This window comes from Humulus lupulus, chromosome 5, assembly GCF_963169125.1.
Source record: "Humulus lupulus chromosome 5, drHumLupu1.1, whole genome shotgun sequence".
NCBI classification, from domain to species: Eukaryota; Viridiplantae; Streptophyta; class Magnoliopsida; order Rosales; family Cannabaceae; genus Humulus; species Humulus lupulus.
Window position 1 is genome coordinate 197470891 of NC_084797.1, and position 72089 is coordinate 197542979.

At 37.8% G+C, this 72089-nt stretch overlaps 2 protein-coding genes, 1 non-coding gene and 1 pseudogene across 3 annotated transcripts; 3 read left to right on the forward strand and 1 right to left on the reverse strand.

Moving 5' to 3' along the window:
• The first annotated feature begins 22346 nt into the window (after positions 1-22346).
• Positions 22347-33488, forward strand: LOC133778014 (cation/H(+) antiporter 2-like). The gene is made up of 4 exons (XM_062217815.1): positions 22347-22499; positions 22635-23627; positions 24104-25026; positions 33017-33488. Exons 1-4 carry the CDS (start codon positions 22347-22349, stop codon positions 33294-33296), a joined length of 2349 nt encoding a protein of 782 aa, XP_062073799.1. The 3' UTR covers positions 33297-33488.
• A 5152-nt stretch (positions 33489-38640) lies between these two features.
• Positions 38641-38712, forward strand: LOC133780807 (small nucleolar RNA Z247; annotated as a pseudogene).
• A 6645-nt stretch (positions 38713-45357) lies between these two features.
• Positions 45358-45464, reverse strand: LOC133780846 (small nucleolar RNA R71). The gene has a single exon (XR_009869656.1). It is a non-coding gene; the product is annotated as a small nucleolar RNA R71 (small nucleolar RNA).
• A 1095-nt stretch (positions 45465-46559) lies between these two features.
• Positions 46560-47378, forward strand: LOC133779833 (uncharacterized). The gene has a single exon (XM_062219736.1). The coding sequence runs from the start codon at positions 46560-46562 to the stop codon at positions 47376-47378; it is 819 nt and encodes a 272-aa protein (XP_062075720.1).
• The last annotated feature ends 24711 nt before the right edge of the window (positions 47379-72089 follow it).

Consider the following 72089-nt stretch of genomic DNA (forward strand, 5'->3'; position numbering starts at 1 on the left):
TTCAAACCGAAGGGCATTACTTTGTAACAGTAAAGCCTTGTATCGATCCAAAAGCTAGTGTGATCCTCATCAGGTGAATGCATATTGATCTGATTGTACCCAGAGTATGCATCCATGGATGACAGGATCTCGTGTCCTGCAGTGGCATCGTCCAGTTGATCGATTCTAGGGAGTGGGAAACAATCTTTAGGGCAAGCTTTATTTAGGTCTGTGAAATCGACACATGTTCTCAATTTGCCATTCGGCTTGGGTACTAGTACGGGATTAGAGACCCACGATGGATAAAACGCTACCCTGATGAATCCATTCTCCTTTAGCTTCTCAACTTCTTCCTTTAAATCTTTTGATCTGTCTTTGTCGAGCAGCCTTCTTTTTTGTTGTACTGGTGGAAAACTTTTGTCTATGTTCAGGCCATGGCTGGTAACTACCGGCTCTATCCCAACTGTACGCCCTAATTTTCCCACGGGCTGATTAGCGAGCTGAGCTGCGGCCTAATCATGATTACCTCGTGGATATCCCCAAAACCGGAGCTGCCGTCATAAGATCATACCTCCTTAGCTCGAGGTAACCCAAGGGTTCGCCAAGATTGCCTAAGAACTGAGTCCGGACTCTGAAGGCCGAAGGTCGAGTTAGGTATCCAGCTCGTTGTACGAGCTAGATTTGGAGGCTATGACTCTTTGTAAAGTCAACACACGCAAGGTAAACGCGCATATATCAGACATTACGTGTCTGATATGCCCCTGACTTCTCGGACACGCAGCAGGAACGTGCGTATTCAGACACCCACGACTGGGTTGGGCCGTGCGGCCCATTATCTCCTTACCTATTGATTTGACCACAATTATGTGTCAGGTTTAGGAATTAATCATGAATGTCGCAGAGTTGATACGATAGGTAAGAAGGTCACGGGATGACCTTCTTACCAACTCCCAGGTGCCTTCTCCTATAAATATGGAGACCCTAGGAGTTAATAAGGGTTGGATTCTCTCTTGTAAGAAATACCCTGTAATCAAATATCCAGTATATAGCAATAATACTGACTAGTGGAGTAGAATGATTTTAACCTTTGAACCACTTAAAAAACGTGTCTTGAGTTGCCTTTTCATTTCTAAGATCATATATCTGTTTCGGTTCAACATTAGCACTAATCCCTTTCTCTTCTTTTCTTAATCATCTGTTGCCGAATAACCGCGTCAACAATTTGGTGCTTTCATTGAGAGCAAGTTCGATTAGTGCTATCGCAAACACCTAACTATGGTGACTACTTGATCCAGGCACGGTGACGAGACAGAACAGCATGATGGGCAGGAGGCTCATCATACTGCCACCCCTGGTGAATAAGTTCCTGAAGTCCAGCAGCGGCCAGGAAAGCAGCCGGGGGGCCAAGATGACACTGGAAGTTCGGCGCCCCGGCCACCTAATCTGAACCTATGTTATTACACGGCGGTGGAGATGGAGAACGCTAAGCTGAGGAGCCAGCTAGCAATAGCTAACCAGCAGATCAAGGATGTGCTGGCCCGACTACCCCCTCTCACAACCGACGCTAACGTCGGAGAGAGGCAAGGCGAGGCTCCTAAGTCTCGCCGGGGTAACCGGTCCAGGCATAGCCGCTCGAATAGACTTCCGACAACCAACTCCACTCCTTCATCACACCATCGAGAGGCAAACTTCGAAGAAGTGCCTGGAGCCGGGCAACAGCAATACAGCCGTTCGGTCAGAACGTCAACTCCTAGCTCCCAACCATCCTCGAGAGCGCATAGGGGAGCTCGAGGAAGTTCCCGAAGGAGATCCGGGGAAGGCTCGCAGCATCAGCCCGTCCACAACAACCGTCCTGCGCCTCGTCCAGATCGCCAGGTGCAGGACCAGCAGGTTGGCAGGGCTGAAAGGCCCCCACCAAACTTGATCCATCTTGACGGAACTAGGATCGCCTCTCCAGTCAGGCATCCTCCTTCTCCAATTAGATATCCATCTCCTCCTCGGCCCGCCTGAGATATCCCAGCCTATGGGAGTAGTAAGAGAAACCCGCCATCAGCTGGACCTTCCCAGCGTAGCAGGGCGCCAAGGGAAAGCCCAGATCCTCACCACCAAACGCGGACTCCAAGCCTATCTAGCAGGAGCCACTGGACCAGCAGTCACCGGAGTGATCTCTCTGGGGGAGACCTGCGTCAGCATTTGAGTTCGGCACAAAGTCATCAAACCACCCAGGGAGGCGACCTGCGAGATTGCCTTAATTCTCATAGAGGGGAGCCAGCAGGAGGAGATGGCCACGCTCGCTCAGGGGGGGCCTTGTCCGAAGTACGTAACGGAGGGAATGCCCCAAATAACCTATCTCAAGATAGGAGGGGCAATAACCCACCAAATATGTACAATGGATCTGGAGTTGTTGAACAGCCCCGGAATAACCAAGGACATCAAGACCAAACCCTCGAGCGCCTGGCTCAGATGGAGGAGCTGATGAGGAAGCTCCTATCAGAAAATGAAAAAGATGAATATGACTCAGGGGACGAGATGGAGCTCTTCGCCCCCAGCATAGCAGCAACAACGTACCCATCTGGTTTCCGTATGCCGCACTTGTCAAAGTTCAATGGGGACGGAGACCCATCGGACCATCTAGGGATGTTCAACACCCTAATGATGGCCCACAACATTGGCCCCGAGCTGAGATGTTTAATCTTCCCTTCCACACTGACTGGACCTGCCAGGCAGTGGTTCAAGCAAGGTAAAAGACAGTGAATCAGCTCCTGGAAGACTTTCTCGGTAGATTTCAAAAGGGCATTCTGAGCCTCCCAAGCCGCCCGTGTTCAGGCCGACTCCCTGGCTAACGTGAGGCAGCAGCCCGGTGAGACTCTGAAGGCCTACCTGAGCAGATTTGCAAACGTCGCTGCTCGAGCCAGAGACGCGGATGATAGCTCCAAGCTCATGGCCATGAGAACTAGAATCCTCGTTGGAGGAGATCTCTGGAAGGATATACAAAGAAAGGGAGTCAGCTCGGTTAACGAATTCCTTAACAGGGCCCAAGAATGGATAAACTTAGAGGAAGCCGAAGCCTCAGCTGCGGGAACCAGCCAGGTCCTTGAACAGCCCGCTGGAGTGGGGACGGAGGTTGTGGCAGCGACCCAAAACGTCACACAGAACAACCAGCCCGGTGGAGGCAAAAGAAAGGGAAATGGCGAAAACAGTCAGCACCGTCAAAAGAAGAATAAGTCTGTAGACAAATTCAAGCCTGTCTTCGCGACTTATACAGAGCTCACCCAGTCTAGGGAGAATATCTTCTTAGCCAACTCTACTCGAGTCCCTTGGAAGAGGCCGGAGCCATTAAAGCACCACAAGGGGAAGAGAGACACCTCCAAGTTTTGCCGTTTTCATAACGATGTTGGCCACAATACCGACGATTGTAGGCATCTAAAAGATGAGATTGAGACTCTCATCCGAGCCGGTCCCTTGGCTCAATACGCGCGGAACAGGGTTCCAGCAAGTCGACCTACTCTAGAAATCCCGGCCAGTCAGTCTGGGCCACGGGTAGATCAGGACGTCCCTCCTCCCGTGGTTAGAGGAGAGATATCTACCATCTCGGGAGGTCCGCACATGGCCGGCACGAACAGGGGTGCCTAGAAGAGATACGTGAATGAAATAAAGGCTCATAACGGAGTAGTGTTCATCCCGGAGCAGCGCCAGTCAAAACAGCAACGGTTGGAGAGACAACCGATCATTTTTACGGAGGAAGATGCGGGCCACGTCCAGTTCCCTCACAATGACCCTTTGGTCATGGCAGTTCAGCTCGCCAATCGGAGGGTGAGGAGGGTGCTGATCAACAACGGGAGCTCGGTCAACCTCCTGTTCCGATCCACGTTAGAAAAGATGGGTTTGACCGTCGCCGAGCTGAAGGCGACCTCCATGATGTTGTATGGTTTTTCAGGAGAAGGATCAGCAGCAATAGGGACGATCGAGCTGGTGATCACCCTAGGAGAAGGATCTCGGACAGTCTCTAAGCTCCTCGAGTTCGTGGTCATCGACTGCTCCGCTGCATACAACGCGATCTTGGGACGACCTACGCTCATGGTGTTTGAGGTCGTCACTTCCATTCGCCACCTCGCGATGAAATTCCCTACTTCCACGGGAATATGCACTGTTCGTGGCGATCAGCTCGATGCCAGGGAATGCTACAACATTTCTATGAAGGGAAAATCTAAACCCGGGTAGCTGGCAATGGCCATTCAAGATGGTGAAGAGGAATCTCAGGAACCCTTAGCTAATCCTGAGATTGAAAAACCTCAAAGTGCCAAAGGGGAAAATGTCGTCTTAAGTGAGGATATTGACCCCCGAATAGGCGAGGACAGATCCGAGCTCCAGGCGATTGAGGAGCTCGAGGAAGTGAACATTGATCCACAGAATCCATCACGGATTGTCAAGCTCGGGAAAAACCTCTGTAGCAAGAGGAAGGCGGAGCTAACTAAGTTTCTGCGGGGAAACCTGGACGTGTTTGCGTGGTCCCATGAGGACATGGTGGGAATCACCCCGAGTGTCATCATGCATACACTTCATCTGGATAAAATCATTCCCGCTAAGTCCTAGAAGCAAAGACGCCTAGGAACAGCTCGGGCTGAAGCCTTGGAGGAAGAGGTGGCCCGGCTCAAGAAATGCGGCTTTATCCGTGAAGCCAAGTTTCCAATATGGGTCGCCAACCCCGTGCTGGTCCCAAAGCCCAACGGAAAATGGTGGACCTGCATAGACTTCTCCGACCTGAATAAATCCTGCCCCAAGGATTGTTTTCCACTGCCAAGGATTGACCAGCTGGTAGATGCCACGGCGGGGCACGAGCTCATGTCCTTTATGGACGCGTACTTAGGATGCAATAAGATCGCCATGAATCCGGCGGACCAGGAACACACCAGCTTCATGACCCCGACTAACGTTTATTGTTACAAGGTCATGTCGTTCGGGCTGAAGAACGCCGGAGCTACCTACCAAAGGTTAGTAAACAGAATGTTCACAAGCCAGATCGGGAAAAACATGGAAGTGTACGTTGATGACATGCTAGTCAAGTCAAAGACCGTCGATAACCATGTTTCAGACCTGGAAGAATATTTTAAGATACTACGGGAGTATGGCATGAGGCTTAATCCACAGAAGTGCACTTTTGGAGTCACGTTCGGGAAGTTCCTGGGCTTCATAGTCAATACCCGAGGAATCGAGGCAAACCCCGACAAGATCAGATCACTGCTCGAGCTTCCCTCGCCCAGGTCACAAAAGGATGTCCAAGGCCTGACAGGAAGAGTGGCAGCCCTCAATCGGTTTATTTCCAAGTCCACCGATAAGTGTTTGCCATTCTACAACCTGCTCCGAGGAAACAAGAAGTTCGAATGGACAGAAGAGTGCGAAAGCACATTCCTAGACCTGAAGGCACATCTGGCCGAGCCGCCCATACTATCCAAACCCAAAGCAGGAGAGCCTCTTTTTCTCTATCTGGTTGTCACTGAGGATGCAGCTAGTGCCGTGTTGGTACGAGAAGAAGACCGAGTTCAGAGACCAGTCTACTACATCAGCAAGAGACTTCTCGGGGCTGAATCCCAATACCCGTTGATGGAGAAATTGTCATTCTGCCTTATCACGGCCTCGCGAAAGCTCAGGCCGTACTTCCAGTCCCACTCGATACACATCATGACCGATCAACCTTTAAGGCAGGTTTTGCAAAAACCTGAAGCATCGGGACGTTTGTTAAAATGGGCAATCGAACTCAGTCAGTTCGAGATTTTGTACACTCCGCGAAATGCTATAAAAAGTCAGGCCCTGGCCGATTTTATGGCAGAGTGCACGGGATTCCAGGAGGATCCAGCAGAAGACTCACCCCAAGTCAGCTCGCCCCGGGCGTCGTGGAGGATCTTTGTGGATGGTTCATCCAACGAGAACGGCTCCGGAGCTGGAATCATTTTGATATCCCCCGAGGGACATAGATTCCACTCGGCACTAAGATTCAGGTTCAAGGCCTCCAACAACGAGGCCGAATACGAAGTTTGCTGGCCGGGCTGAGGATAGCCCAGGAGTTGAAGGCGAGCTACGTCCAGTGCTTCAGCGACTCCCAGCTCATGGTAAACCAGGTTCTGGGCGAATATCAAGCGTGGGGACCCAAGATGGCCTCCTATCTGGCAAAGGTAAAAGTTTAGCTGTCCGCGTTTGAGGGAGGCTCGATCGAGCAGATACCTCGGGAGCAGAACGCTAACGCAGATGCTCTTGCCAAGCTCGCCACCTCTGGGGAAACGGAGACCTTGGGGTTAGTACCAATAGAATTCTTGGAGAAACCAAGCATAGAAGATGTCAGGACAGAGATCGAGATGATCGATGCCAGGCCGACCTGGATGACCCCCATCCTTGAGTATCTCGTCGAGGGAAAGCTGCCTGAAGGGCGTAATGATGCATGGAGAGTACTCTATCAAGCTCCCAGGTATACGATAGTAGATGGGGTGTTATACCGGCGTGGGCACTCCCTGCCTGTCCTACGATGTGTTCTTCCAGATGAAGCAAAGGCCATCCTGCAGGAGGTGCACGAGGGTTTTTGCGGAGACCACACTGGGGGGCAGAGCTTGGCCTTAAAGGTCCTGAGGCAAGGGTATTACTGGCCAACTCTGTCCAAAGACTCGATTTCATACGTGAAGAAGTGCGACAAGTGCCAGCGATTCGCAGTAGTTGCCCGAGCTCCTCCAGTCGATCTAAAGATGATCTCGTCCCCATGGCCATTTTCCGTTTGGGGGATAGACTTGGTTGGCGCCCTCCCTACTGGAAAGGGCGGGGTCCGGTACGCCGTGGTAGCCATCGACTACTTTACGAAGTGGGCTAAGGCAGAACCTTTGGCAACGATAACGTCCAAAAAAGTGCTTGACTTCGTGGTTAAAAGCATTATCTGTTGATTCAGCCTGCCCAAGAAGATCGTTTCCGATAACGACACTCAGTTCGACAGTGACCTGTTCACCGAGTTTTGTGAAAGGCACGGTATTGTGAAAAGTTTCTCCTCTGTGGCCTATCCTCGGGCGAATGGCCAGGTCGAAGCTGTCAACAGGACTCTAAAGGCGAGCCTCAAGAAGAGATTAGATGAAGCGAAGGGGGTCTGGCCAGAACAGCTCCCCCAGGTCCTATGGGCATACCGGACCTCGCATCGGACTCCTACGGGTCATACTCCTTTTTCCCTAACCTTTGGGAGTGAGGCAGTCCTCCCCGTCGAGGTTAAGGTGCTTTCGCATAGGGTCCAATCTTACGACCAGGGCCACAACCACGAGCTATTGTGCAATTCCCTTGACCTAGTTGATGAAAGGCAAGAAGATTCGCAACTCCAGCTCGCCCATTATCAGCAGAAAATCACTCGCTATTTTAACTCCAAAGTCAAAAAGTGCACCTTTAGCGTTGGTGACCTGGTCCTAAGGAGAGTTTTCTTAGCCAGTAAGGATCCCAAAGATGGAGTCTTAGGACCGAACTGGGAGGGACCGTATCAGGTCATCGAAATCATTAAGGAGGGAACTTATAAGTTAGCTCGGCTTGATGGAGGGGCAGTCCCGCGGACTTGGAACGCCATCCATTTAAAGAAATATTATCAATGATTCACTTGTAAGGCCTGGAAGGCCATTTTTTATGTATTAAGCAATGAGAATCAGTTTTTTGTTTATGTTTGTACATGTTTTCAAGTGTAATCTAAAGTAACCACAAAAGACCCTTTCCCAGTTACTTGGGGGGGCATATGGTACCTGGATATAACCAGGTCTCCTTAATGACTTAGAAGTTGATTCATATCGATCGACCGTTGTTTTTCTTAAAAAACACGAGATATTGAGAAGGATTAACGCTAACTAAGTCCTATCCTGGATATAACCTGGTCATAAAACTTAGAAGTTGATTTAAATCTATTGATCGTTGTTCTTCCTAAAGAGCTCGAGATATGGATAAAAGATTAACGTGAACTAAGTTTTCGAATTAAGTTCCTGGTCATAACCGGGTCATAAAACTTAGAAGTTGATTTAAATCTATTTATCGTTGTTCTTCCTAAAGAGCTCGAGATATGGATAAAAGATTAACGCGAACTAAGTTTTCGAATTAAGTTCCTGGTCATAACCGGGTCATAAAACTTAGAAGTTGATTTAAATCTATTGATCGTTGTTCTTCCTAAGGAGCTCGAGATATGGATAAAAGATTAATGCGAACTAAGTTTTCAAATTAAGTTCCTGGTCATAACCGGGTCATAAAACTTAGAAGTTGATTTAAATCTATTGATCGTTGTTCTTCCTAAAGAGCTCGAGATATGGACAAAAGATTAACGTGAACTAAGTTTTCAAATTAAGTTCCTGGTAATAACCGGGTCATAAAACTTAGAAGTTGATTTAAATCTATTGGTCGTTGTTCTTTCTAGAGAGCTCAAGATATGGATAAAAGATTAACGCGAACTAAGTTTTTCAAAAAATTGTAACCAAAATGCGTAAGGGCAAGAAAGAGGAATAATTAAAAACATTGAATCAAATTGTCTCGAGGTGGAAGCACCTCATGCAAAGGTTACACAAAAAAATATTAAAAAATAGTGAAGGGCACAAGAGAAGAAAGCCCTAAGCTCCGCCAGGTGGCCCCTTGGAGGTCACCGTCTCGCCTTGCTCAGCTGCGTCGGAGCCTTCCCCGGCCTCGGAGGGCGCTTCTTTATCAAGGCGAGCTTGGAACTTCACGAGCAAGCGCTCCCAGAGGCTCGCTGACGGGAAGGAGAAGTCAGCGTCTAGATTGTAGGCCCAACAATGGTAGAACAGGTCTTCCAGGGCCTTTTCCGAAGTTGTCTACTCGGCCTCTAGGGCGGCTTGGGCGGCCTGGGCCTCAGCCTTCGCAGCATCTAGGTCTATCTGCGAGGTGGCGAGGGAGGTCTCGAGCTCTTGGACCTACGAGCGGGTTTTTTCCAACTCGACCTGCGAGGCCGCCAAGGCATCCTTAGCTGCCTGCAGAGTAGTCTGGTGCTCGCTCCTCGTGTCCTCGAGCTGAGTTTTGGTCCTGGCGATGCTCTGGTGAAGGGCAACGGTGCTCTGCGAAGGTGAAGAGACAATTGCCTTAGAAAAAAGAGAGAAAAAACAGGGCAAAGTGTAATAATAAAAACCACAAAAAGGTTAGTTAGCTTACCGTCATGGCCATGCCCAGTGAAGACTCCAGCATGCCCATCGGGCTCATTGTCTCGATGGCCCGGAGCTCCTTCTCGGTGAACTTGTATATATGGCTGACGGCGTAGTTTATCGACATGTACACCGTTCCCTGGAAGGCCTCGGGGATCTTCCCCAGGTCCTGGGGATTGACTGGGATGCGTACCTCGGAGGGTACAATCGCCGAAGCCTCGAGCTCCGTTCCTGTGTCTCGGGCGGCGGCCGGAGCTCACGGAGGGGGTGGAGGCATGTTTCTTCCCTCTGCAGCAGGAGGAACCGCTCCCACGCTCTGGGCAGCTGGGGCTTGCTCCTTCTCCTTTGCAGGAGACTTGGTGGGGGTCCCGGCGGCGTGCTTGGACATCCAGAGCCTCTTCATTCTTGGCCCAGCGGCCCCAGCTGGGGGGTTCCCCCCAAAGAACGCACCTCGTAGGCTCTCCTCGGGCTGAGACATCTCTTCTGTCAAAACAAAAACATGGTTAGTACGAGAGTTAGCAATCATGCAGAAACAAAAACAAAGGGGTAAAGAGAGAAATTCGAGTATATGTATATTAAAGGAATCCTACCCCCCGAGCTAGAAGAAGAATCTAAGTCGATTACTTCCCGAGCTGGCGTAAGTTCTGGGTCCGAGGCTGACTCAGTGCTAGATTCCTCTACATATTGCCTAAGCCCTGGAGCTACGGCACCCCTCCGGAGTGATGGCCCTGTGGAAGGTTGGTCCCATACTCCTCGAATAGGATCGACCTAAAGGCTTTGGTGTTATCTACTACTATGGTACCCCTAGGCCGGCTATCTTGGTAGTCCAGCACAAGCCGGTCGACACAATGGAGCAGGGTTGTGTTCAGGTCCGGATCACTTCGGTGACGATGGACGAGCTGCCTAGGATTGAACCTAGCTATCCGGGGGTCTGCTGTGGCCCTATCTAGAATCCTAAACATGTAAGGGTTACCTTGGCCAGAAGGACCCGCGGCTGCTCCGGACTGGATCCTCTCCTCGCCCGTCCTCTGGGGGACCTCCAAAGCCCGCTTCTTGTTCCTCACGAGGGGAACTTCGTCATCCTCATCCTCCTTATCTTCATCTCCCGCAACCTCCTCCACGATGATGGGTCTAGTGTCGCGAACTGGGGGAAGCCCCCGGGGCCTCCTTAGGTTCAAAGTCTGATTTGGGAAAATCAGCTTGCAGGCTACCATCGTCTCATCTGTTACGAGCACGCGGTAATCTTTCTCACTGGGGGGCAAGCCCGCCAGTGTCTCGTATTGGGCCCCGAGGGTCACAGATTTCTCTGTCCTCGCGAAGATGGCTGCAGGATTAGTCTAAGTCAGAAAGGGATACGGGAGGAGCTAAAACGACACTTAACTTACGAGCTAAGGATAAAAAACACTTACGAGGACGATTGAAATAGTGGAGCTCGCAGTTTCTGAACCCCGTCGACATGAAGAATTGATCCTTGAAGTCGTTGGGGTGGCTGGGCAGCTCGATGACCGCATCCGTATTGGGAAATCGGGTTAAGTAGTAAAACCCGTTGCCTCGCCCCCGCTGATCCGGGCTGGCCTTGAGGCAGAAGAAGTACAAAATGTCCGCTGGAGTGGGGACCTCCCACTTGTGCTTCAAAAATAAATATCTCAACCCTGCCAACAACCGATAAGAGTTGGGGGGGAGCTAGAATGGGGCCAACTTCACATAATTCAGGAAGTCAGCAAAATACTGGTCCAGCGGGAGGAATGCCCCCGCCTTGAAATGCTCGCCGCTCCAGGCCGCGAATTCCTCGTGGAGCGGCGCGCAGCTCCGCTCGCCTTCCGCGGGAGGTCGGGCAATCACTGACGCTCTCCCCAGCTGATGTTGTGGGAGATGAATAACTTATTGATCTTCATCTGGTTGGTAATCTTTGGGACGATCCTCTCCGCCTCGAAGAATGCGTCAGGAGCCACCTCGAGCTCCTACTCCACTGCCCGCCCAAAGTTGGGGATTGGGGAGTCCGGCATCACCGCCTTTCCTTTGTCTTGCTGGGAGGCTGAGCTGCCGACGGTCTTCTTCGGAGCGTTCCTCTTCGGTGCCATCTGGTCGCCTAGCGAACAAAAGAAAATATTTCAGAAAAGGTGACCCAAGCATGGGGAAAAATCAAATGTTATTTGCACGAGCTGAGGTAAGCCCAGCTCGTGGAGAGTGGGACCACGTGGTTCAATGAACACGCGCCTGTGCTCCCAACAGATCCCCGATTACTCGGAATTCGTGTGTCAGGAGGGTCAGGATAGAATTTACCTTGCAGGGAAAGTTTCAGTAGGCAAAGATGGCAAAACCGCATGTGAAGCGTGTCCCCTAAGCTACCCGGTTTTGCACCCAAAATTCCAAAACTCCTACCCAGAAATTTTCCCCAGAAAATGCATCCTGTAAACCGTACTCCTAAACGATTTCCTACAGAAAAAATACCCTAACCTAAAAGGATTTCACCCTTCATACCCACAAAAACCAGTAAACCCTTGCATGTGGCTACAGTAAATATTTACCTAAGCTACAGTGAAAAATATTTTCAAAACACGCGTGGTGAGGAGACTTACAAAGTGTTTGGTTGGGAGGTGAATGAAGGTATCGCCTAGGTTGGAGCTTCGTAGGAGTTGCTGTCTCCAAAGGTTCGAAGGAATCCTCACGCCTGAGCTTCTTGAATACTGAGAATGGCGGTCGCAAAGAAGAGGGCTTCTTTTTCTTCTAAGATGAAGAGAGAAGAAGGAAAGAAGTTCTGAGAAATTTCAAATGAAAGGGTGGCCCATCCGTAGGGTGGCCCATCCGTAGGGTGGCCACCCCTTTTATATACGTGAAGGATCACGTATAGAGGGCCGTTGGATGGCCCTGATGTGGAATCCAAGGCCCTCCACTCGAAATACGAAACGACGGCTGGGCATAGGCTAGGCCATTAAATGCGGTTCTCAGAAGACGTACCGTCACCAACCACAATGTTCCACGTATTAGGCGCCTGCGTCAAATGTGGAATGCACAAGGTTCATGGGGAAGCTTAAAAGCCCCTACTGTGGCCTTATGCGACGTCGTTTGCCACGAGCAAGGGCTTGGGGGGCAGATGTACGCCCTGATTTTCCCACGGGCTAATTAGCGAGCTGAGCTGCGGCCTAATCATGATTACCTCGTGGATATCTCCAAAACCGGAGCTGCCGTCATAAGATCATACCTCCTTAGCTCGAGGTAACCCAAGGGTTCGCCAAGATTGCCTAAGAACTGAGTCCGGACTCTGAAGGCCGAAGGTCGAGTTAGGTATCCAGCTCGTGGTACGAGCTAGATTTGGAGGCTATGACTCTTTGTAAAGTCAACACACGCAAGGTAAACGTGCATATATCAGACATCACGTGTCTGTTATGCCCCTGACTTCTCGGACACGCAGCAGGAACGTGCGTATTCAGACACCCACGACTGGGTTGGGCCGTGCGGCCCATTATCTCCTTACCTATTGATTTGACCACACTTATGTGTCAGGTTTAGGAATTAATCATGAATGTCGCAGAGTTGATACGATAGGTAAGAAGGTCATGGGATGACCTTCTTACCAACTCCCAGGTGCCTTCTCCTATAAATATGGAGACCCTGGGAGTTAGTAAGGGTTGGATTCTCTCTTGTAAGAAATACCCTGTAATCAAATATCCAGTATATAGCAATAATACTGACTAGTGGAGTAGAATGATTTTAACCTTTGAACCACTTAAAAAACGTGTCTTGAGTTGCCTTTTCATTTCTAAGATCATATATCTGTTTCGGTTCAACATTAGTACTAATCCCTTTCTCTTCTTTTCTTAATTACCTGTTGCCGAAGAACTGCGTCAACACCAACCATGTCTTTATGTGACCAGGCAAAGACTTCCTGGTTCTTCTTTAAAAATTCCACCAATTTTTGTTTTGTTGTTGTCTCTAAGTTTTTACCGACTTTCACAACCCTGGTTGGATCTGCTTCATCGAGTTGGACCTCTTCGAGGTCCTCGATGGGTCCTACTTCTTCATCAAAATCCCCAAAGCGAGGATCCAAATCTTTATCCTCACTTTAAACAACGCTCTATTTGGTGACGCAATCACCTGATTGGGCTTGCACTTCATTGGTCGTTTGCAACTCTTTTCCGGCAGTTTCCCTCGATCCACCTTTCTTTGCCTTAGATATTGAGGCGTTGTAGCACTCCCTCGCTTCTTGTTGGTTTCCCAATACACATCCTACCCCTGCGTCAGTTGGGAATTTCATGGCAAGGTGCCAAACCGAGGTAACAGCTAGCAAGTCGACCAGAATAGGCCTCCCAATTATAGCATTGTATGCCGAAGGACAATCAACTACTATGAAAGTAGTGAGTAATGTGTTGTTCGCATGCGCAGCTCCTGCTGTAACTAGGAGCCTAATCGACCCTGTTGGCGCGAGCCCTTCGCCAGAAAAACCATATATGGTTTGGTTGCATGGCTCCAGGTCCTTGACAGACAACTTCATTCTCTCTTGTGAAGACTTATACAAGATGTTGACTGAGCTCCCTGTGTCAACCAACACCCTCTTAACCATCATGTTGGCGATCTGGACAGAAGGTTATCAAATCCTCCCCTGGTCGAGCTTTTTTAGGTGCTCGATCCTCCACTCTTATCATCTCGATGTCCTGGTCGTGGCGTAAGGTCCGAGCATACCGCTCCCTTGCCTTCCCACTATCGCCTGCAAGGTGTGGGCCGCCACAGATGGTGAGTAACGTACCTGCCACAGGAGCTGGATGTAAAGGTGGCAAGTGTTGGCATGCAGGCGTCTTCTCGTTGCCTCCTTGAGCCTCATGCTGAGACCCTACTGCTGCTCGTACGTATCTCCTTAGGTGTCCTTGTTTGATAAGGAACACAATCTCGTCCTTCAACTGGTTACACTTATTGGTGTCATGTCCGTAGTCGTTGTGAAAATGAAATTTTTTTGTTGTATCTCTGTTGGAGATATCCTTCCTTATAGGTGCTGGTTGCTTATAAGGGACATTGGCATTGGTCGCCTGGTGGACCTCTGCTCTACTCTCGGCAAGGGCCGTATAGTTGGTGATTCTCGGCTCGTACCTGTTGCCTTTAGGGCGTTTATTTTTGGACGTTGATGGCTCATTGTTCGCCCTTTTTCCACTATTTTTGCCATTTCCGTTCACGTTGCCTTTGTCATTGCCATTGGGTTTATTCGATCCGTTGGCGGCCTTGGCGGGATCTTCCTTTGGTCCCTTATCTTTCGTAAGCGATTTCCCCTCGTTGGCAATCGCGTCCTCGAGCTTGATGTATCGATCAACTCGATCAAGAAATTCCTGGGTACTTTTTACTCCATTCCAGAGGGGAGAATGGCGCCTAACCCCAGCAGTTAGGGCCATCATCTTTCCCTCATCGCCCACTGTTTTGGCTCCAACTGCTGCTCGCATGAAATGTTGGACGTATTCCTTTAAGGGCTCGCTCTCCTTTTGGCATATCTCGACCAGCTAGTTGGCCTTAGTGGGGTGGACGCGACCCGTGTAGAATTGTCTGTAAAATTCCTTTACGAACATTTCCCATGATACTATACTAGCATGAGGGAACCTAAAGAACTACTCCTAAGCAGTGTCAGATAGGGTGGCGGGGAATATCCTGCAGCGAGCATCGTCCGACACCTTCTAAATATCCATCTGTATCTCGAATTTATTTACATGAGATACTGGGTCCCCGTACCCATCGAAGTTCGGCAGAACTGACATCTTGAACTTGTTGGGGGTTTCTGCAACATCAATCCCCTATACAAATGGAGTGCCTCTCCTCCGATCATACTCAATGTGAGATGTTCGGCTCCCCACCAGCTGCTGTACCGCCTGATTCAGAGCATCAATTTAAGCCTGAACATCGTCTGGGATCGCTGGGGCTGCAGGTGCCAGTGGAGCATACTCATCGTGCCTCTCACTCTTGTCGTTGAGCACGTCCCTCAGGCCATCATCTCTGCGTCATTGCTTGCTAGCGCCTAGCCGATCAAAGACGTTATGCTGTCTGGGCTGCCCCCCAGCGTTATGGCTCACAGGCCTATTTTCTCTCAGTGGGGGGATTTTGTCTCCACCTCTTTCCTCACACCATCTACCAGCATTCCTCCTGTTGGAATCGGCCTCATTATAGTCATGGCCATCCCTAAACTGCGACTGACTATGGCGCGACCGGCTGGTCACGCTGTTTCCTCCTCTAGCTGGCATCTCCCGAGCGTCAGGGGGAGGCCTGCGTTGGTCGGTGGGTCCCTATGTGGGTAGATTAAGAAAATTTAAATTAATATAATATCCTAATTAATTATATAAACATAATGAAATCCCCGTGGGGTAAAATTATTATATCTATATAATTAATCACAATTTATGTCCATTATGTGATTCTAATCAGCTTAATATATAATTTTATATAATTAAAGATGATGTGGCTACTCTCTAATTATTTAAAATTATATGGTTCACTAGAAATTATGTTTTGAGGCTCTACTTAATTCCTAAGAACAACTATGCAGCAACATAATAGGCAATCACTAAGAGTGCTCCTAGTGTGGTCGTCCTAAGATCATTAAAAATCGTTCTAGATTAAGCACTTTCTCAGTTTCATGCTTTCCTATGTTAACCACAAAACTGTTAATGTATTATTCATAACTTGATTATTCTATCTAAGTAATCATTATAATTAATTAGAGAATATTTTATGAATCTTAAAGTGCTAATTTTTAATTAAGCCATACGTAAAAACTTTCATGAGTCTAATTTATTTAGCACTTATATTATAATTAATGTTGTTGACGCGGTTTTTCACCAACAGTAGATTAAGAAATCCAATAAGAAAGATATTAGGGCTCTTTTCTAAACCGAAATGAATTATGTAAACAACTTCTCACACTCGCAATTTTACGTAGTTTAGTGGTTAAAATCCACATAGTCCACGAGACAATATTATTACTCTCTTACAATTTCTGCAAAGTTTCTGTATCAAAAAGCAGTCCCCTTCCCTGTCCATTATCCCTTATATTTATAGTGGAATTTTCTAGACAAGTTTGGGTAACCGTGTGCATAAATATGGTAAGCATTTAATCAAGATAATTCCCATTTACATAGGGATACAATTGCCTATGGAAATTACTCTCGTTGTCTCGGGCAATAAATGTGCAAACAGCCTGGGCATTAATGAGCGTATAAAGAGCCTCCAAGTCTTTCGGGATCTTTCACTGTGCGTCATGATCAGGTTTCCACAAGATGAACATCTTCATCGAGCTGGTGATCAAAAAGTGTCCGAACATTAGTTTGGATTAAGTTCAGAGCACCCTAAAGGCGATCTGACCATTACAATGCTCAAACTGGATCATCGTCCTACAAGGTGGTCTGAAAATTATATGCATGTCGTACTACCAAGTCCTAACTTGAGCTGCTCATATCATCATTCGCTAGATGTTCTACTCGCCTGCTTTTTCCACGTGCTTATCTGCCAACTGCACCCCTAGCTGAGTGATTGAATCCATGCTAATTTGTAATGTACAACAAATGTTTAAAATATTTATGTGATCCTTATTGCCATTATATATAATTTTATTTAACTAAAGATGATGTCGCTACTCTATAATTAAATAAAACTATATGAATGACACATTTTATTTATGCTAAAAAATTTCTGAAGTTTTATGAGTATATTTTATATAGCAAAAATTAATTATAATTAAATGTATATTATATTGATTTTTTATGCACTTAATTATACTCATAAAATGTAATAAATTACATAACATGAATAACATTATTTCAATAGTATTTAAGCATAAAAGTACAAATATGGAATATATATCATGAATTTAAACCCTAAAATCATACATATAATATCTCAAAATTAATTATACTAATAATAAATATTGCATGAATTAAAACATAAATAAACATAAAAAATTAGTACAATCCACTACATTTATATGTATGATAAAAAATAATTGCAATGATTCCATAAATAATTAAATGGCATAATTAATTTTAAAATAATATTTAATAAGGCAATAAATCAATTTGGTAAATTAATAAATAATTATACTAAATCTTAATTGTAAAATATTAAAAGTAATTACATACCAAAATCAGTACAATTATCATTATTGCATGCTCAATAAATAAAAACAAATCATGCAATAAATATACCAAATCAAAAAATTTGAACATTTTAACTAATTTCCAAATAACATATAAATTGTCAAAATTATATGCATAACTAAAATAAGAAAAATTAAAAATTAAAAAATATTTCCTAAATTAATGTAGAAATCAAGAAAAAAAATATAAATTCCAAAAATATTATAAAAACTTAATTTTTCAGATTTTTCTTAATTTTTTTTAAACTGCCATGGGGAAAATCGTTTTCCCGTTTAGTGTGTCGTATGACCCGTCAAACGACGGGTCGTTTTTCACGCTTTAGAGGAAGAATGACTTGTCCTTTCCCTTGTCATCAAGCTCCAACCAGGTCAAAACGACCTGGTTCTCTATAAATGGGTCGCGTCGACCCGAAATAAAACCTAGATGGTTAAACATGATTCCAACGTCGAAAATAAGAATGTTCAGCCCAGATTGGTCTAAAACACTTATCTTAAGAGATTTCTAGTGTTTGTTTGCTTGAAAAGAAACTATAAATCATACTTTAAATTCAAAAATATATTCGGCCATTAACGGGTTATGAAGTTTCAGTGACTTTCAAGAGTTGGAAAACACGATTCTAACGCACCAAATCATCAGAAAACATAAGTTTATTAAGAGTTTCTAATGTTATTTAGATTGAAAACTATTTGAATCAAAAAACCAAAAAGCTTAGGCCATGAACCTTCGGCCATGAACGTGTGATATCAAAAACTCGTTTTTCTGAGTTTATAACAAGTTTTCCATTCTTAAAATTATTAGAATATCATTAACGTAAAGATTTATAACCTTAGGTTGTTAAAGAAACAACAATAAAACAAATTTTGATTGTCCTTAAGTCTCGACCATGAAAATATAAGCAAAAATAAATAAATTAAAAGCTTTGTTTTCTTAAGTTTCAGACTCATTTTTCTCTCACAAAATCATTAGAAACATGAACTAAAGAATTTCTAATGTTATTCTTAATGAAAAAATAAATTTGAATTAACAACAAAATTTGCACATATATAATAAAGCCTATTATTTAGTTTTATTGCCCAAAACTGTTAGAAATTTAATAAATGAAGCATTCCTTACAACAAAATGCAATAAGAAAAAACACAAATATTTAAATCATATACATGAATGAATATGTGTCTATATGAATGCAAATCACACTACTACAAAAAAAGTTTTTTAGGACTAGCATTGCGAGTCCTAAAAAAGTTTTTAGGACTCGCGCCCCGCGAGTTCTCTATTTAAGAGCCTTAAAAACTAAGGTTTTTTAGGACTTGCATTGCGAGTCCTAAAAGAATGTTTTTAGGACTCGCAATGCGAGTCCTAAAAGAATGTGCGAGTCCTAAAAACATTCTTTTAGGACTCACAATGCAAGTCCTAAAAAATCTGGTTGAGTGCCTTTAAGTAATTTTTTAAGACTCTTATTGCGAGTCCTAAATTAATGTTTTTTAGGACTCGCATTGCTAGTCCTGAAAAATTTTATTTTTAGTTTTTTAAAAATAATTTATTTTTATTTTAAATTAAAAATAACTTTTTAAATTAAACATTTATATACAATTATGAAAACTTATAAATTAAAATAACAAAATTTGTACATTATTTTCAATGAGACACAACAATTAACAGCTATTCTAATTAATTCTAAAAATAAACAAAAATTTTATATAATTAAATCTACATGAGTCCATAAATTTTCTTAGAAAAACCAGCGGCATTTAGAGTACATATAATAGTCAATCTAATTGTAGCGGTCAAAGAAACAACACGTCTGTATGCTCGCTCAAGCTTTTGAAACAACACGTCTACACAGATTTGCCCTTTTTCTTGACCTCCTCACCTCAGTTGTATCTTTCTCCCTCATCTCCTCACTATCTGAATTATGGACCTCTTCCCCTCCATACTGTATCTTCTTCTTCTTCTGATTTATCATTTGATGTTGGTGTAGGTGTAAAGTCCAAAGAAGAAGTTGAATGAAAATGATTATTCTGTATTATTGCGTTACTCTGTTACACTGAAAATGTATTTATACAAGACTGAGACCTTCACATAACTAACTGAACAGCATTACCAACTAATAACAGAACAGTATACTCTAACAATATATATAGATATACTCTAACAATATTCAAATCAATATATATATAATTCAGAAATAACATTTATATATTAAATAAATATTAAATCAATATATATATATATAACATTCAGAAACAACTACCGTGGTGGACGGAGGCGCCGAGAACCACCAGTCGCCGTCAACGTCGAGCCCCAGCCAGAAGCCTTGCACCGATGAGCCCATACGTCGCCCGAAGCCGTCGGCGAGAAGAACCACCTAGACCGAGCATTCGTCGGCCGAAGCTTGAAGTCATCGCCCCTGCGTCGCTCGAAGCCGTAGTCGTTGCCGAGAACCACCCAGCCCGAAAGTTCTCGCCCCTGCGTCGCTTGAATCCGCCGCCATCGCCGAGAACCACCCAGCCCGAAGATTTGCGCCACCGTCGGTCGTCGTCCGCAACTATTGATGATGAGTGGCTAAGGGCTGAGTTCTTTCTGTTGAAGAAGAAGAAGAAGGAAGGAGGCGGCTGAGTTGTTTCTGTTGAAGAAGAAGATGATGAAGGAAGGAGGCGGCTGAGTTCTATTAGGTTATTAGGATTAGGTATTATGTATATGATATAGCATTTAAAATATAAAAATGAAATGTAAAAAAAAATATATATTGTTAAATATTATTTCCCAACACATAATAATTATTTCTTATTAATTATTTCCTAATAAATAATTAATTAAATGAGAACACTTAAAAAAATTAGTGGGAATTCGAAAATTTTCAAAATTCAAAATTTTATAATACACATAAGTTTTTAGGACTCGCGAATAATGTTTTTAGGACTCGGAATGCGAGTCCTAAAAACATTCTTTTAGGACTCACAACGCGAGTCCTAAAAAACTCCAGCTTTTTAAAATTCAAAATTTTATGATACACATAAGTTTTTAGGACTCGCAATGCGAGTCCTAAAAACATTCTTTTAGGACTAAAGTCCAGGAGATGTTTGTTTAAAAAAAAAAAACTCAAACTTTTAGGACACACATAGTTTTTAGGACTCGCTCCACGAGTCCTAAAACAAATTCTATAAGGACTCGCAATGCGAGTCCTAAAAGGTCCAGAAGACTTTTTTAGGACTCGCATTTATGTGAGTGTCCTAAAAAGGTATTTTTGTAGTAGTGTCATATATAAATCATATAAATATACATATATATGCATGCAACAATATCAAGACAGAGGTAAGCATGACTTTTGATTCCAGATGTAAGATAATTTATCTAGATGCGCATAACAATCCTAATATGCGAAATAGATTGAATATGATTGTCACAAAATAAAGACGATCGTTAGAGTATACTTCCAGCCAATGATTTTGTTAATCTCGATCTAACAGCTTTAGATCATCAAAAAAAAAAAAATAGCATTAGTGAGGGTAAAAGACTTCCAAGTTCTCACTAGCTCTTTAGATAGAGTATAAGAATAAGCGTTGAGCACCAAAACCCTATATTTATATAGGTGAGACATTCTATCAAAGTTTCTGTCACATTTGATGTCATAATATATGACAATCAATAACATACGAAATATTAGATAACTCATTATTGAGCAACTACCTTAAATGCTGATCATATTGGGAATATTTGTCAATTAATCTCAATATTGATTTTATTCATAATTAATTAGAATTGTGGTTTTTGGTAAAACTTATTAATTTCATAAAATATTCTAACAGGATATGCTTTAAAATAATTTATGGTTCTTTTAAAAAGGGAAAATAATTGATTATTTTTTAAAATATTTTAAAGTAATATATTTAATTAAAAAGTAGTGTGTATATCATATTATATTTTTGAATTTGAACTAAATATATTAGATGAAAACGTAATTATAACACCACTACAAAATTTGTCAAACTTAGTACTTCAATTTCTATTTTAAAAAATTATAAATAGCTAAAATATTATTTATTATATGACAACTAAATAAAATAGTGTTTATGTTAATTTTGATTTTATTTTTTTAATTTCAATTTTTTTATTTTTATTTAATTTGATTTTAATAATCAATTACTATAATTTAAATAAAAGTAATTTGAAATTTTGATTAAAATCTTTGCACTAAATTTGACAAAAGATCAAAATGATCTAAGTATTGTTTTGGTAAACCAACACAAAGTCCATTCTTGAATTTTTATTAGGACAATTTTGAACATTCAAAGAATTCAATAATATTTTCAAATGACAATTTAACTCATTTCGAGAAACTCGATAATACATTGATAAATCGTCATCAAATCCTTTAATTAAAAAAATCATTAAGATAGAAAAAAAAAAAGATACAATCAGTAGAAAAAATTGCTAAATAAATGTATTTTTAACTATATTTTTAGAGCACAATATATTTGTAATTGTGTTTTCAAATAGGCCATTTTTAAAAAATAAATGTTTACTAATAATGAAAAAAAAAAACATTAATTTTGGATTAAAATTTGATAATGGTAAAATTGAAATTTTTCTATATTTATAGCAGTTCTTATCAATTTTTACAATTGAACGTGGAATTTGGTTGTTTGAGGTTTTATTTTTTCTTTTCGCAGTATATATACACGACATGCATTAATAATACCTATTCTGTCTTAGAGTATCTACATATGGTGATTGAAAAATTAATTTATAACATCTGTTTGTATATATTGGTCCAAAAAAATGAGATAAAGCATGAAAACTGAAGTTGTTAATACACAAAACATATTTCCTAAAAAAACATAAATATGTGTTTTTTTTTTTGGTAATATAATGTACAGAAGAACCATTTGTAAAATGAGAAGTGGAACGAGTCAAACCATTTTGAAGGCTTCATCATATCATATGAGTAAAATAAGGATCTGAATCAAACCAATTAATTAATGAGAGAAAGATTTTGGTATCTTCTCTTCTTCTTCTTTTTCTTCTTCGTCTTCGTCTTCTTCTCCTTTGGTTTGAATTGACAAAAAATACTGTCCTCATATATCATCTGCATGCAGCAGCAATGGACGCTACACAGCGCATGGTGTGTCAAGAAGACTTCTTCAACCCTCTAACCTCCATGGGTCTGCAAATGTCATCCATTCTCGTCATCTCTCACTTCTTTCACCTCCTTCTCAAGCCCCTAGGTCAACCTGGACCCATCGCTCAAATCTTCGTAAGCATAATAATAATAATAATAATAATAATAATAATAATAATAATAATAATAATAATAATAATAGCAAATTATATATATATATATTTTCATTTTGGTATTAATTTCTCTTTTTATTATGTCAATTATTACTAGGCTGGATTGGTTTTGGGGCCATCAGGGCTTTCCAAGGTAGACAAAGTGAGAGATTTCTTCTTTCAAGCTTCGGGGGCCGAGTACTACGAGATATTTGGCTTCTTTTGCCGAATGCTTTTCATGTTCCTGATCGGTTTAGAAACCGATGTGGCTTACATAATTCGAAACATCAAAGTCTCAAGCACCATCTCCTACTGCGGAATCCTAGTAGGAGCTGTGTTTGGTATCTCCGTCTCTTTCTTCCTCCACCAACAGCTCATGTTTGGCAACAAGAAAATGCTGGGCTTCATCCTCATCGTCATCCTCCTCATGACCTACACTGCCTCGCCCGTCGTCATTCGCCTCGCTGGCGATCTGAGATTCGCCACTTCGCCAACCGGACGCCTCGCCATCGCTTGCTCACTCATCAACGAGATCACATGCGTCATCATGTTCAATCTGATCATTGTGGTGCACAAGAAGAGCTTTTTTAGATATGGGATTTTGACCATCTTTGTCACCGGTTCGGTTATCTTGGTCAACAAGTATGTTGCCATTTGGTTTAACAAGCGAAATAGGAACCTAAAGTACCTTACCAATGCTGAGCTACTCTTCATTTTGTCGGTTTTGATTGGGAGTTCTATGATCACACAAATGTTTACGAGTAATAGTGTTATGAGTTGTTTTCTCATTGGGGTGATGTTCCCTAAAGAGGGTAAAACAGCTAGGACTTTGGTTCATAAGCTTACATATTCGGTCCATAACTTTATACTTCCCATTTATTTTGGGTATTTGGGGTTCCAATTTGATTGGAATCGTTTAACGAACTTGAGTAGCATTATTATTGTGTTGATTTTGGTGGTCTTGAGCATTGGTGGGAAGATTAGTGGCACTCTTTTGGCTTGCCAATACTTGAAGATTCCTCTAAATGAAGGCGTTTTTATTGGCTTTTGTCTCAACTTGAAGGGACATGCTGATCTCTTGTTCATAGGCCAAGCCACAAATACACTTATTGTAAGTACCAATATATTTTTTCTTTCTTTCTTTAAATTCCTTTCGGGGTTCTTTAATGTGATCCTTAATTGGGATGTCATGAACTAGATAGCAAGGATGCATTTTAGGATTATATACTAAACTTGGAAAATCATTTTAGGATTCACTAATGTTTTGTTTTAATATGGTACCTGTGTCGTATGTAATGTATTACAATCAATCTTGTTATCTTCAACCTATCCCTTATATTATACTTTTAAGGCTACTTAGCTCGAGTTTGTATTAACTAATTTTGCTTATCTATGCTGATATAGCAAATTTTTTTTTTTGAAAAAAAAAACTACTATATGTATATAGTTGAAAATGGTTTCATACATTACTATCATATGCTGTCTCATGATCAAAATTCATTGATATTACATTAATGATAAGGATTACTATTATAAATTGATATTTTATTTTGGAAATTTTAATACAATAAAATTGCTTTGGGGCAGGGATGGAACCAAGAGGCATACAATTTACTTCTAATGAGTATCGTGCTGAACACAGTGATCTCAGGCCCAATATTGGCCCTCTTAATTAGGAAAGAAGAGAAACTCTTCGCCCAAACCTCACACACAACCCTCCAATTCCAGAACCCCGGAGAAGACATCAGGACCCTCGGATGCGTGTACGGTCCCCGCCACGTGTCAGCCATCCTAGCTCTCACTTCGGCACTGACCGGGTCCCACCGAATCCCGATCACACCTTACCTAATGCAGCTGATCGAGCTCACCCAAAAACGACGCACCAACGTGTCGTTTCACGAGCTCCAAGACAACGAGCTCAGCGACGACGAAGATTACGGCGGGAACGATGTCGTCGAGATCAACGAAGCCGTCGATGCCTTCCACGCCGAGACCAAGATCTTCGTCCACCTCATCAAGGCCGTCTCTTCCTTCGCCACTCTCTACGAAGATGTTTGCAGCACCACCGAGGACCTCCGCGCGTCGATCATACTCGCGCCGTTTCATAAGCACCAGAGGATCGACGGGAAGATGGAGAGCGGGAAGGAGGGCGTGAGGACCACGAACCAGAAGATCCTTCGGCACGCGCCGTGCTCCGTGGGGATTATTGTGGAGAGGGGGCTAGCCGGGGTGCCTGGGTTCGCGCAACTCCTGGACTCGACGGCGGTTCAGCAGGTGGCGACGCTGTTCTTTGGTGGGCCGGATGACCGAGAGGCGATCGCGTGGAGTAAGAGGATCGCGACGCATCAGAAGATTAATCTGACGGTGATCAGGTTCCTGTCGTTTGAGTCGTCTCGGTCGAGAAGTGAGCGCCTGGATGATCGTGATGACGTGGTGGTGTTCATGTCGTTGGCGAGTTTAGAGACTGGGAAGGATATTGATAATGCTTTTCTCAGCGACTTCTACAACGAGTAATTTCTCCTAACCCAGATCTTTTTATTTTTCTATTCCTAAAATTTTATTACTTCGTACATTAACAGAATAAAAAATCTGTAATCTCTTATTTACAAACTAAGGACCCAGGCTTTAAATAGCCAAAATACCAATCCCAGGAAAAGAAACAGAATCCAAAGGGCCTAGTTAGTTAGAATAGAGAAAACTAACTAATATAGTTACATCAAACCTTATAATTTCTAATACTCCTCTCATGATAATTGATATAAAATTTGGACATTCATCTTGGCTAAAAGTTCTCTAAATTGTGTTGGAAAAAGAGGCTTCTAAATTGTGTTGAAAAAAGAGGCTTTGTGAGTAACTCAGCGGTTGAGTTTGGAGGAGACATGAATGAGTTTGATGATTCGAGCTTGAACTTTCTCTCTAACAATGTGACAATTGATGTCCACGTACTTTGTTCTTTCATGAAAAACAGGGTTTTCAGAAATGTGAATTGCAGCATTGTTATCGCAGTATAGGACAGCTGGATTGTGATGGTGGACTCCAAAGTCTTTTAGGAGAGCTAGAAGCCAAGTGATCTCACAAGTGGCATTTTCCATAGCTCTATATTCGGCTTCAGCAGAGGATCTCGATACAGTGGGTTGCTTCTTTGATTTCGAAGAGATTAGAGACTGCCCAAGGAAGACACAGTAGCCTGAAACAGATCTTCTAGTGTCAAGGAAAGTGGCCCAATCAGCATCTGAAAATATCTTTAGTTGTATGCTGTCACAAGGGAAGTTGGACTCGGCATATGCATTTAGCTAAGGTGAAGAGGTGGAGTAGAAGAATAGACCTTGATCGGGGATCCCTTTGAGGTACTGAAGTAAGTGATGAGCAACTTGAAGATGAGGAAGTCTCGGAGAATCCATAAACTGGCTGAGTTTATTGACAGCAAAAGTGATGTCAGGTCTAGTAATGGTTAAGTAAATCAGCTTGCCGATGATGCTTCTATAAGTGGTAGGATCAGAAAGAGGATCCTCATCGTCTTTGCTGAGCTTAGTATTAGGCTCTATTGGTGTTGATGAAGGTTTGGCTCCCAAGAAACTTGTGTCACTTAAGAGTTGTAAAGTGAAGGGTCTTTGAGATACCGATATGCCATTAGTTGATCGACCAACCTCTAATCCAAGAAAAAATCTTAAAGGACCAATGTCCTTTAATTTAAATATGGAGTTGAGGTAGTTGATAAATTGGGCAGCTGTATCATTGTTAGTAGCAATTAAGATATCATCAACATTAACTAAAATGGCAATAAATAGGCCTAAAATATTTCTTATGAATAACGAATAATTAGATTGTGATTGTTTAGAACCAATTTTGAGAAAAGTATTGCTAAGTTTAGTATACCATTGTCGAGATGCTTGCTTTAAGCCATATAGACTCTTATTAAGTTTACAAACAACATTTTTAGGAAGCTCCCCCTTAGGGTGGAAACCTTTTGGTATATTCATGTAGACATTTTCATGCAAGTCTCCATGAAGAAAAGCATTATTAATATCTAATTGGTGCAATGACCATTATTTAATGGCAGAAAGAGCTAAAAGAAGTTTTAATGTATTAAATTTTGCTACGGGTGCGAAAGTATCAAGGTAGTCAATACCTTGTTTTTTAGTATACCCTTTTGCAACTAGTCTTGCTTTATACCGTTCTATTGCACCATTAGATTGATATTTAATTTTGTATATCCACTTACTGCCAATAGTGTGTTGACCAGGAGGTAGAGATACGATTTGACATGTGTTATTTTGTTGAAGAGCTTGTATTTCAGCCTCCATTGATGTTTGCCATTCTTTGATTTTGATAGCCTGTTTGAAACTTGTTGGCTTAGAAAGAGTATTAGCATTAAGTATGGTAGCTTGGAATAGTTTATTAAACCTGTCATAAGAAATAAAATTTTGTAAAGGATGAGCTGTAGAAGTTGTAACAAATGCACTCATCAAAATGTTTTGGTCGGGTGATTGTTCTTCCATATTTGGAAGTGGTGGTTTTATATGAGATCACCGATTCTGAAGTGGGTAGAGCATTGGTAGAGGGTACTGCCAAATGAGATGTATTAGTAGACAAATTAGTGTCATTAGAGGAGACAAACAGAAGGTATGTTAGTCAGTAAAGAAGAAAAAAAATCATGTAAAGAAAGAGAGGAATTATTAGTTTTGAAAGGAAATACAGCTTCATAAAATATGACATCTCTAGAATGAAATATTTGTTGAGATTGAAAATCTAATAAAGTGTATGCTTTCATACCATTGGGGTAATCAATAAAGATACAAGCATTGGATCTAAGTGAAAATTTATGCCTTTGTTTGGCTAAAGTGGAAGCAAAGGCAAGACAACCAAAAGCCCATAAATGTTCATAATTGGGTACTTTGGAATTAAGTAATTCAAAAGGGGTTTTGTGTTTAAGTAAAATAGATGGTGTCCTGTTAATTAGATATACAACAGTGTTGATTAGATAAGACCAATAATTGAGGGAAATATGATACTGAAAAAGTAATGCTATGGCAACATTAAGAATATGTTGGTGTTTTCTTTCTACTATAGCATTTTGTTGAGGTCTATCAACGCATGAGTGATAATGTTGTATGCCTTTTAGTGCATAAAAATTTGACAAGTTCTTTAGCATTTTCTGACCTAATGGCTTTGATGGAAGTGGAATATTGAGTGGAAATGAATGAAAAAAACTTAGGAATAAAATTTTGAACATCAGATTTATTTTTAAGCATGTATACCCAAGTAAAACGAGTATGATCATCGACGATAGTAAGGAAATATCTATAACCTTCAATGCTCATAGTATGAAAAGGACCTCAAATATTTAAGTGAATTAATTTGAAAGGTGAAGAAGTGATGTGATTAAAAGAAGGAAAATGAAGTCTTTTCTGTTTAGCATAATGACATACAGAACAAAATTTGTCATGAGACTTAGTTGTAGAAAAAAGTAAATTTTTATTCAAAGTATTTGTAATCATCATAGAAGGATGTCCAAGGCGAATATGCTAAGGATTATGAGCAGTACAAGTATGAACATTAGCACGAAAAACAGAAGAAGTGTAAGATTGGATTTCTGGCTGTATGAAGTACAAGTTATTAATCTTCTTAGCAATCCTAATCCTTTTGTTCAGAGATTGTACCTAAATAAAACATTCGGTAGAAGTAAAAGATATAGTATGAGATGTATGATTTAGATAAGCATTGACAGAAAAAATATTGATTTTAAATTCGGGTATGTAAAGGACATCTTGTAAGATAATGCTATCACAGAGTTTGACAGAACCAGATTTTGCTATTTTAAGTTGTTGACCATTAGGCAAAGTAACAAGATTAGCAATAAGAGTACTGGAAAAAGTAAGAAAGGAAGAGAGATTATTGTAAACATGATGAGAAGTCTCACTATCAACAATCCATAAATGTGAAGAAAAATGAAGCATGTTACCAGAAAAATTAGAGACAAGTTGCTGAGTCGAATCCATGGAAGAAGGATGGTTCTTCAGTTGTTGACAGAGTAAAGAAATGAGTTCTTGAGTCTGATTGGGATATCAAACTTCAGTGCTGGATGAAGGTGTATAGGCAGAGTTGGTAACTTCAGCATTGGAGCCATTGGAAGTGGAAGCAACATTCTGATTTATGGAAGGTTATTGAGATCCTTCTTGTTTTCTTCTAGTCCCATAGCCAGGAGGAAACCCATGAAAAAAGAAACATTTGTCAACTAAGTGCCCTGGTTTGAGACAGTGGGAACAGGTGGGTCTTGGCTTTTTACTTCGAGGGATGTGGTTCTTTTGAGGGGTAGGGTTTATGACTGCAGGGGAAAAATGGGTCTTGGGTATATTTGTGGTAGTGGTAGCTGCAGCAATGGAGTTAGAGGTATGATAGCCAAGACATCGTTGTCTTTCTTCTTGAGCAATCATGGAAAAAACAGTAGTAAGAGGAGGTAAAGGATCATAAAGAAGAATTTGGGCACGAACCTGAGAGTGGGATTCATTAAGGCCAGTCAGGAATTGTAGTATTTGGTCTCTAGTATAATAGTTGAGAAGGTTTTTCATGGCTCCACAAGTGCATCCACAGGTACAAGGGGTGCAAGGTTGAAATTCCTTGAGTTCATCCCAAAGGGCTCTGAGTGGGGTGAAGTAGGTAGTGACATTATTGTCTCCGTGTTCGATGCTATGAAGAGAGGTTTTGTGTTGAAAGATACGGGTTCCATTTCCCTGATTGAATCTTTCGTGGAGATCATTCCACATATCAACAACTTTATCTTGGAACATTATATTAGCAACAATCTCTTTAGAAACAGATTGGGGAATCCAAGCTATTACCATATTGTTACATGTTAGCCAGGAACTAAAATTGGGATCGTCATCAGGAGGGCAAGGGAGCGTACCGTCAATGAATCGAGTCTTGTTCTTGGCAGCTATGGAAATGGAGGCGCCAAGTTTCCAAGAAAGGAAATTTTCTGGTCCTGTTAATGGTGTGTGGACGATTAGGTATCCAGGATGATCTCCAATATTCAAATGATAAGGACTCTTGGAATCATCAAGAATAGGTCGATCAGTAGGAGCAATAGGAGCAAAACGATTAGAGTGTGATTCATTTCCACCATGAGATCTGTTGTTGAGGGCACCATTATCAGCAATGGGACCATTGAACGGAGGCTACGACGGAGCAGGAGATGATGGAGGTTGGGGGTTCGTAGTATCGTGGTCACCATTGGGGAGGACCGGAGTGGAAGAGGCTCGAGTGCGCACCATGGTTGGAAAAAAAAAAAGAGCTTAATAGAGCATAAGACCTACCAGAAGAAAGAAAATGGAGATTTTATTATTCTGTAATCTCTTATTTACAAACTAAGGACCCGGGGCTTTAAATAGCCAAAATACCAAACTCAAGAAAAGAAACAAAATCTAAAGAAAGAGCCTAGTTAGTTAGAATAGAGAAAATTAACTAATATAGTTACAACAAACAATATAATTATATATTTCTAATATACATAAACTTAAAAATAGCTCTCTAATAATCACCGCTAAGAAAGAAATCAAAAAATAACATGTATCACTACTCTTACGTAAAGTTTGATGAGCAACATTTATGATTGAACTTTCAGAGCCAACTGTTTTATAGTACTGTATAAGGTAAATGTAGTGACTTGACTAGTGATGCTTATTATTATTGAACAATACTAAGAGCACACACTACAAATTTATGTTAAAAGACTTATATTTTACACAAATTTTACATACAACACTATAAATGTGCCAAATTTATTATATATTATTGATTGTTGTAAACATATTTTATTATTTTTTTTCTTTCTCAATCAGTTTTTTTTCTTTTTCTTTTAGGCTTTTTCCTATAATATATATCTCTTTTATTTATATAAAAAGTATGCAAATAATAATTTTTTTTTGTTTTAACGGTTTGTTTTATTAACTTTAACGGAATATTCTAAATATTTAATGGAATATATATTTAAACTATTTAAAAATAGATATTTATTAATTATATTAATATAAATTCAAATATTATAAAATATTATTATTATACTAATATTTAATATAAGACTACATATATAATAATTATATTAATGTAAATTTAAATTCAAATATTATAAAATATCATTATTATAATAATATATAATACCAGACTAAATATTTCATAATTATATTAAAATAAATTTAAATGTTATAAAATATCATTATAATAATAATATATAATCCTGATTTTTTTACTAATTATATTAATATGCATTCAAATATTATAAATTATTAGTATAATAATATTTAATACAAAACTAAATATTCAATACTTATATCAATATAAATTTAAATATTATAAAATATCATTATAATAATAATATATAATAAATAATCTTAATTTTTATTAAAAAAATATCATTTATGTTTAAAACAGTTATCATATTATATATGTTTTAAAAATTATAAACAATGTTTTGGTTTAATATTTCATTTAATATGTTTATGTTATTCTTTTAAAAATAATTAATAAATTCTACAAATAAAACTTCTCAATGTAAATGTTTGTGTGAGTTTTAGTATGTTATTTCATATATATATATATACATATTTATATATAGTTTGTGATTTGTGATATATATATATATAATATAATATTATATATTGATATTATATTATTTTTTCTCATTTATTAATTAGTTGTTTTATTATTTAGGTATTTGTTAAATTTTTCAGTGTATATATTATTTTTTATATTTTGTTTTGTTATTACAATATTTATAATAAATATTTTTAATAATTTTTAATTTATTTTATAAATTTGGGTTAATTTAAAAGGGAAATTTCATGTTATATGCATGAATTTTTTTAATATGACAACATAAGTTACTATCCTAAATATATGACAATTTAAATTTTTTAGACAAAAATACCTCTAACATTCAAACACATCTTTTCTCTCTCAATCTGAACTCTCTATCTCTAACATCTATCATTCTTTCACTCTCTCACTCTCTCTCATTCTAATTTTGTAGATCTTGAAAAAAATACCAAAATTTAAAAAAAAAACATCTGAAACAGACATTTGAGTGAAAAATATGAACCTCTAAAGTTTTCATCAAATTTCAGTGCAGAGCATCGAAATTGCATCGAAAAAATATTGTTTTGGCAAAAAATCAAGTTTTCATGATTGCATCACAACAATATCGAAAGACCATCAATTTTGCATTTAAAAACTATCAATTTTGCATCGAAACACCATTGATTTTGTATAAAAAAAACATCGTTTTGGCAAAAAAAAAACAAGTTTTCATGATTACATCGCAAGAACATCGAAACTTCATCGATTTTGCATCAAAATTACATCTTTTTGGCCAAAAATTAAGTTTTTCATGATTGCATTAAAATACCATCGATTTAGCCAAAAAAACAAGTTTGTATAGTTGCATCGCAAGCGTATCGAAACACCATCGAAAAAGCATCGTTTTGGCTAAAAATCAAGTTTCATGATTGCATTGCAAGAGCATCGAAATTGCATCGAAAATGCATCATTTTGGCCAAAAATCAAGTTTTCATGATTGCATTGCAAGAGCATCGAAACATCATCAATGATGTTTTGACGCTCTTGTGATGCAATCATGAAAACATGGTTTTTTTGGGCCAAAGCGATGCTTTTCGATGCAAAATCGATGGTGTTTCGATACTCTTGCGATGCAATCATGAAACTTGATTTTTTTGCCAAAATGATGTTTTTTCGATGCAAAATCGATGGTGTTTCGATGTTATTGCGATTCAATCATGAAAACTTATTTTTTTTGTTGCCAAAACGATGATTTTTCGATACAAAATCGATGTTGTTGCGATACAATCATGAAAATTTGATTTTTGGCTAAAACGATGCAATTTTGATGCTCTACACTGAAATTTGACAAAAACTTTGGAAGTTTATATTTTTTTACTCAAATATATATTTCAGATGATTTTTTTTTTAATTTTGGTATTTTTTCGAGATTTACAAAATTAGAATGAGAGAGAGAGAGAGTTTGGATTGAGAGGGAAAAAATGTGTTTGAATGTTAGGGCTATTTTTATCTAAAAATTAAGATTGTCATATATTTGAGATAGCAACTTTTGTTGGCATATTAAAATACTTCACTATGTTATCATTCATATAACAAGAAATTTCTCATTTAAAATAAAGTATAATTATTTGAAAATATATAGATAAATATTAAAATATATAAAAATATTATTAAAAGTGAGAAAATATTTAAAATAAATAAAAAATATTAAAGTTGAGTTTTAGTTATGAAAAATAAAAAAAGTTGATATATTTTAGTATGGAGTAAAATAGAAAAAGTACAGTTAGGCTCACGGAAAATAAAGACAAACCTAAGGTGAGTGCTTTAATTGGGTTAAATTGTTTCAAATGTACTTTTCTCCTATGTCATGGTAGTACAAAAGTGTAATATATATTTGTTTATATTGATACTATATATTAAACTAGCTAGGTGTGTGACATCTGGGCAAGTTGGATACGTAGAAAAATACGTGAGCAATGGGGAAGAGACAGTGGCAGCTCTGAAAGACATTGGAGATATGTATTCTTTGTTCATTGTTGGGAAAGGTGGGAGAGGGCACTCCCCATTGACGACTGGCATGAGCGATTGGGAAGAGTGCCCTGAGCTTGGAACTGTGGGAGATCTATTGGCTTCCTCCGAGTATAACGTCAATGGCTCGGTTTTGGTCGTTCAGCAACATAAAAATTTCCAAGAAGGTTCTTATGGATAATCGACCATTATATATTCTCATTTTTTATACTCTTGTAAATTCTTAATAATTTTGTGGATTTCTTATTAATTTGTTCTTAACTTTACTATACTACGTTTTTCTATTATACTGTTGTACACATTTGTAACTGTGATTTTATTACATGTAACAGTGTAATTGAGTTTTGATATGCAATTAGGTTAAGTTTGTGTTGACGCTATAAATCGTCAACGCCTATATTAAGCCAAAATATAATATAGGTGTCAATGCCTATATTAAGATGGAATATTTAAGACTTTACATGTTTCACTAGTAAAAAGTTAGTTTACTTTCTTTATTTATTACTTTCTCTGTAGAGCATTAACATGACATATTAGATTGGTTGGTGCAAATTAATAACATGTCCAACTTATTTTAATTTAAATTGAAAAATATGAAATCTAATATTAAGTTACACAATCGATATTTATCTTGTAGCAAACCAAACGCGGCTCTGAAGGCTTTTACTTCAATTCTTAGATAAAAATTGACTTTCTATTTCAGTTTTTATCTAAGAACCGAAGTAAAGAATTTTAATACCTTTAATATATAGTTCTCGCCTCATTCATCTCTCTGAAGCAAAAATCTCAAATGCCAAACCCAGAAAACCTTCATTGTTGTCGTACTCTCACCAGGGTTTCACTAAATATATAATTCTTTTATGTTTTTTTTACCATTTGAAACTATTTTTCTTACTTAAAAATAGAAATATTAGTTTCATTTTTATTTATAGGTTATTTTGAGCATCAAAGAAGGTTTCTTACCTTAAAACTTTGTTCGTGTTAATTTTTTTTTTATATATTATTCCAAATTTAATACTTTTTTTTAGTATATTTGTGTTATATTTTTTTTATTTATTTTGTTATTTTATATAATGTTATTAATTATATATATATATATATATATTAGTAAAATTTAAAAATTGTTATGACTTGCTATTTAAATCTTTAAACATAGTTTCAATAGGTAATGTTGTTGCCAATGTTAAAACTTGAAATGTTTGGATTATTAGTGACAATTGTTTTTTATTTTCTATAACTAGCTAGCTTGATATGTTGTTTGATGATTATATAACTAGTTTAATTAATTATGTAATTGATTTTTATTTGTTTTTGTTTAAACTTTTTAGTAGGGTTGTTGATTTAGTTGCCAATTTGGTATTGAGTTTGGGTGACTTCAAGAGTAATATTGGAGGTGAGTAATCTTTAAATATTATTCATTACTATTGCAATATTTATTTATAAAATTAGAGTTAAATCATGCATGTTTTACTTTAGTGAAGTAGGTTTTGGGAAATTCGTTGTTGGCGGTGATATAAGGATGGAATTATATGTGTTGATTTTGTGTGTTGTTTGTGTTGAATTTATATATAATTATAAAATTGGGATATGCTACAAAAACAAAGGAAACTCTGCAAATTTTTTATAGATTTTATTAATTGTTTTCCTTTTTCAATTTGCACATTATGTCGAGATATTTTGTGTGTTATTTATAGGTTTTAAATTTTTTGGAGATGTTAAAATGCAGTTGTTATGCTGCCGAAATTTTGTTAGACTTAGGAAAATTTAATAATTAAACTTCAACTATGTTGGATGTCCTAGAAAAAAGAATTAGGAGTGGAAGATGTAGAGGGATGTGAAATTCTGATAAGGGCGCGAGAAACGAAGAAGACTCTTGTCGAAGATAATTTGGACAAAAAAATTAAAGAAAGAGTTGTAAGTGTTTTAAAGTAAAGCAGAATTTTTTTTAAGTGTTGTTATAAGTTACTAATTTAATCTATCATTGGTTTGTTTCGTAGAATGAACTAAAATGACAAAGTTACTAGTAGCCAAATTGTCGCCAAGGGTCGGGAGGACATCTTGTCAATCCAACAAGAATAGTTTAGCCGATTGATGACTTAAATTTATTAATAAGACTATTTTGTTTATACATACATTTAGTTTTATGTTAATGTATATCTAAATGTTTAGGCTATTTTACTTAATTACAATTATGTGAATGTATATATGAATGATTAGGTTATTCTACTTAACAATTATGTGAATGTATAAATATTTAATTTTAAAAGAATTTTAATTCTAAGTGTATAAATTTTGTGATTTATATTTCTGTTATAAATTAAATGAAAATTAATAAATAAAATTGAAAGCAATTAAAAATAGGAATTTGTAAACAAAAAAAGAAATTATATATATATAATTCAAATTTAATTTAAATTTTATCAAAATTTGGTGGATTTTTTTTTTTGTAAAAAAATAGACATTCCACTTCGGTTTTTATGTATAAACTGAAGTGGAAACACCTCAATACGCATCAATTAGAAGACTTTCCACTTCGGTTTATATGTATAAATCGAAGTAGAAAGCATACTTTCTATTTCGGTTTATACATAAAAACCAAAGTGGAAAGTCTATTTTCCACTTTAGTTTTTCACTATTTTTTATTTTGCCCCGAACTATTTCGGTTGCGAATTTATGTGGAAACTGAAGTAGTAGCTCATTTTTCTTGTAGTGAGAGAGAGAGTGAGAGATGTTAGAGAAATAGTTCGGATTGAGAGGGAAAAATGATGTTTGAATGTTAGGAGTGCTTTTGTCTATGTTAGCATATTAAAATATTTCACTATGTTATCATTCGTAGAACATGAAATTTCTTATTTAAAATAAAATATAATTATATTTTTAATTATAGAGTATAATTATATTTGAAAATATATAAATAAATATTAAAATATATAGAAATATTATTAAAAGTGAGAAAATATTTAAAATGAATAAACAAATATTAAAGTTGAGTTTTTGTTATGTAAAATAAAGAAGTTGACATATTTTAGTATGGGGTAAAATAGAAAAAATATAGATAGGCTCACGTAAAATAAAGACAAAATAGTAGACCTAGGGTGAGTGCTTTAATTGGGTTAAATTGTTTCAAATGTACTTTTCTCCTATGTCATCGTAGTACAGAAGTGTAATATATATTTGTTTATATTGATACTATATATTAAACTAGCTAGGTGTGTGACATCTGGGCAAGTTAGATACGTAGAAAAATACGTGAGCAATGGGGAAGAGAGTGGCAGCTCTGAAAGACATTGGAGATATGTATTCTTTGTTCAATGTTGGGAAAGGTGGGAGAGGGCACTCCCCATTGACGACTGGCATGAGCGAATTGGAAGAGTGCCCTGAGCTTGGAACTGTGGGAGATCTCTTGGCTTCCTCCGAGTATAACGTCAATGGCTCGGTTTTGGTCGTTCAGCAACATAAAAATTTCCAAGAAGATTCTTATGGATAATCGACCATTATATATTCTCATTTTTTATACTCTTGTAAATTCTTAGTAATTTTGTAGATTTCTTATTAATTTGTTTTTAACTTTACTACTACATTTTTCTATTATTCTGTTGTACACATTTGTAACTATGATTTTATTACATGTAATAGTATAATTGAGTTTTGAGATGTAATTAGGTTAAATTTGTATTGACGCTAGAAATCGTCAACGCCTATATTAGCAAAAATAAAATATTGTTGTCAATGCCTATATTAAGATGTAATATTTAAGAATTTACATGTTTCACTAGTAAAAAGTTAGTTTACTTTCTTTATTTATTACTTTCTTTATAGAGCATTAACATGACATATTATGATTGGTTGGTGCAAATTAATAGCAAGTCCAACTTATTTTAATTTAAATTGAAAAATATGAAATCCGTAATGATAATAGGGTTCTTATGTTGGCCACCATAAGATACCCTTTGGCAATTCTCTTCTTTCTAGTTTTGGTAGTGTTTATGCATGTCAAATAGGTATACCCATCATTCATCATGCCTCTCATATTTAGAGAGAAGTCATTACAACTATATCCCCTAAAATTATGGGTAATTACCCATTTCTTACATATGAAATATAACTAAATACACTTAAATATTGATAAGCATTTAAATAAACGAAATAAAGAATATATATTCTAGATGATTGCCCATTTTTGTGCGGTTGACCAAGTAACAATTAGTTCTTCTTTGTTGCTAAATATCTTTTCAAATTAATGTCAAGCTAATTCTCACGATTTTCTCCTTTCTTGGTAATCTTGTGTTTCTTGTTCAATCATGTAGTTCAGCTTTGGAACCTAGTGAGTATCCTGTTAACCTAGCAAGCACTTTAAAGCTTAGAAATTCTCATCTTGTTAGCTGACTCACGTATCTAATCTTTTGTTGTTACTCAAGCACCTATTTGCTTCAAGCTGGCTCTCCCCTATGAAAGCATAGATGCTTCCTTGGGTGTCATACGCCTTTTAAGTTATCGTGTGCTAAGTATGTGCACATTAGTTTGGTAGGAAAGGATGTGAGTTCAATGGATGGAGAGTTTAAGAATAATGGAGAAGAATTCTCCTCTATTTTATGTTGTTTAGTGTTGAAAGGTGCTACAACCATAACTTGCGTATGACAAATGAGTGAGAGTGTTGAAAATGGTAATGCTGCTATAACAGAAATTGGTGAGGACCACAATGATTTCAATGATGATGACAGCTAATTATTGTCTGTCAATTGTACAATTCTGTTATGGAATTCCTAAAAGTTAGGAATCATCCGTACTATGAAATATTCCCTGTAGTATTCCGTTTTTGATCTTTTTATTGTACTATATATATTCATGTACACCTCCTTACATTGTAATTAACTATTGAGCAGTAATACAATCAGTAGTGCAGAGCAAACCTTTCAGTCCTTTTTCTTCTTTTTCAATTTGGTATCAGAGCAAGTTGATCCATGGCCGCTCCTGCCGATTCCAGTGCTACCACAGAAAGCTCTGCAACTCCTCCTGCTCCGGTTCCATCAGCACAATCTACTGGTGCTTCTCCTTCAGTCTCAATCTTTCAAAGTCTTGCTCCTCTCACTCTAAAACTTGACAGAGGAAACTATACTTTTTGGAAATCTCAAGTCTTACCTGCATTGCGTGCCCATGACCTTGAAGGTTTTGTCCTTGGAACAAAAGTTTGTCCTCCACAGTTTGTGGACAATACGATTGGAGGCACCACACCAGGAGAAACTCGACAACTCAATGTTGGCTATGCATTATGGCGTAGAACAGATCAAGCAATCATGAGCTGGTTGCTCAACTCAATCTCTGAGACCATGTTTGGTCATGTGGTGAGGTGCACCACCAGCTTTGAAGTTTGGCACACCTTGGAGCTACTATTTACCACTCAGTCGAAGGCCAGAACCCTGCAGATTCGATTTCAGCTCCAATCATTGAAAAAGGGAAATCTGTCCATACATGACTATATGATGAAAATGACAAGTCTTGCTGAGAATCTCTCTGCCGCAGGACAACTCATATCTGATGAGGAGCTGATTCTCTATATCCTTGGAGGTTTGGGGCATGATTATGACCCTGTTGTTATTACTCTAACATCTCGAGCTGACCCTATAACCTTACAGGAAGTGCAGTTCCTCTTGCAAAGCCAGGAGATGCGTTTGGAGCAATTAAATGCTCCTACTCCAGGTGACTTAAACACTCCCAGTGCTAACCTTGCTGCTCAGTTCCGAAGATCTGCCATCATCAGTGGTGGCTCCACTGGTTTCAACCCTCAAGGAAGAGGTTACTCACCACGAGGTCGTGGCCGTGGTAGAGGAGGAGGACGAGGAAATCGTCCCGTTTGTCAACTCTGCAATAGAGTTGGTCATGTGGTTTCCAAATGTTTCCACCGTTTTGACATTAACTTTCAGACACCTGCACCAGGCCCAAACCAATCTAATCCAAATGCTTCCTCAGGACAGCAGCCTTCTGGTCAGGGACAACAAGCTTATTACTCTTCTTCCTCTACTGACACGCATCAAGACAATGCCTGGTACATAGACAGTGGGGCAACAAACCACATCACTTCTGATGGCCAAAATCTGCAGCACAAATCTGAAAACAAAGGTATAACTCAGTTGTTAATTGCAAATGGCCAACCTCTTCATGTTACTGAAATTGGAAATAGCATCTTAAATATGAATGAAACCTGTCTGCTGCTTAATAACATGTTCTGTGTGCCTAAAATTACCAAAAATCTCCTTTCCATATCTCAGTTAACCAAAGACAACCATGTTTTTGTTGAGTTTTATTCTAACTGTTGTGTTATTAAGGATCTGGTTACGAGGAAGGAGCTAGCTCGGGGAATGCTTAACAATGGTCTGTATCAACTTCAAGTGCCCAAGTCCTGCTTCAGTTCTTCAACTTCCAAGAAATCGAGTCTGTGTTTTTCTGTTTCTGAGCCTTTAAATTCCAAAAAAAACCTTATTTCAAGGTCTCATTGTAAGTGTCAAGCAAGTGAGTATGTTCACTCTGCCCAGTCCATGTTTGTCCAATCTGTCGAGACCAGTGACATTGATCTCTGGCACATGAGGCTTGGTCATCCAAGTTTGCATGTAATGAAACATCTTTTAATTAATGAAAAAGTTTCTTTTAAAAAACAACCAAAGTTCTGTGATGCTTGTCACATTGGCAAATCCAAACATAAACACTATCATTCATCACCTAAAACAGCCAAGAGACCTCTTGAAATTATTCACTCCGATGTATGGGGTCCCTCACCTATTTTGTCAAAAGATGGCTATAGGTACTATGTTCACTTTGTTGATGAATTCAGCAACTTTACTTGGATATATCCCCTCAAACTCAAGTCCGATGTGAAAGAAATCTTTGTTAGTTTTCAAAAATTCGTTGAAAGGAAATTTGAGTCAACAATAAAAACTCTGCATTCGGACTGGGGGGGTGAGTACAGAAGCTTAGCTCCATTCTTAAGTTCCCTAGGCATCCATTTCAGACATCCATGTCCTCACACACATCCACAAAATGGAAAATCTGAAAGAAAGCATCGACACATAGTCGAAATGGGGCTAACATTACTCACTCAAGCCTCCATTCCTCTTCACTATTGGTGGGAATCCTTCAGTACAGCAGCCTTCTTGATTAACCATCTCTCAACACCCACCTTAAACCACAAATCACCTACTGAAGTTCTCTTTAAAGTCAAACCCAATCTGCATTTTCTCAAGGTGTTCGGCTGTGCTTGTTTTCCACACCTTCGAGCCTACAATCAACACAAACTTGATTTTAGGTCCACCAAATGTGTATTTTTGGGATATAGTCCCAATCACAAAGGGTACAAATGCTTGCACCCATCTGGACGAATCTATATTGTCCAAAGTGTCACCTTTAACGAAAAAGATTTTCCTTTTGCCTCAGGTTTTAATGTTGCTCATTTCAGAAATTCAGAAATAAACACCTGTCCCAGTCACATTCAATACAGCCAGTGGTTACCCTTTGTCTCACAGGCACTTGATGAAGATCCTATTGAAGTTGATACTGCTCATTGTTCTCCTATTCCTCAGCTATCTCCTTCACGTTCAGACTTCAAATCATCATCTTCCAACAGTCAGGGTAAGACTCCACCATCCTTCTCATCCTACTCTACATTACCACTTGAAGTCAATTTGCCTATTTCTTTATCACCATTACCACAGCCATACCCTTCACCAAGTCCACCACCTGGAACAATTCAGCCAAGTTCACCCAAATTCACAACAGCAAAGCCCACTCATACCATGATAACACGATCAAAAGCAGGTACATTTAAGCCCAAACTTTATCTGGCTTCTGTTCCCACATTACCTACTGTCACCTATCTTGATCACTCTATCCCTGAAACTATTGAACAAGCCTTGTCCTCACCTCAATGGCACGCAGCAATGCATGAAGAACATCTTGCCCTTCTGAAAAACGAAACCTGGCAGCTGGTACAAAGGGAACCATATATGCATGTTGTTGACAACAAATGGGTGTTTCGTCTCAAGTTTAATTCAGATGGCTCCATCAATCGATTCAAAGCTCGGCTCGTTGCCAAAGGTTTCCAACAACAACCAGGCATTGATTTCTTTGAAACTTTCAGTCCCGTGGTAAAGCCTACCACTATCCGAGTCATTCTCACCTTGGCTGTCACTTACAGTTGGGATATCCAACAAATTGATATAAACAATGCTTTTCTCAATGGTCCTCTACAAGAAGAAGTGTTTATGGAGCAACCAGCTGGTTTCATTGATCCCCAACAGCCATATGCAGTGTGTAAACTCTCCAAAGCCTTGTATGGCTTGAAGCAAGCTCCCCGTGCATGGTTCGACAAGCTCAAAACTACTCTTCTTGATCTTGGTTTCCTCAATTCCGTGGCTGACACTTCTCTTTTCTTCTATAACAAAGGTGATGCTCTACTCTTTGTCTTAGTATATGTTGATGATATTCTACTCACGGGTAACAATGCCACTCAAGTTACAGCCATTATCTCCAAACTCCAAGCCTTTTTTGCTCTCAAATCACTCGGCTCTGTCACTTACTTTCTTGGTTTCGAGATAACTAGGGGGCAAGATGGACTTCACTTATCTCAAACCAAATACACCCTTGACCTCCTCAAGAAAACCAATATGTCAAATGCTAAATCATGTCCTACACCTATGAACCAAAGTAACAAACTAAGCCTTCAGGACAGTGCACCATTTGAACATCCAACCATTTATAGGAGTGTCATAGGAGCCCTTCAATACCTCACTCTTAGCAGACCCGATATTGCCTACTCTGTGAACAAACTCAGTCAATTTCTTCAAGCCCCAACTCAAAACCACTGGAATGCCTGTAAGAAAATCCTTCGTTACCTTGTTGGATCTGTTGGAGAAGGGATACTATTCACTCACTCACCTAACTTAACCATTGAAGGTTTCTGTGACTCGGATTGGGCCAGTTCTTTAGATGAAAGAAAATCTACCACGGGCTACTGTATTCACTTTGGAAACAACCTGGTCAGCTGGAGCTCTCGAAAGCAAAAATCTGTAGCACGCTCAAGTACAGAAGCCGAATACAGAGCACTTGCTCAAGCCTGCACAGAGGTGGTGTGGCTGCAATCTCTCTTTGCTGAAATCGGAATTGACTGTAAAGGACCAGCTGTAATTTGGTGTGACAACTCTGGTGCTCGGCAGCTTGCTTCTAACCCTGTTTTTCATTCAAGAACCAAGCACATCGAGATTGATGTGCACTTCATCAGAGACAAAGTTCAGAATAAGGAAGTAGAAGTCAGATATGTTCCAACACAAGAGCAAATTGCTGACATTCTTACAAAGTCACTTAGCATATCTCAGTTCCACTATCTCAAGAACAAGCTGGCTGTTTTGCCCTCTCCACAGCACAGCTTGAGGGGGCGTGTTGAAAATGGTAATGCTGCTATAACAGAAATTGGTGAGGACCACAATGATTTCAATGATGATGACAGCTAATTATTGTCTGTCAATTGTACAATTCTGTTATGGAATTCCTAAAAGTTAGGAATCATCCGTACTATGAAATATTCCCTGTAGTATTCCGTTTTTGATCTTTTTATTGTACTATATATATTCATGTACACCTCCTTACATTGTAATTAACTATTGAGCAGTAATACAATCAGTAGTGCAGAGCAAACCTTTCAGTCCTTTTTCTTCTTTTTCAATTGAGAGAAACAACACATTTGCCAATAAGCTCAGTGAGAATAAAAGTCTAGCAAGTAGCCAAAGAGGACTCGGGTATTACCACGAAAATTGATAGTGATTGAAAGATACTCCAATGATATCAAGAAGGTGTTCAAGCACAAAAAAGACTTCATGCCCGAGCTCACCAATAATGGTTGATCTTGAATAGGCAAGGAGATTAGTTCTCAAATACTACTAGGGAAACGTTTAAAACATAGAGGAGGCTAGAGTAGGAAAGGTGATAACTCTAGGAATTATAGTTATTTTTATGCTTTTAAACTTATAATTTTATCAAGAAATAGTGGTTTAGGGTGTTTTGTAGTGTCTTTATTTTCGTTTTGTCAAATGTCAAATATAATAAGATGATATTAAATATTAGTATATTGCTAAAAAAATATACCCTAAATTGTGAAATTTTGTCTTGGCAGGTGGTTGGTAGAATTTTGGTCATTTGGAAAGAAATTAAAGCCTTAAATGGTCTCAGTAGGAAGGAATGCTGCAGCATTGCAGCAGCATTGCGTTTTGTCAGCCAATCTACTTGGATGACCCACGTGGAAGCTAACATTTAATGTTCCATCTCACTTTGGAGATTATTTAAATTGGGCTGCATGATAAATAGATAAATGATGATTGTGCTTTATTTTGCCTTGGACCCATTATGGAAAAGAGAAAAAAAAGAATTACAAAAAAAAGAGAGGCCCACGTGACCCATATAGAGGAGGAAGTGACCTAGAGAAAAGGGTTGTCTTCTTTTCCAATTGGGATATACGACTGGAGAGAAGGAAAAGACCCAGCTGCCTGTGCAAGAGAAGAATACACATTTTTGGCAGCCATAAAAGAGGAAAGAAGGAAAGAGAGAGAGTTCTAAGGAAGAAGACAAAAAAAAAAAAAAAAGAAGGGCTATTTGGGGAACACTCCATAATATTCTTGGCTTGTTTTTCTTCCCCTTCTCTCTTGGAACTTGATTCTTTCATGCATTTTATTTTGATTTATGGATGATTATAAGCTGGGTTATTTTGTGTTTAAAGCTATGAACTAATTCTCTTAAAGTTAGGATAATTAAGAAACTTTGTTATGCAATTGTGGAACTTTGCTATTGATGTTTACTGCTAATTGAGGTTTATTCATTCAAGTAATTTTTATGCTTAATATTTAATATTGCTTGATCACCTTTAGTAAATGATTGAAATAGTTAAGATTGCTGAAAAGGATTATAATTATTGGACAAAAAACTTGAATGATGCAAGATTAATTTCTTTGATTTTAATTTTGTGAGGGTATAGACATATATCTTTGCCTTGCATAATCTAATAGAATTGGTGCTTGATATGAAATTCTTGAAATTAAATTGGCTTAGACATAAGTAATTTAATTAGAGAGTTAAACCCATTTGATTTCGACAAAAACTCATGGACTTGATTAGAATTCTTGATTAGTAAACTGCCAGTGTGCCACATCATTTTCATAGTATTGTTTCTAGTAATTTCATAATAGGGGGAATTAATTATCCTAGCTTACCATTTCATTATCAACTAATTTTCATATTGCTTCCCATTAATTTAGAGTTTAAATTCAGCTGTTAGTTATTTTTAATTGCATATAAAAATCAACTTCCAATTGAGTTTGGTTCTTTTATTTTTAATCATTTTGCTAGACTTTAACTTCACATTTTTTAGCTTAAAAACAATCCTTGTGGATACGATATTGGGTTCTTATCACCTTATTACTTGTTGACAGTGTACACTTGCACTTAGTATCTATTTTGCACAACAAGTTTTTGGCGCCGTTGCCGGGGATTGTTTAAAGTCATTTATTGTGAAATTTAGTATATCGCAATTTGGTTTAAATTGTTTTTGTACTAACTTGGGTGATTCTCGTGCAATTTCAGGTTTACATAGTGTATGAGCTAGAATCAAGACCCTGAACTACTTCCTATTGATCTAGAAATCGAGCGTACCTTTAGAAGAAGGCAAAGAATACAAAAGTAAAAAAGGGAAGTAGTAGTGATGGATGCTGAGCAAGGGGCTCAACAGCGAGCTGCCCAGAGGGCAGCAAATCTATCAAGAGTCGCTCATGATCCACCAGTAAATATAGCAAGAGTTGCTCAAGATAGAGCAGCTCAAGGGGGAGTAGCTGCCAACAATGGGAAAAATGCAGTTATTGTGGCTGATGACAGAGATCATGCTATCAGGAAATATGCTCTCCCCCTCTTCAATGAGCTCAATCTAGGCATCGTCAGACCAGAAAATCAGGCAGCACAGTTTGAATTGAAGCCAGTCATGTTCCAGATGTTTCAAACTGTGGGTCAGTTTAGTGGGATGCCAACAGAGGATCCTCACCTTCACCTTCACTTGTTCATTGAAGTAAGTGACTCTTTCAAGCTGCCCGGGGTGACAGAGGATGTATTGAGACTAAAGTTGATCCCATACTCCTTGAGAGACAGAGCCAGAGCTTAGTTGGCAAGAGTTGGCTGAGCAGTTTTTGATAAAGTATTTTCCTCCCACTAAAAATGCCAAGCTCCGCAAAGAGATTACTTCATTTCAACAACTTGATGAAAAATCCTCATATGAGGCATGGGAGCGGTTTAAGGAGTTGTTACGCAAATGCCCTCACCATGGCATTCCTCATTGCATCCAAATGGAGACATTCTATAACAGTCTTAACGCTCATACTAGGATGGTGGTTGATGCTTCAGCGAACGGGGCTCTTCTTGCTAAGTCCTATAATGAGGCATATGAAATACTTGAGAGGATATCCAATAACAACTACCAGTGGCCCACTTCTAGATTGTCTACATGTAGAAAGGTGGCTGGTATTCATGATGTAGATGCCATCACTTCTTTGGCAACCCAAGTATCCTCCATTTCTAATATGCTCAAGACAATGAATATGGGGATGAATTAATCAATGTGGCAGCCTATGGGGACACAAATGGGACTCATGGAGAACATTTCTTGTGTGTATTCTGGTGAGGGCCATACTTTTGACAACTGTCCTTCCAATCCAGCAGCTGTGTGTTACATGGGGAATCAAAATAGGAATGACCCTTATTCTAATTCCTACAATCCATCATGGAGGCAACATCCCAATTTTTTGTGGAGTAATCAAGGGGTTGGCCCTAGCAATTCTTCTATGCCTCCAAGACCAAATTTCCCACCGGGTTATCCCCCTCAAGCACCACAACAAAGGCCACAACAACAAGCAATGCAATCTAGCTCTCTTGAGAACATGTTGAAGGAGTATATAGTGAAGAACGAAGCCATGATCCAAAGCCAAGCTGCATCATTGAGAAACTTAGAAAACCAGGTTGGGCAGCTAGCTAATGAGCTTAGAAATAGACCCCATGGTACTTTACCAAGTGACACCGAGAATCCAAGAAATGGGAGCAAAGAACATTGTAAAGCCGTCACTTTGAGAAGTGGGAAGGATTTGGAGAATTCCAAGGCAAATTATGGGCATGAGGGTGAGCCCTCTTCAATCCAAATAAATGAGGAAATTCAAAAAGACGCTGAAATTCCTAGTGTAGAAAAATCTACCTCTGCCCGGAATGCTGCAGGAATTCCATAGCATCAGCTCCCAAACAGCTCAAGTACAAGACAGCCACCTCTATTTCCTCAACGTTTCCAGAAGCAAAAGTTGGACTCTTAATTTAAAAGTTCCTAGACATTTTGAGGCAGCTACATATTAACATTCCCCTTGTCGAAGCCCTAGAGCAAATGCCTAACTATGTGAAGTTCATGAAAGACATCCTTACAAAGAAGAGAAGATTGGGGGAATTTGAGGCAGTGGCTCTTACCAAGGAGTGTAGCTCATTCTTGCAAAACAAGCTGCCACCGAAGATGAAAGATCCTGGGAGTTTCACCATTCCATGCACCATTGGTAATTCTTATTGTTGCATGGATTTATGCGATTTGAGTGCAAGCATCAACTTGATGCCAATATCTATTTTCAAGCAATTGGGGATTGGAGAAGTTAGGCCCACTACAGTTACTCTTCAACTAGCAGATAGATCTCTTGCTCATCTGGATGGGAAGATTGAAGACGTCTTGGTAAGGGTAGACAAATTCATATTCCCTGCTGATTTTATTGTGTTAGACTATGAGGCAGGCAGAGAGGTGCCCATTATCTTGTGGAGGCAATTTCTTGCGACAGGAAGAACTTTAATAGATGTGCAGAAGGGGGAGCTGACTATGAGGGTCCAAGATGAAAATGTGACTTTTAATGTTTTTAAAGCTATGAGATTTCCTGATGAGGTTGAGGAATGCTCAGTGGTTTCAATGGTAGATTCTTTGGCATCAAGGGAGTTTGAGACTAGTAATGTTGGCGATCCATTAGAGAGGTTATTGTTGTTTGATTCACACAATGAGGAAGATGAGGAGGAGTACTTAGCTTGGTTGGAGGCTAATTCTCAAGGGTTAAGAACAAGAAACCGATTTGATTCATTGGAGTTGTCGTCTAGGGACTTCAAAGCTCCTAAACCATCCATTGTAGAGCCACCTGAGTTGGAGTTGAAAGTTTTTCCATCGCATTTGTGATATGCCTACTTGGGTCCATCATCCTTTTTACTTGTCATTATTTCAGTGGAGTTGAGCCATGATCAAGAAGAAAAATTGCTCGAAGTATTGAGAAAGTTCAAAGAGGCCATTGGGTAGACTATTGCAGATATTCGAGGTATTAGTCCTTCTTTGTGTATGTATAAGATCTTGCTTGAAGACAGTGAAAAAAGTTATATTGAGGGGCAAAGAAGACTAAATCCTATTATGAAGGAAGTAGCGAAGAAAGAAATCATCAAGTGGTTGGATGCTGGCATTATTTATCCTATCTCTAACAGTTCATGGGTGAGTCTTGTACAGTGTGTACCTAAGAAGGGTGGGATCACAATAGTGAAGAATGAAGACAATGAGTTGATTCCTACTAGAACTATGACTGGATTGAGGATTTGCATGGACTACAGGAAGTTAAACAAGGCCACTAGGAAGGATCATTTTCCTCTTCCTTTCATTGATCAGATGCTAGATAGACTTGCTGGGAGAGAGTACTATTGCTTCCTTGATGGGTACTCTGGTTACAATCAGATAGCAGTGGCCCCAGAAGATCAGCACAAGATTACATTCACTTGCCCCTATGGTACATTCGCATTTAGAAGAATGTCCTTCGGGTTATGCAATGCTCCTGCTACATTTCATCGATGTATGATGGCTATCTTTACTGATATGGTTGAGCAGTTTCTAGAGGTGTTCATGGATGATTTTTCAGTCTTCGGGGATTCTTATGATGATTGTCTGAATAACTTGTCTAAGGTGCTGAAGAGATGTGAAGAGACAAACCTAGTCCTAACTGGAAAAAGTGTCACTTTATGGTTAAGGAAGGTATTGTTTTGGGGCATAAGGTATCTAAGCACGGGATTGAAGTTGATAAGGCAAAAATTGAAGTTATTGAGAAGCTACCACCTCCTAATTCAGTGAAGAATATTAGGAGCTTTCTTGGGCATGCCGATTTCTACAAAAGGTTCATCAAAGATTTCTCTAAGATCTCCAAACCACTTTGCAATCTTTTAGAGAAGGATGCACCTTTCCACTTCGATGGAGCATGTTTGAAGGCTTTTCAAGAGTTGAAAGAGAGATTAATTTCAGCCCCTATCATTATTGCACCGGATTGGATTTTGCCCATTGAATTGATGTGTGACGCTAGCGATTATGCCGTTGGGGCTGTGATGAGGCAGCGAAGGAACAAGGTGTTTCACTCTATTTATTATGCCAACCGCACCTTGATAGGAGCTCAATTGAATTACACTGTAACTGAGAAGGAGCTACTATTTATTGTCTTTGCTTTCGACAAGTTTCGCTCCTATCTTGTGGGTACTAAAGTGATTGTCTACATCGATCACTCCACCATAAAGTATTTGATTGCCAAGAAGGATGCAAAACCAAGATTGATTTGGTGGGTATTTTTGCTTCAAGAGTTTGATGTTGAGATTCAAGATAGAAAAATGGTAGAAAACCAAGTGGCTGATCATTTATCAAGAATGAGCGTGAAGAAGATTCTAACTCTCTTGTCCCCATCAAAGAAACATTCCTCGATGAACAAGTGTTTGGGGTCAACCAGTCTTTTGAGCTCCCTTGGTTTGCTGATTTTGCTAACTATTTGGCAAGTGGGTTGATGCCACCAGAGATGACTAGCCAACAAAGGAAGAAATTCCTGCATGATGTGAAGTCTTATTTTTATGGAGGAGCCCTTTCTATATAAGCAATGTGCGGATCAAATGATTAGCAGATGTGTAGCAGAACATGAAATTGAGGCTATTCTTTTCCATTGTCATTCATCTCCATGTGGTGGTCATTTTGGGGGAGCACGCACAGCTGCCAAGGTTCTCCAATCAGGTTTCTTTTGGCCTTCTTTGTTTAAAGACTCTTATGCTTATGTGGTAAGATGCGATCGTTGTCAAAGGGTAGGAAACATCTCAAGGAGAAATAAGATGCCCCTTACTAGTGTCCTTGAGGTTGAGTTGTTTGACGTGTGGGGCATTGATTTCATGGGCCCCTTCCCACCTTCATATGGCAACTTATATATCTCGGTGGCTGTTGATTATGTCTCTAAGTGGGTTGAAGCCGCTGCCTATCCGACTAATGATTCCAAGGTGGTCATGAAGTTCATACACAAGCATATTTTCACTAGATTTGGCACTTCAAGGGCTATCATAAGTGATGAGGGAACCCATTTTGTGAACAAAGTGTTGGCAAGTTTATTGGCTAAATATAGTGTGAAACATAAGGTGGCTACGGCATACCACCCTCAAACCAATGGCCAAGAGGAATTGTCTAACAGAGAAATAAAGGGTGTGCTTGAAAAGGTGGTGAATCTGAATTGCAAGGATTGGTCTAAGAGGTTGGATGATGCCTTATGGGCCTATCGAACGACATTTAAAACTCCATTGGGGATGTCTCCTTATCGCCTAGTGTTTGGAAAAGCATGTCACTTGCCAGTAGAACTTAAACATAGAGCTTATTGGGCACTCCAACAACTCAATCTAGACTTGCAACTTGTGGGGGAGAAAAGAATGTTACAACTTGATGAGTTGGAAGAAATGTGGTTGTTTTCATATGAGAATGCAAAGATTTATAAGGAAAAGACCAAGAGGTGGCATGACAAGCATATCCAACCCCGGTCATTTGAGGAAGGGTAGCAAATTTTATTATTCAATTTTAGACTCAAGTTGTTTCCTGGGAAGCTCAAGTCTAGGTGGTCTGGGCCGTTCACTATTACCAAGGTGTATCCTCATGGGGTTGTGGAATTGGGAGGAAATGGAGGAGGTGAATTCAAAGTCAATGGGCAGAGGTTGAAACACTATTGGGGTGGTGAGGTTGAGCACAACAAGACCTCGCTCACCTTAGTTGATCCTTGAAAAATCATGTTCTTGAGCTGCTGTGCTTAAAGCTATATTTGGAGAGCAGCAAACATATTATATATATATACATTATTCTGTTTTTGTTCTTTTTTTTTTTTTTACCTTTTCCCTTCATGGTCTATGTTATGGATTTGAATAAATTCATGTTCTGGGGTGGCTGTGAGGATTCAGGTAGTTCTATGGGTCAATTGCAGTGTATTTGGACATGTTTCAGGTTGGGACATGGTGATATTTATGGCTGGTTTGCGAATCATTTGATTTTGGAAGGTCTGGAAGTAATGCTGCAGCATTGGAGATAGGCGAAATTCTGGGAAATTTTTAGCTCTGTGACTTGTTAAGAAAATCTAGGAAAATTTAGAAATTACCCCCTAATAAAAAATTATTTCTTTTACATATCCCTAGTTTCACCATCACTTCCAGCCACAACCTGAAACCCACCTCTCAGCCGCACCTCTCAGCCAAGCAGCTCAGCCCTGATCTCGCCCACTACGTGACCCAGCCACCACGAACCCACGGTCGCGGTTCCCACCACCCCTCGCTGAACCAACCCAATCAAACCCCCATACATCTCCCACCATTCCTCACATGACCCCAAGCAACCAAACCAGTCGACCCCCTTACCCAGCCACCACGAACCCACGGCCGCGCCACCCCGTCGACCCACGAACCCAGCCACCACGGAACCCCCATGTAACGCCCCACATCACTATGGCTGCTTTCTAGAATGGCGACTAGCCCTACAAACCAACACGAGTCTTTCCAGCGTGCTTTGTCCCCACTCGCACGCTTCCTGGGAAAACTTCCCAGGAGGTCACCCATCTTGAGATTACTCCAGGTCAAGGACGCTTAACTTTGGAGTTCTCAAGTGATGGGCTACCGAAAAGAAGATGCATCTTGCTAATATAGGCAGTACCCATCAATCCATTTAAGCCCTCTTCAACTGTTTAGTCCCATACCTACACAATCTTAGAATCATCACATTTGACCTTCCCCAGGCAGTGTGGGATTGCACAGCTTTACCCAGTCTTTCCCTTTACGGATCATGGGATTCTGACTATCACACCCCATCTCCAACCCGTCAACCCATGAACCACGTGACCCAATGACCCACAAACCCACAACCCACCTGATCTCACGCCTGACCCCATCTCCATCTCACTAGCCCACGAACCCAAACCCCTCGACCCCGACCCAAGCACCCAGAACCCACGGAACCCACGAACCACCTAGCCCCGACGGCCAGCGAAGCCCCACTCGAGCATCCACGCCTCACCTTGTTCAAGTCTATCCACCAAGAGAGACTCACGGCCTAAAGTTCAACCATCTATATTTCAGGTGTCCTCCCTTCTATTTTGGCTCACAATCACTTCTTGGCTGAAATTATTGTGTACTTTTCATGGATTTTGGTACTTTACATTGCTGATTTTCTGTTATAATATGCTGTAAATAATTTTTTTGGGGGAGGAAATTATTTGGGTTGAGTCTCCTTGAGATTATAGGCTGGTTTATTACTGATTGGAACGTGGGGTTGAAATTTTGTGGCATTATTGGTAAAGTTTCAGAGCTGTGGTGATAATTTCTTGGGGTTTTGTTGTGTTTCATTGTCGTTATCATGTCGAAAACTAAAGGTTCCAAGGCTGCCAAGGCTAGACAGCCCAAGAAATTCCACTGTGATGAAGCTGAGCAACGCTTCAATGATTTATTTTCCACTAAACAGTTGATGTGTGAAAGAGGTTTTCGGGTTCTAGCTCTAATTCAGAAGCCTTGCCGGATTATGTTGCCAATGTGATAGCTCAGAAAAATTGGACAGCTTTTTTTCAACAACAATCTAATCCCGATGAAGAAGTGGTTTGCGAGTTCTATGCTAGTCTTATTTCATCAGACCAAGTGACTTATATGGTGTGTGAACAGCTTGTCCCGTTCTCTGCTGCCGCCATTAACCAACTATTTGGATTAGAAGATATGGAAGATGACTATTCAGCATTCTTAGATAACGAGGACCAGGGATTGAGATCCCAAGTACTAAAAGTCATCGCTACTCCTGGTAGCAAGTGTAAAATTCTTCAAGAAGGAGATCATAAGTGCAAGCATGGCGATTTGATCCCCGCTGCTTTGGCCTGGTTCTATTTCATTCGGTATAGCTTCATGCCTACAACCCATACCACCCACTTGTCGTTTTCGCGCTCTCTGCTCCTTTACTGTTTGTTGGCTGGAAAAACAATCAATGTGGGGTGCATACTTGAGCAACAAATCAGGGAGCCCTCCCAGAAACGTGTTGGAGAGTTATTCTTGCCATGCTTGATCTCTAACTTATGTTTGGCAGTAGGGGTGCCCTTGTCTACTTCTGTTGGTCCCAGTTGCCGTAAAGACAGTAGTCCTGCTTGCATTAAGAAAATCCTTCGTCTGAGTAGTCACTCTACTTCAGCGCCAGCCTCCTCTAGTTCAGCCCCTAGTGTTAGTCCATCAAACACTCAAGTGATGGACCTGCTGCATACAGTCTATGCCAATCAGCAGGCCTATTGGAAGTATGATAAGGTGCAAGATGAATCCTTTCGGGATGCGCTAGAGAGACAATTTCTTGACGCCTTGCGCACATGGTTTTCGTTCCCCGAGTATATTCTGGACCCTCATGAAGCGTTTAGCAATCAAGAGAGCAATGATTCTGATGAGGAAGCTGCTGCGGGCAGCGACTAGTGTGGGAGGGAGTTTCTCTTGACCCTTTTTGTTAATGCACTTTATGTTGTTTTGCCTTGTTTATTTTGATATTTGTTTTCCGTTTCTATCTTGTTTATTGTTATTTTTTTGTTGTTAGTGTCTGGCAGCAATGAGGACATTGCTTTCCTATAAGTTTGGGGGGGAGTGTGTTTGATTTGCTGTTATTTGTTTTACTTTCTGTTATTTTCTTAATTTCTATGTGTGGTTTAAGTGTAGTTTGTCTAGAGTCTAGAGTCTAGGGTTAAATGGAATCAATGAATGTAGTGTTGTGCCAAAGTTTGGGGTTTGCTCGATGATAAAAATTCAAAAAAATGATGTAATGTGGTAACTTTTGTGTGTAAATGAACTGTTAGTTCTTAAAGTTTTTGATGCTAACTGAATTTTAGTGAGAGTGTGAATTCCATTTAATGCACATATTCAACCATGAAAACTCCAAATTCCTTAGAGAAGAACTAAGCATGCATGAAGGTTCAAGCTTTTAGAATTGGCTTAATAATTCTCTTGAGGCGAAATCCTAGGAGGCTTAGCAAGTTAGATAGGATTTAGGCATTTTCTTGGACCGTTTGAACCTTTCGAGCCTACCCTATTGAAAATTATCCCTAGTTGAACCACTTTGAGCTTAATGGCCTAAAAATTTTGTTGATGAACCGTGAAATTGAATAACCCTTCCCTTTGTGAATATCCTTTGTTTTTCTTCTCTTCCAAACCGTAAGCTTAGCTTGTCTTGGATATAATCTTGATTAAGTTTGGGGGAGTAAAGGAGTATATTTCTCTCTTGGGGTGTTCACAATTAATATTCATACACATTTATATGCTCAAGTCTTTTTAGTTCTGATTTTGTTGTTTTTATTTTAGTGTATTTGTTGTTTTATTCATCAAAAAATAATAATAATATATATCAGAAATATTCAAGTAAAAAAAAAAGTTGTAAATAAATAAATATTTTTATAGTTGCATTTGTAATTGTATTAGTTGAGCATATACTTTGTGTTTAAGGTAAAAAAAAAAAAGAGTGGGACTTGTTGGGTGATTTTAAGGGCGCATTCTAATTGTGCATAGGGGTAAAAAGCGATGTGTTTATGGGGTCCAAGGCAAGCTAGGTTGAAGGTTTTAGCTTAAAAATATTTACCTCCATCCATACCTTTAGCCTAGCCAACATTACAACCTAAGAAAGACCTACTGATCTAAATTGCTTAGCCAACTTCATTAGTGGAGAGTGGTTATTAAGTCCAACATATGAGGGCATGCAGTGAACCTTAGGATTGTGGTTTAGCTTGATCTAGGAAATATGAGTTGATTGGAAAGAATTATTCACACACTCATGGGAATAGCATTCAAATCTTGATTTTGTTAGCATCTTAATACTTGTGGAATTTGGCTTGTGAGCGCATTGGAGTTATCATTTGCATAATAAATTTGAGAGCTTTGCCCCCCTACTTTGGCATGACCTTTGAAAGAATTGGTTCCATTTGTTTGTTGTGTCTTGTTCTATTTTTGTGTTTGCGTCCGTGTTAATTTCGTTTGTTGTGTTTGGTTTGTGTTCTTAGGTTCATTAGTGTCATCACTCGGGACGAGCAATGAATTAAGTTTGGGGGTGTGATAACTCTAGGAATTAGAGTTATTTTTATGCTTTTAAACTTATAATTTTATCAAGAAAGAGTGGTTTAGGGTGTTTTGTAGTGTCTTTATTTTTGTTTTGTCAGATATTAAATATAATAAGATGATATTAAATATTAATATATTGCTGGAAAAATATACCCTAAATTGTGAAATTTTTCCTTGGCAGGTGGTTGGTAGAATTTTGGTCATTTGGAAAGAAATTAAAGCCTTAAATGGTCTCAGTAGGAAGGAATGCTGCAGGATTGCATTTTGCAAGCCAATCTACTTGGATGACCCACGTGGAAGCTACCATTTAATGCTCCAGCTTACTTTGGGGATTATTTAAATTGGGCTGCATGATAAATAGATAAATGATGATTGGGCTTTATTTTGCCTTGGACCCATTTATGGAAAAGAGAAAAAAAAAGGAATTACAAAAAAAAAAAGAGGCCCACATGACCCATAGAGGAGGAAGTGACCTAGAGAAAAGGGTTGTCTTCTTTTCCAATTGGGATATACGGCTGGAGAGAAGGAAAAGACCCAGTCGCCTGTGCAAGAGAAGAATACCCATTTTTGGCAGCCATTAAAAGAGGAAAGAAGGAAAGAGAGAGAGAGAGAGAGAGTTCTAAGGAAGAAGACAAAAAAAGAAGGGCTATTTGGGGGACACTCCATAATATTCTTGGCTTGTTTTTCTTCCCCTTCTCTCTTGGAACTTGATTCTTTCGTGCATTTTATTTTGATTTATGGATGATTATAAGTTGGGTTATTTTGTGTTTAAAGCTATGAACTAATTCTCTTAAAGTTAGGATAATTAAGAAACTTTGTTATGCAATTATAGAACTTTGCTATTGATGTTTAATGCTAATTGAGGTTTATTCATTCAAGTAATTTTCATGCTTAATATTTACTATTGCTTGATCACTTTAGTAAATGATTGAAATAGTTAAGATTGCTGAAAATGATTATAATTATTGGAAAAAAAACTTGAATGGTGCAAGATTAATTTCTTTGATTTTAATTTTGTGAGGGTATAGACATATATCTTTGCCTTGCATAATCTAATAGAATTGGTGCTTGATATGAAATTCTTGAAATTAAATTGGCTTAGACATAAGTAATTTAATTAGAGAGTTAAACTCATTTGATTTCGACAGAAACTCATGGACTTGATTAGAATTCTTAATTAGCAAACTGCTAGTGTGCCACATCATTTTCATAGCATTGTTTCCAGTAATTACATAATAGGGGGAATTAATTATCCTAGCTTACCATTTCATTATCAACTAATTTTCATATTGCATCCCATTAATTTAGAGTTTAAATTCAGCTATTAGTTATTTTTAATTGCATATAAAAATCAACTTCCAATTGAGTTTGGTTCTTTTATTTTTAATCATTTTGCTAGACTTTAACTTCACATTTTTTAGCTTAAAAACAATCATTGTGGATACGATATTGGGTTCTTATCACCTTATTACTTGTTGACAGTGTACACTTGCCCTTAGTATCTATTTTGCACAACAAAAGGCTCGGTCGATAGGAAGCAGAATAAAATCTGCTTTCACTCATCTTTTTAATGTTGATTATTAGTTGTGCCTAAAAAATAGGAAACAACTTTTAAAGATATTTAATTATATTTGATCAGTTACACAAATTTGAACTTTTGAATTGTAATCAATTTGATGATTACTTTCCTTGATAGTAGGAAATTCTAATGTACCGACCGCCATATAAATAAGACAGTCAGAATGAAATCTATAACACACTCTGAGTGAGTCAAAATGTTGACAAATATGTAATTCAAAAAACAAGAAGAATAACTTGTCACTAGTGGACGTAGGTTAGCTGTTCTAAGTCGAAGAACTATAATGTTTCTTTTTATTATTAATATAATAATTTATGTTATTAATTAGTCATTAAAAAAAATTCACTCAACAAAATGGTGTTTTTATTAAGAGATCTACAACCTTCAAATCTTTCTAAAAGAAAGTTGATGTTCACAATAATGCCTCCATGTAGAGCTTTCAGCAATGTCTCGAAAAGGTTAGTCGCACTAGTGCCTAATACTACTGATCCCAAACCATTTGGCACTTTGGGAAGCCAAAGATGGTGGAGAAGAATTCGACTTCCATGGGGTATATGATTATCAAAACCGTGGGTCTAGCTCATAAAATAAGATATTTTGTTTTCTTGTTTTGATCGAATAATAGGTTGTTAATAGTGGTGTCCATTATTAACTAAGTTTACAACTCTATTTAACTAGTGGTATTTTTGACTCTCGCCAACCGGGACAAGGATATCATAGATTAGTTAAAAACCTAAAGAAATAGAGATATGATTGTTTTTGGTATTTTTTCTCATATCTTACATATTTTGGTATATGTTGTACTATTTCTTGAAATTTTGTGTGAATAGGAGTTTTATTGAGCAAATGTGATTGATTTCTATTATTATTGATAATTTCTAGTTTTAAGTTAAGTAGTGTCTGTATCTACTCCCATCCTTTCTCAACTTTTGATTGAGAAACTCACTGGAGAAAACTTCCTTAATTGGAAGCAGAAAATCAACATAGAGTATATTGGTGACAACTCCGAGTTCGTCATGATTGAGGAATCCCCAGAACAAGCACCGTGTCCAGACATTCGTGTGGCCCTGCCAATGCTCGTGATAGCACCGTAAATGCTTGGATAGCACCGTAAATTTTCGGATGGCATCGTGTCTGCACGTTCGTGATCAACTCAACTATTGTCTGACATAGCTCATGAACGTGCTTCAGATTATTGAACCTGTCATGGGTAGACCTAGTAAAGGAGGTGAAAATAAGACTACTGATATTGCTGCTGATCTAGCTAAGGCTGAAGCTAACCAAGCTTCATCTTCAAAAGTTGGAAACAAGAGAAAAGGTGGACAAAACAACAACCCCAAGCCTGCAATGGCTGCAAAGACGAGTGCACAACCAAGTGCATAGACGCCTAAGGGGAAGAACAAGAAAAACATGAAATGTAAAGATAAGTGCTTTCACTGCAAAGAGAAGGGGCATTGAAAACGAGATTGCCCTAAGTTTCTAGCAGCGAAAAATAAAGGTAATGATTATAGTTCATTTATCTTGGAAACATGTGTTCTAGAGAATGATAAATCCGTTTGGATTATTGATTCTGGATCTACTAACAATGTTTGTAACTCTTTACAGCTTCTTGAATTGTTGGAGGAAGTGGACAAAGGCGGCTTAAAGCTTAGAGTTGGGAACGAAGTGTTCGTTGCGATCCAAGCTAGAGGAAGAGCTCGTCTGAAGTTCATAAATAAATTTTTAATTTTAAATGATGTATTTTTTTATTCCAGATTTTAGTAGAAATTTAATTTCAGTTTCCATGTTGCAATTAGAACAATTTGTTATGACTTTCAAAAGTTCTAATATATCTATTTCTTTCAATGGATCACAATTGTGTATTGCATGTTTGGAAAACAGGCTTTATATTCTGTGACCTAACGAACCTCTTGCTCTTAACAATGATTTATTCAAAGTATCTAAACCTAGGATCAATAAACGTCAAAAGACAACAATAATATGACATATTTATGGCACTTGAGACTAGGTCACATTGGCTATGACAGGATTCAAAGACTTACAATCAAATAAATCAGATTTTCTGATAGGTTTTAGATTCTCTCTAAACACAAGTCTTTTTCTAAGCCTCTTTGTTATTTTCTCTTCTTCTCTCTGTATCTATCTCATGTGGTTAGAATTGCCCACTCTAGTCTAGGTGATTCTAAGGATACTTTGGAAGACTGTGAAGAAAATTGAAGATCGGTTTAGTTTCTTGATAATACTCTGCGACAGAAAGGATACAAGGGTTAGAGAAACTGAAGGAATGACTCATTTATTCCGCTACGTATACTGTAAGTATTCTTATCTTTATTTCTCTTTGAATTCAATTTTAGAAACATGTTCTAGGTTATCTCATATTAATTTGTTTAATATTAGATCTACATGAAAATAATTAAAGATCATGTATAAGTTTTCCCAATATTTCTATCCTATATGGCTAACAGAATGCTGATTGGACATTTTTGGTGCTGATGTGGCATTGACACATCATCGTCACGTGTATAATTAAAATAAAATAAAATAAAATAATTTAAAATTTATATTTATATCATTTTAAATATTAAAAATTCATTTTAAAATAAAATCATAAAAAAAATACTACTTTTACATCTTAACTAATTTAAATACAAATCTATTTTTTATAAAAAAAAATTGCAAATTTATTTAAATAATAATAAAAAAAAAAACCTATCTTCTTCTCTATGTTTCTCCAAATTGATGTTTCTTCTCCATCATCATCATCATCATCATCATCATCATCATCATCATCATCATCATCATCATCATCATCTTCTTGTGTTCTTCTTCCTCCTCTTAACAATATCCTAGATTTTAAATTTCTATTTGATAAATATATAGAAAAACCAAGTCAAAACACCAAATTTAACAACAACTAGACAAAATTACAGATTCTAGTACTAGAGTTCCTTAAGCCACTTTCAAACATTAACGTGAAGAGTACCCCATCGTAAACTTACAGAATTTATTTCCCAATGTCTTAAATTTCAATCATAGATCCAAAATCATTCCATTCAAAATTCAGAACTAATATTATCAAAAACCCAAATCACAATCCCATAACTAATATTATCAAAAAATAAAAGAATAAAAATAAAAACCTCTAATTAAAAATCAACAACTAGCAGACTAAGACCTAGACTAAAAGGTAAAAGAAGATGAAGATGACGACCCAAGCCTTGTCCTAGATCTGGAGCAACAAATCCAGATTCGTCGGCCCTTCGTGAAGCTCACCACCTTCGCGCACCAGTCGACTGAGCCACATCAAACCATATTCTTCGCCATCCTTTCGTCCCCAACTCCATGCCGTCTTCGCCCAAGTTTGATCCACCCTAGCCCTGTCGTCGCCTGAGAAGAAAAAGAAGAAGGAGAAATGGAAGAAAGATGAGAGTTTTAAGGTTTGATTGGTATAGTATCTGAATCCCATTTTATCATTTTAAATACTTGAAAAGAGTGGGACCTACAAGAATAGCTGACTGGTAAAAGATGGTTTTGAAAATAAAATTCAAATCAATATTCTAATTGTAGCGTCCCAAATTTGCTAATAAGGCTTGGGACTTTGATTAGAATGCCAGGAGGGAAATAATTGATCTACTTATGCTAATATATGGATTTAATGACTATGTGATTAGAAATGTATGTTTAGGTGAATTAAATATGCATGTGGGCCCCATCTAGTTATTAGGGGCGTATTTGTAATTTTAACTCGTTGAGGGCCTAACTGTGATATTTGTGTTTATTGTGATTGATACTACGAGTGAGTGGTGATATATTTGTAATGTGCGATCTGGGATGATCCTAGGGAGCAGTTTAGATAAATAGTCACAATGGGGTCGAATACCCGGCTCGAGAGGAGCCTAGGGGTATTTTGGGAACACAATTGGTGTTCGGGATTTATCGGGTAACAGGTAGTAATTTAGCAATTAATTGGACATGTGAGAATTAAACGGGGATTTATAAGAATACTCGAGGATTTAGTAGGCTGTGGCATAAGACGAAATTGCCCTTGGTGGCGCTTCAGGATTTAGATAGACTTAAGGGGTATTTCAGACTTTTGCCTAGGGATGGATTTAAGCACTTAGGCAGTTGATGGCTTGAGAAAGTACTGGAATTAAGTAAGAAGACAAAAACAAGACCTCGGCTCCAAGTCTCTCTTTCTTTCCTTCGGTTCTCTCTCTCTCCATTTTGGTGTTTGAAGGCTTTGATCATTTGGAGGATTTTAGGCATAGTTCTTTGAAGAATTGGAAGCTTGTTGTGGTTGGGATTAGCTCAAGGGTGAAGATATCAGCAAGGTAAGGAATTTTAGCCATTGAATCTATTGAATTTTGTTAGAACCTTAAGCTTGCATGAAAATGGATTCTAAGATTGGTTTTGGGTGTTTTGTTGAGTGCAATGAATTGTTTATAGGTTGGTTAGGATGTTTAGACTATAAGGATAAGGATTCAAGGCTTAAATCTGAGTTTGGCTGATGATTGGGGTATGAATTTGGGGTTTAGGCTCGAGGAAAAACGCTGGAAAAAGGTTGGTTTTTAGGGTTTGGGGGCTCGCGTCGTGACCCTGTTCTTCAGGCGCCACGACCCGTGTGCTCGAAGAGGCTGGAAGACCTATGTTTTTCCTAGGTGGGCTGCGACCCTGGTGGTGCAGGTCGTGGTCCATGTCCTCCTACAGGGAAGGCCTTGCCCTCTGACCAAGTAGCGGGTCGCAGCCCTCAAGGGCATGCTGCGACGCTAAATGGAAAAAAAAAAAGAATTAAGGTTTTAAGGCTCGGAAACTCGAATGTTATGGCTCGGGAAGAATTCAGCTACCTGGTTTGGTAGAATACAAGGTCCTGATGGTTATTATGAATGTGTTGTGACTAGGTTTTCAATGAGGCTCGTGTTAGAGGACTATGCTCGGGATCGCGATGTTCAGATAACTCGGGACACAAGTAAGAAAACTGTTGTACCCGTAGAGCAGGGTGTGGCCCTATTGCTTATATTGTAGGGTGCGGCCTTAATGTTTATGTTCAGTATGTGTTTAAATATCTATGAATATTATGTGTGTTTATGAATGAACGGCGAGGCCGAGAACGGCAAGGGTCGGGAATGGTGATGGCCGAGAACGGCAAGAAACCGACTACGAAAAGGGGCCATGATCGACTTTGAGCACGCTAAGTGCAGGCCGCTAGGGCGAGACCCTCCTGGGGTGTTGTATCCACCCGCTCGGTGAAGACTTTGAACCCAGGGCCTAGTAAATCGGCTGGGATGGCTTAGGCCGCTATGTGTATAGCATGTTGGCTGCTTTGTTGTATACTGTTGAATGTTATGCTATGTTATATGTTATATCTTAAGTTTTCTTGCTGGGCTTCCGCTCACAGGTGCTCTATGGTGCAGGTAAGGGCAAATGAAAGGTCGACCAATCATGAGTACGGAAAGCGTGGAGCGACGGATACATGTTCGACCTGCCTGGCTGACACGACCAGGGTTTTTTTTGGGAAAATCAACTATAATGATTGTTTTGTCGCCTAGGTAGTCCGTGTGTGTACTTTGAGTTGTAATACAATTTTCTAAACAATATTTTTGGGATTCCAACTGTTTAACTTTTTATAATTTCAATGAATGTCCAAATTTTATAATTTTTTTGTCGTTAAACGAGTTTAACTTCAGTTTAGTCACACTTTTAACCTAAAACATCAATGATGGACCCAAAAAGGTTATGTTTTAAATATTTATATTGCAAGCGCGCGAGTCATTCATATAGAATAGTGATCGTGTAAGCAAGGATGTCGAATCCAAATGAGTTGTCTAAAATAAAAAAGAAAACTATTGTAAACCAAAATTAATAAATTCTAACATAGGTCCAAAGATTGGTGAGATTTTTGTATAATGAAAATAAAATAAAAGATAATAATAAAGAAATTAAAGATAATATATAAAAATAAATTAATAGTAGAAATCAAGATGGTAAAAGAATATTATTAAGGTATTAGAATCCACAAAATATAATTTCAATAATATTTATAAATACATTGATTCCAAAGTTTCATTAAAAGTATAAATTAATCAACTATCACTTATTCAAATTAGATATTCTATTTAAGCACAAATTATTATGGAATTGTAGCATTTATCTTCACTTTTAAAATTATAATTTCAAAGTATTTAATGTAAATCAATCTAATGAAATAACAAATAAATCAATGAATATTATTTATAAGGCAAAACATAATATTTTTGTTCTAAGCATTTGATGTGCACAATTTAATGTCACACCTTAATCAAAGAATATTATGATTTTGCACTAATGAAGAACAAAGTGTAAATATGCTATAACAATAAAAAATACAAGATATTTAAGATGAAAGAAAATATTTAAAGAAGAAAATCCATAAACTTTATTGCACAAAATGGGAAATCAACATACAACATAAATACTATCTAGTTACATATTGTTTCATCATCACCTTAATAATCTTAAAAAGATTAGAAACTTATAACTAGAATAGAAATTACAAACCAAAAATTACAAACATAAATAGGAAAATTTGGAAGAGGAACCGCAAATTTTCCTCTAAAAACTCATAGAAAAAATGACCAAAAAGAATAAAAAGATTAAGAGAATGGAATGGTCTTGAAAGTGTAGAAATTTTGTAGTGTGACCTCTCCCTAACATAAGCACACAAATCCCTCATTTATAGCAAAAAAAAATGTTTAAAATAATCAATTTAAATTAATTAAATTGATTAAATTAAATTTGAAATGAAGAATAATATGGCATGTAAGGGTAAATTTTATGTGTAATGATGATTTTGGGGTAAAATTTGTAGAAAAGTTTGGGTAAAAAATGTGGCATTTTTGGACCTAAGGGGACAAGGAGACAAGGAGGCATCTGTTGGGCTCAAGAGAGGAGGAGTGTAGAGTCCAAGAACTTTACTTAGCTAATTGTTTAGTAGTATTATAGTATGTTTAGTATTATCTTTGTTACTGTGGATTTTTGGTTCAAACCGGGAATTATTTGGACACTCATAGTAGTACTTATAGATTTTCTAAGTTTAACCTATAGTTTAAGAATATTAAGTTAACCTAAGGTTTGATTAATGTGACTGATATTAAGGATTATATTTATTATACTATAAGGTTTAGATATCAACCAATAGGATTTTAAGCACATGTTATGAATGGTGATTAAGGATTAAGTATTTTTTAGGATTAAATTTAATAAGGAGTAAAGTTTGAATGTTATAGGGTGAGTCAGCAACTTTGAATACGTTGAGGGCTTAGTCAAGGCTGTTTACTCCATTCAAACTTAGCTAAAAATGTGTAATTTCGTGTTTAAATATTCAGCATGTGCCGATATATCGCAGCTATAGGGGGCGATATGTCGCAGCACGTAGATACGGAAAACACGAAACGATGCACGGTCGCCTCGGGCATACTGGCCCAGGCGATATATCGCCTACAGGGGGCGATATATTGCCTCCTCCAGCATAAATTCAAACACTTTTGAATTCTTTTCCTTTCAGCCATTCAAACTCCTTCATAAGTCCAGCATCTTTTGAACGAGTCTTCAGCCTCTGCTGAACGATTATTCAAATTATTTTCACCTAAAAAGCCATTATTTTTATTCAAGTAAAATCAAGATACTTTCATTCCCAAACTCTATAAATAGGACCTAGTACCCAGCCATTATTCACCTTTTACTCTAAGTTCAGAAGCTGCAAGTGCTAGGAGAGTGTGAGAGTTAAACACTTGGGTGGGAAAGTCATAAGCTTAATCATCTTTAGCTTATCAAATACTTTGGGAAGTAAGGTTCTTTAGTATTTCGGTTGTGGTTAGATTGGTCTTGCAAGTCTTTGAGGTAAACCCAAAACTCTAGTTCATTTGATTTATGTTATGTTTCCCTTCTCTTAGTCTTCTACTCAGTCCCCTAACCTCATTCTTATTTTGGTTAGGGAATCCAAGTTCTTAAGCACATAAGTTGTGGTAAGCATATTTCTCAATGGTTTAGTCTTCCTATTCATTTTCATTTCTTCTTCTTCATAAGACTCACTCTTTCTCATATGGTTTTAGGAGTGTTCCAAAAGTCCCAACTCAGTCCATCATATCCCGGTAACTTTGGTAAGGAAAATAGGATAGAATCTATATGTGTATTGCTTATGTGTTATGTTATGAAATATGATATGTTATGAATATGTTATGTATGCGTATGTTTGTAGGCTTGGGCTTATGCCCTATTTGACTAACAAGACCCCAAAAGGATTATGGGCATATGCCTACTTAGCTAGTAGGACCCCACTAATCTCATGGGCATAAGCTTGTTTAGTCTATGGGACCCCAAGTAATAATGGCCATTATAATAAGTGTATGTATTAAGTGTTATGATATGTCTTTACGTTTATTATGAAATTTATGTGTATGACTATGTGTTAGATTTTCCTTGCTGGGCATTAGGCTCATTCCTTTCTGTTTTATGTGCAGGAAAATAGCTTTAAGAGGCGGTAAGATTCGTGGACGCTTAGAGGATGTGTATCGATGGTGAATGGAGTCAAGGAACCGAGCGTTATTCGATTCGAGGATGTAGTCTTGTTTTACTTTTTATGGTTTTACATGTATTTTCCGCATTTTCTATGTAACTCTTTTCACTTAAGTTATTTTTGTTTTAAAGACAATGGGTACCCATATCCTACTTATTTTTATGAAAGTAACCTTTGTTTCTACAAGTTTATAATAAATTATGATATTTTCGCAAATGTATGTTTTAGTAAGAATTTGTATGTATAGTTCGATAATGGTCCAAGAGTCTAGATTAGTGGGTCATTACAAGGAGGCAGCTGGGCTTGGTGGTTGTTGGGTCATGGGCCGAAGGCTGGGCAGGGGCTTGGTGGAGTGGGTTGGTTGAGGCAGCTCGGCAGGTGGCGTGGGCCTGGGGCTGAGGCAGGCGGGCCCAGGCGGAGGTGTCTTAGAGGCGCGGGCCTGGTTGGGAGCATGGGGCTTCGGGTGGGCCTAGGTCATGGGCTGGAGCTTTTATTTTTAGATTTGCCATTTTTTTTCTTTCTTTTTAAGCTTCCTTTCATTTCTTGCTTTTCAAAAATGCAGCATACTCCCCACACAAATTAAATCATAATCAAATATTTTCAATTATAAATAAATTATATTAATTCTTTGAAAATACTTAATTAAAAATTAATTTAATTTAGCATTTAAGATCAACAAAAGTGCATTTTTTTTACTTCTAACTAAAATCAATAATTCAAATAATTAAACCACAACATTTTACAATAATATAACTATAAAAATACACAAAAATATATAAAATTAAAATAAACCTAATAAATTCAAAATTACTTAAAAACTTAATAAATTACTTAAAAATTCAAAGACTAAGCAACAATTAGCATAAAAACTGTGGTAAAATAACTCTATTTTGTAGAGTTATCACACCCCCAAACTTAAAGTTTTGCTAGTCTTCAAGCAAAAGAAAATTAAAACATATAATTTTTAATTTTTTTTTATTGGTGATACCATAAGTATTTCCTAAGGAATTGCACAAAGAAAATAGTTCTAAATTTTTTTATGAATATAGATTAAGCTTATCAAATAATCAATCTTGATTTCTAAGAAGATTTAAGCAATATTATTTTTCATATAAAATTATAAGAAATAGAAGTTATTATGAAAAAAAATAGAAAACTTGACCCAATAATTAAAACAAAGGTTAAGAAATATTAATATTTTAAAGAAAATATATATATATCACCAATGTTTTTTTTTTAATTTTACAACAAATGAAAAACATGCATAAACACAAAGAAAAACACATACACACTACCCCCAAACTTAAATGAAACATTGTCCTCAATGCTCAATAAAATGGAAAAAATTAAGAACTACTTCCTTTGATGTATGCTTCCTTGATTTGATTCATTTGTTTTCTTCTCTTTTTTTTTTTGGGCAAGAAGTTTCCTTCAAGCTTTTAAAAACACATGAAACAAAAACACACAACAAAAGTGAAATATAAAATGAAACATGAAAGTATGGGTTGCCTCCCACAAAGCGCTTTAGATTATAGTCTTTAGCTCGACTATATATATATATATATTTCTTTTATCCTTGTAAAGTCCAAGAACTTTACTTAGCTAGTTAGATAGTAGTATTATAGTATTTATAGCATTATCTTTTTAACTGTGGATTTTTGGTTCAGACCGGGAATTATTTGGACACTCATAGTAGTACTTGTAGATTTTTCTAAGTTTAACCTATAGTTTAAGAATATTAATGTTAACCTAAGGTTTGATTATATGACTGATATTAAGGATAATATTTATTATACTATAAGGTTTAGATAAGAACCAATAGGATTTTAAGCACATGTTATGAATGGGTGATTAAGGATTAAGTATTTTGAGGATTAAATTTAATAAGGGGTAAAGTTTGAATGTTATAAGGTCAGTCAGCAGCTTTGAATACGTTGAGGGCTTAGTCAAGGCTGTTTACTCCATTCAAACTTAGCTAAAAATGTGTAATTTCGTGTTTAATTAATCAGCGTGTGCCGATATATCGCAGCACGTAGATACGGAAAACACGAGACGATGCACGACAGCCTCGGGCATACTGGCCCAGGCGATATATCGCCTACAAGGGGCGATATATCGCCTCCTTCAGCATATTTTGAAACATTTTGAATTTGTTTTCCATTCAGCCATTCAACCTCTTGATAAGTCCAGCACCTTTTTGAACGAGTCTTCAGCCTCTGCTGAACGATTATTCAAATTATTTTCACCTAAAAAGCTATTATTTTTATTCAAGTAAAATTAAGTTCCTTTCATTCCTAAACTCTATAAATAGGACCTAGTACCCAGCCATTATTCATCTTTTGCTCTAAGTTCAGAGGCTGCAAGTGCTAAGTGAGTGTGAGAGTATAAACACCTGGGTTGGGAAATCATAAGCTTGATCATTATAAGCTTATCAAACACTTTGGGAAGTAAGGTTTTGATAGTATTTCGTTTTGAAGTATAGATTGGTCTTACACGTCTTCAAGGTAACCCAAAACTCTAGTTCAATTCTGTATTTGTTCTGTTAAGTTCTCGTAGTCTTCTACTCAGCCTCTAACCTTAATCTTTATTTTGGTTAGGAAATCTAAGTCCTTGAGCACATAAGTTTTGGTAAGTATGTTTCTCAATGGTTTAGTCTTCCCATTCCTTTTCATCTCTTTTTCTTCATTAGACTCACTCTTTTTCATAATGATTATTAGGAGTGTTCCAAAGTCCCAACACTGTCCACATATCCCGGTAACTTTGGTAAGGAAAATAGGATAGAAATGCATATGTTATATGTTTATATGTTATCTTATGTTTCTTATGTTATGATAAGTGTTATGATATGTTTGTAGGCTTGGGCATATGACCCATTTGACTAACAAGCCCCAAATAGATTATGGGCATATGACCTACTTAGCTAGTAGGACCCCACTAATCTAATGGGCATATGACTTGTTTAGTCTATGGGACCCCAAGTAATAATGGCCATTATAGTATGTGTATGTAATAAGTGTTATGTTATGTCTTTATATTTCTTATGAAATTTATGTTTATGAACTATATGTTAGATTTTCCTTGCTGGGCATTAGGCTCATTCCTTTTTGTTTATATGTGCAGGAAAATAGATGTAGTGGCGGTAAGATTCGTGGATTCTTAGAGATTGTGTATCGGTGGTGAATGGATTCAAGGAGTCGAGAGTTCGATTTTCGAGGATGTAGTCTTGTTTTATGGTTTTACATGTATTTTTCGCACTTATTATGTAATCCCTTTTTATTATAAATCATGTTATGTTTTGTTTTTCAAACAATGGGATCCCATATCCTTCTTGATATTTTTGTAAGTAACTCTTACTTCTACAAGTTGCTAATAAAGTTATGGTATTTTTGCAAATGTAAGTTTTATTAAGGATTAGTATGTATAGTTTCGTTAATGATCCAAAAGTATAGATTAGTGGGTCATTACAATCCTACACCTCAATGGTGTAGAATTTCACTTGTAGGGTGAGTTATAACTTTGATGCAAATGCCATAAATAATAATTAATAACATCACACCTACAAGAAAATTAGAAATATGCAATTTTGATGGAATATCAATGGAATAAGAAAATTGCATATCTATATTACACTCCTTTTCATTTTGAGTAAATGTACAAACTTGTTCAATTATGGACTCTTAAGATATAATTATATCATTTTCATTTTCCTCGTGAGCCTCGAAAATTATTTCATCCAACTCTTTTGTTTCATTAGGGGGTTGAATACATATTACAAGTTCCTCAACAACTTCATTCTCTTTTTCACTTTCAATTTGACTATTTGGATTGGGAATGAGTTGGTTGTGATAAACTTGATTTTCCAACTCTATAACAGTTGCAAGTTGATATACTATTGTCTCAATTTTTTAGATTGACTGAGACTGGGCTTGTAAGATTTGGTAGGTTGATTGCATGAACTGTTGTAGGGTATCCTCTAAAGATGGGCTCGTTTCTTGTTGAATGGGATATGATAGGTTGAATTGGTCATGACTTTGATTAGACATGTTGAATTGATGCCCTTGATTCATTGGAGATTGGGTATGACTCCATGAAAAATTTGGATTATAGGTCGGGGTAAAAGGGATATCAAAAGATTCATCCATATCATACATATCATTCGTATCTCCATAATTTAAATTTGAGTGCTCATAATAGTTGTACTCAGAATTCCAACTATAATTAAATTGATCCATTTCAAGAGATTTTTTTTAAGAAATTAAGAAGAGTACTAAACACAATAATTAAGGAAAAGGAAAAAAAAGAAATAAAGTAAGTTTAAGACAACATAAACAGTATTAAGAAATGAAAATAAGAGTTAGGAGGCACAAATGTCATCAACTAATAACAATATAACAAACAAAAAAACTAGGAGGCACAAATTCCATCAACTATCACAAAATAAGAGAGAATAACACAAAGGCTAGGAGGCACAAGTGCCGTCAACTATAAAAATATAACAACAACAAAAATAAAAAGATTACAACAAATGTTAGGAGGCACTAGTGCCGTCAACTATAAAACAATAGATATAAATATATAAGTAAGTTATTATTATTATTTAATGGGTGGTAGAACCGTCATAAATTTTCTTCTTATCTTTTTTTGTTTCTTTTTAGTTTTATATAAATATATATTTTTATATTTTTGTATATATATATTTTTAAGTGCAAAAATTAAATAACTAGTAGAAGAATTCACTAACCTTGAGATGAAATTTGTTTCTTTTCTTGCAACTCCACGACAACGGCGCCAAAAACTTAATGGACCCAAAATGGGTATGTTTTAAATATTTATATCGCAAGCGCACGAATCGTTCATATAGAATAGTGATCGTGCAAGCAAGGATGTCGAACTCAAATGAGTTGTCTAAAATAAAAAAGAAAAATATTTTAAACAAAAATTAATAAATTCTAACCTAGCTCCAAAGGTTGATGAGATTTTTGTATAATGAAAATAAAATAAAATATAATAATAAAGAAATTAAAGACAATATATAAAAATAAATTAATAGTAGAAATCAAGATGGTAAAAGAAGATTGTTAAGGTATTAGAATCCACAAAATATAAGTTCAATAATATTTATAAGTACATTGATCTCCAAGTTTCACTAATAATAGAAATTAATCAACTATCACTTATTCAAATTAGATATTTTATTTAAGCACAAATTATCATGGAATTGTAGCATTTATCTTCACTTTTAAAATTATAATTTCAAAGTATTTAACGTAAATCAATCTCAATAATAAATAAATCAATGAATATTATTTATAAGGAAAAACATAATATTTTGTTCCTAGCATTTGATGTGCACAATATAATGACACACCTTAATAAAATAATATTATGATTTTGCACTAATGAAGAACAAATTGTAAATCTGTTCTAACAATAAAAAATACAAGATATTTAAGATGAAAGAAAATATTTGAAGAAGAAAATTCATAAACTTTATTGCACAAAATGGGAAATCAACATACAACATAAATACTATCTAGTTACATATTGTTTCATCATTACCTTAATAATCTTAAAAATATTAGAAACTCATAAATAGAATTGAAATTACAAACCAAAACTTACAAACATAAGTAGAAAAATTTGGAGGAGGAACCCCTAAATTTTTCCTCTAAAAACTCATAGAAAAAATGACCAAAACGAAAAAAAAGATGAAGAGAATTGAGTGGTCTTGAAAGTGTAGAAATTTTGTAGTGTGACCTCTCCCTAAAATAAGCACACAAATCCCTTATTTATAACCAAAAATAGTGTTTAAAATAATAAATTTAAATGAATTAAATTGATTAAATTAAATTTGAAATGAAGAATAATATGACATATAGGGGTAGATTTTAGGTGTAATGATGATTTTGGGGTAAAATTTGTAGAAACGTTTGGGTAAAAAATGTGGCATTTTTGGACCTAAGGGGACAAGGAGACAAGGAGCATTTGTTGGGCTCAAGAGAGGAGGAGGCAGGGTCGTGGGCCGAAGGCTGGGCAGGGGCTTGGTGGAGTGGGCTGGTTGGGGCAGTTGGGCAGGTGGCGTGGGCCTGGGGCTGAAGCAAGCGGGCACAGGCAGAGGTGTATTGGAGGAGCGGGCCTGGCTGGGAGCAGGGGGCTTCGGGTGGGTCTGGGCCGTGGGTTGGAGCTTTTGTTTTCAGATTTTCCATTTTTTCTTTTTTTTTAAGCTTCCTTTCCTTTCTTGCTTTTAAAAAATGCAACATACTCCCTACACAAATTAAATCATAGTCAAATATTTTCAATTATAAATAAATCATATTAATTCTTTGAAAATACTTAATTTAAAATTGATTTAATTTAGCATTGAAGATCAACAAAATTGCATTTTTTTTACTTCTAACTAAAATCAATAATTCGAATAATTAAACTACAACATTTTACAATAATATAACTATAAAAATACACAAAAATCTATAAAATTAAAATAATCCTAATAAATTTAAAATTACTTAAAAACTTAATAAATTACTTAAAAACTCATAGAATAAGCAAAAATTAGCATAAAAATGCGGTAAAATCGATTAGCGATCTAATGGCACATTTTTAACTCACATAGTAATGGCTCTAAGGGATTAGGGCGTTACACTAATTTTGTGTTCTAAAATTAAAAACAAGAAAATCACGTTTTCTCTGATTCCAAATCATTGTATCCTAAAATCTATCACTTTTTTTTATATATATTTTCAGATTCCCTGCCAATCACATATTCAGTTTTTTAAAACTCAAAATAATTTTCAAATACTGAACCAATCACATTTTCAAAAATATGTTTTTAGACTATAAATTCATATTTTTATTTCAGAAATACACTTTTTGAAATTGCAGTTTTCCAATCATGAACCAATCAAGCCCTTAGGGATTTTGATTTTTTTTCATTCCCTTTTTTTGTTTTATTTTTAAATTTATTATTTATTAGTTTAATCTATTACCCTTGTATACTAGTACGTCCAGATTTCGAGATCTGAGATTGTGACCTCGAAAGATGGACTCGTCAAGTGTGAGCTCGAGATATCTAAAGCACATCGTGGTCCAGATGTCAAACCCTCGAAGCAAGGCGGTAACCTCGAAGTAAGGTGGTAACCTCGAAGTTCTTTCTAAGTTTGAAAGAACCTAGCATCAAGATATATTTGTTGATAGGGTGTCTTCGGACCAAGTAGCCCAAGCTTAAGAATACAAGCTCGAAATGTAACAATCTCGATCTATCTGCTCTGAGCTAATCTTGGAGTAAGACAGCTAGTTCCTGATTTATCTGCGAACCTTGACTGACTTGATGCTAGTTGCCAATATCGGAGAATGTGATAAGTCATCTGATGTAATACATTTAAAAATATTTA

Excerpts from the sequence above, each read along its gene's own strand:
- LOC133778014 (XM_062217815.1), top strand. The coding sequence starts at position 22,347 with ATGGACGCTACACAGCGCATGGTGTGTCAAGAAGACTTCTTCAACCCT. Across the intron at positions 22,500-22,634 it reads GACCCATCGCTCAAATCTTC|GCTGGATTGGTTTTGGGGCC; the intron begins GTAAGCATAATA and ends AATTATTACTAG. Across the intron at positions 25,027-33,016 it reads CTCAGCGACTTCTACAACGA|GTGTGTGACATCTGGGCAAG; the intron begins GTAATTTCTCCT and ends TAAACTAGCTAG.
- LOC133779833 (XM_062219736.1), top strand. The coding sequence starts at position 46,560 with ATGCCTAACTATGTGAAGTTCATGAAAGACATCCTTACAAAGAAGAGA.